This window comes from Equus quagga, chromosome 2, assembly GCF_021613505.1.
Source record: "Equus quagga isolate Etosha38 chromosome 2, UCLA_HA_Equagga_1.0, whole genome shotgun sequence".
Taxonomy (NCBI): domain Eukaryota; kingdom Metazoa; phylum Chordata; class Mammalia; order Perissodactyla; family Equidae; genus Equus; species Equus quagga.
In genome coordinates this window covers 13,087,009-13,159,097 of record NC_060268.1, presented here as the reverse complement: position 1 = coordinate 13,159,097, position 72,089 = coordinate 13,087,009, and the positions used below count along the sequence as shown (strand labels likewise).

At 38.7% G+C, this 72,089-nt stretch overlaps 1 long non-coding RNA gene across 1 annotated transcript; it reads right to left on the bottom strand.

Annotated features, from left to right (window-relative positions):
• Positions 1 to 24,566: 24,566 nt before the first annotated feature.
• Positions 24,567 to 57,745, bottom strand: LOC124236230 (uncharacterized). Its single transcript, XR_006887669.1, has 5 exons — positions 57,658 to 57,745; positions 57,079 to 57,235; positions 54,046 to 54,203; positions 52,022 to 52,122; positions 24,567 to 24,667 (listed from the first exon to the last, which is right to left on the bottom strand). It is a non-coding gene; the product is annotated as an uncharacterized LOC124236230 (long non-coding RNA).
• Between the last annotated feature and the right edge of the window lie 14,344 nt (positions 57,746 to 72,089).

Genomic DNA, 72,089 nt, shown 5'->3' with positions numbered 1-72,089 from the left:
AATGATTAATCATGGTGTAACTGCCCCATGCTGACCTTTTCGAGTAGGAGTGGGATGGATAGAGTGGGTGCCTGAACTTGGATCTTCCTAAATCATTTTCAACAGGTTTAGCTCTCCTAAGGGAGGAATTTTCTAGGGATCTGAGGTCAGGACCCTTTCTATGGATCTGTTTTATATTCAGAGCATGTCTGGTAAGAGTATAAAAGTGAATCTCATCTTCCTGAAATTCCAGGCTTGGCTCAGTGCAAGTTACTTCCGTTTTTAACTGCCTGTCTCCATCCAACTACGGAAATCAAGCGGCTAGGGTACTCTGGCCTGAGGAGGATTTGAGTAGAAAGACCACTTGCATAGCCAAGGCTTCTTCAAATACTGGAAAGCAGTATGGTTTCCTCTTGTGTTGGAAATACAGAGGTGCTTTTGGTGGGACATCGTTTGCCTGCCTTGACTAATTTCCCTGACATGCCACTGGAACACAATTTCATGGTACGTCCAATTCCATCTTCTGTCTTGGTCAGCAGCAACCCTGACTGCTCAGAGTATGTTTTTCAGGTCCTTCTTTACTCTTCATTTTTGCCTGAAATGAAATATCCAAATAATTTTGGTGGTGATGTAGGTATGGATTTCCCAATACTTACCTCATCTTTCTTCCAGATAATGCATATTTAGGCCAAATCCTAATCATCTAATTTTTAAAAAGCCAGTAGAATCATGATTAAAAAATGGAACTGCAGATTTCTGTGAATTCCCATCTCTCACTTTCTTCCCATTAAATTCCCTCCCGTGGATTTCAAGGTCTTTGACAGAACATTGAGCTGATTCAGAGCAAAATGTATCTGTAAACATCAAACCTCAGTTTCAAGGGATCCCTTGGATTTTCTCCATACTTGTGTTGTGAGATTTTAGGATTTCCAATTAGACATGTAGAAAAATAAAATTAAAAAATCATTTCTGTCTGAAAAATTCAACAGGGATTATTATCCAAAAAGTCATGAAAATTGATGCTTTGCTGGTAAAAAGACTTTGGGAGTTTCTTCCTTTAATCTTGACAACCTGTAGTTTTATCCTGTTAGTCATGAACCATTTTCGTAATAGAAAGGTTTCCTTCAGTAGTTCCCCGATTATGATAATTTTTTCTCAATGTGAGAAAAAAAGTAAGAGAAATGGGTTAAGTGGAAAATAATTTATACAGTTTTCTTTATAATTTGCAAATAAATATCACTTGATTTTGGTCTATGTATAACACTAACCACCACGATGTCATGGAGTGTTTTGTCAGCCTAACCCATTAGGGAGCAAAGTAATTTGTACGTTTGTGGTGAGTTATACCCAGATACGGTAATCTTTATCTTTGGTTCTGTTGTTGCTAAAGAGTTCACATTAGAAAAAATGGTGGTTGGGAAAGGAGGTCTTTAAAGATTGCTCACTCTTTTAATGTGTAGAGAAAGACGAAATATTTGAATCATAATCTTAATCTTACAAATAGCATCAATAAAACTTAGTCAACGAACGATAGCATATTTTATTGTAACATTGAAATAAGAAAGAAACATGGGGAAGTTGTAGCATTTCCTGCTGTTAGTTTACAAATAACAATATTTAAGCACAAAATATTAAACCAACAGTAATTAAGGCTCTTATCCCTCAAGAGTCAGTTAGCAATAATATTGAAAGTATCTAAATTACTAAATGGTAGAGGAACATACGCCTGCGTAGTCTAGCTGCACTAAAATAGAAGGGTCTTAATTGAAGTCAGCGCAATATTTTCTAAAGATCAAATCAGGCTTCTGCAGTTGGTTTGAATGAGATGCCTGAAGTATGAATGCATAAAGTTGACTGTCATACATGGTGACCCCTCTGGAGCTCTTCTCTGTTGGGTTTATTCTTCTTTTCTAAGTGTAGCTTCTTGAAGGCTTGTATGAGAGCTGTTGAGTGGAACAGCAAATTTCCTAATATTTTCCCTACTTTAGGGAGTGGGTAAAAAAAGCCCAGCAGGGAGCTTACAAACACATTCTTTTTTGCAAACATTTTTTTGCGGGTTCAAAGGTGAAAGTTGAATATGTCAAGTCTAGTAGTACTTGAGCAGCTGTAAATTTCCTACTGTAGAAAAAATGGTGGTCTTACGGTTGGTTCAAATGTACACCTCAAGATAATGGAAACTTTCACCAGGGGCTTTGGACTTTCTATAAGAAAAAAACCCCAATAATTGGAAATTGTTCATTGTGAATACATTAGATTTGTACAGACAAAACATTCATGAAGTGCAATTATAGCCAGTGTTGCTATATTAGTATGAATGTTAATAGCATGTTTGTTTTTGAAATGGGTTATGCATTCTGATAAATGTCTGCTTTAATCTAGTCATCTGTGTATCACTTGTCTAAGTACTCTCATTTAAGATGCCATATCCCTTCTTGTAGCAATAAAGGGGTAAAGCAACATTAATATTAAATAATTAGAAAAACAAAAGGGGAATGATTAAACATATTTACATAATTGAAATAACACTGTGTCGCAGTGGGAAATCGGGACAATGTTGTCTCCTTTCAAAGTAATTCATAATTCAGATTTTTAATTATGGCATATTCATTCATTTAAAGATGATTCTGGATGAGAGGGCCACTAATGAAATACAATCATTAGCATCTAAACAAAGTAATTTACAAAGTCTCCTTTAGGGGAAAAGATTTCTAGAACATCATCAATCACACAAGATATGCAAAAACAAGCAATTAAACCACACACAAGAACTACAACAGCCTTATATATCAGTAATGTACACATGAAAACATAACTGATTACAATGATTAGACTAGGGTAGTGTGGTTAATTTGTATTTTATGTAGTGATTCCATGGAAGAATGCACCCGGACAGACACATTACACACAAGAGGAACTTCGTTTTGGTAATACTCACTTAAAACACATGGCCAAACCCTCCCCCCACCCCAAAACCAAACCTTGAATTTTGAGTCATTGCCTGGACATACATGTGGGATCAAAATCCTGCATACTTTAATAAAACCTCTTCCTTTCTCCTGCATCTCTTTTCACCTGCTGTTTGCTTTTATAAACTGGAAAATGTTGGATGAGGAAAGTATTTTGTGAGGCAGGTGCTGCATTGGATTCTCATTATTTGTTCAAATCCTGCTTTAGCCTTCCAGCCCCCACAGGGTCAGCGATTTACTGGCTCTTCCTCCACATCCACAATTACAGATCATTAAGCATGCAGCAGGACTAAATGGATGGTATAATTCTCTGATTTTTATGCCTGTATACGGTATCTTGCTAAATGGACCCACAAAGACGCTGGTTTCAAACACTGCTCCTACAGGCCGTATTATAATCTTGTTGGAAACCTATACGACTTACTTCTGCCAGTGGATTTTTCTTTTTGAAGGTGGAAGGAAGGCTTGGGTGTAAAAGGAGAAGGAATTAGGAGAGCGGTGTTGTGTTGAGGAGGGGGCAGCCCACGGAGGAGGCTGGCACCCCTGGAGTAAGCTGAGCCGCCTTCGATAACCATCAGCTACAGAAGCCAAAATACGCTCTACTGGGTACTCAAAGGATAAAAATACTGGTTAATTTTCAACAGTGCTCCTTCATTTGACTTTACAATTTACAACAGCGAACATTAATGCAGGAATGGCTTGGTTGAGGAGGAGTTTAAAATTAGAGCCCCTCTTTTCATTAGCCCCCACAGCCTGACCCAGGGTGACTGAGAAGCAATTTGTCGCCAGATTCTCATTTTGCTTCTGTTATGGCTCCTTGTAAATGAAGCGCGGCAATTTATTGTAGCACCTCTAGGAGTCAAGAACATAATGTGTAAAACACATACAAAAAAATCTTTCTTCACATTCATTAACACCCAGCACATAGAGGCTGTTCACTTTTCCCTCTAATGAAGGAGGGGGATCTCAAATCTAAAGCTTTCCATCATGTGAAGAAGTCCTCTTCAGGCCATTAGATGGAGGCTGAGTTGGATTGAAGAAAGGTCATTGACAAAAACAGAGTGGCAATATGAGGAAAAATAGAAAATGGATAAAAGAAGAGACTTTAGAAGCCTCAAAGAATGGAGAGTACATTTTTGGCATCAATGATCAACCCTTCTTGTCTCTCAGTATATTTTCTGTTGTCAGGGAAGAAAAGAATATCTGGCTTTCTATTTAGCTGGAAATTGCTCTAGTGTTTGGCCAATTCTCATTTCTTCACCCTTGATCTGACCTTGCAAGAGGCATTAAGTTAGGCTCATTTGAAGAGCATATTGTCTATGATCTTTAAAACACGTTCGCTTATTTCCTCTCCCCTCCCCGCAGCCTTTACAAGAAATTGCAGCGCCCGTGGTTTTAATGGTTCTGATTATGTAACAGGCCACCCCAGCCCGGGGCCGGCCGTGGGCTTTTATCTTGCTTCAGAGATTAATTCTGATTAATGGTTTAGTTGTGTGGGGGTCTCATAATGGCACCTCCAAATGAACCTAATAACACATTACTCTATGGAAAAATTGCAGGAGGGTCCAGGATTGCCCATTTGGATTAAATGCTGAATGTTGCCAGACAGTGTACGTGGATGCTCTGACCTGTTTTATGATATCGTAATAGGCATTCAATATTTATGGCAATAATAGTGATCTTTTAAAACTCATTTTAGAAAAAGTGGAATTCTGAGTTTATAGAACCAGGTGAAAGGTCAGTAGAATCTGAAAGGTTTTCTTTTGAGAGTATCCACGATCAAATGACTTAACTGAGTTACTCTTCACAACACCAAATTAGTGTAATTAAAGTAGGACTCAGAGACTATAAATCTTATTATCTTCCTTCCACCTCACTGCGCAGGTGAGGAAAAGCAGGCACAGAGAAGTTAAATTACATGCTTAAACTCCAAGAGTTAGAAAGGGGCAGAGCTGGCATTCCACCCCAGGCAGTGTTTTACCAAGGTCGGCATACATCCCCTCAGCCACACCGCCTCTCACTGAGGGCACCTTTTGTTCCAAACTCCAGGAACAATTTCCTCTTCTTATTTCAGTTAAACTTGTTTATATTGCTTTATTCTCTTTATTCTCTACAAACATGTTTATATTGCTTTATTCTCCTATCATTCACCTTTCTTAGTCCCATTCTTGGTATATCTGAGATTTAGATTGGTGTGGCTTTACCCAGTTGAACTTTGGCTTTTAATATTGTATTTGTCCTTATTCATAAACAGCATGCCTACTAACTAAGCAGTAGGTCAAAATTTGAAGGGCAAAATTTGGCACACAAAAAGAGGTAAAATTAAAGAAAATTTAAGAAGAGTTGTCCTAGGTAGTTTGGGTTGCTACAATAAAAATATCATAAACTAGGTGGTTTATCAACAACAGAAATTTATTTCTCACAGTTCTGGAGGCTAGAAGTCTGAGATCAGGGTGCCAGCATGGTCAGGTCCGGGTGAGGGCCCCTCCTCCTAGGTGCAGGGGGCCATCTTCTCGCTGTGTCCTCATACGGCGGGAAGAGTTGCAGCTGGTTCTCTGGCTTCTTCTTATAAGGGCACTAATCCCACTCACGAGGGCTCCACCCTTTATTTATTTGTTTAATTACCTCCCAGAAGCCCCACCTCTAAATACCATCACACTGGGATTAGAGTTTCAACATATGAATTTTTGGGAGACACAAACTCAGTTCATAACAACAATTCAACTAAAAATCTTTTTGTTGCAATTCTTGATTTCTCTCTGCTTTGGAGTCCCAGGTCAGCACCTCAGTGCTGCAGAAGGGGCTGGTGGTGCTGACTGCTCGCAGAAGTTCATACCTGGTTGGGAGCTCAGATGACCTCACCTGGGCAACTGCTGCCACCTGCACACTGCACGAGACACAGATGCGAGCAATGCAAGAGTGAAAGAGCGCTAGATACTCAGTGATACAGCTGAATCCCAGGGTCACCTTGTGATCATGGTTGTGCGTATCTAGTTCTGGTAGATGATAATGCCACATGGAAGGGATGTGTCAGTCTTAGTGTATTCCTAAGGGGACAGCACAGTGCTGTCATGCAGTAGGCACACAAGTTATTTTTGAAGGAATGGTTTTTCAACTAAAAGAGCCGTGGAGCATCTGCACTCTGCAAGATTTAGAGAAACTTGAGCAAATGTGACCTTGCTCAGAAACTGGTGGTCAAGCACCTTCTAATTGTCTGTCATTTTACTTAGAGCCATTCAATCCCTTTGAATTAACTGTCATATTCTCCCTATAATTCTTGTTTTCTTAAAATGGAATAAGATTCCTAAGGGACAAGAGATAAGTTTTCTCACATAAATGCTTTGTGTACAGTAGGCACAAAATAAAAATTGTGGATTAATAATGTAAACATTTATTGATTCCTTGAAAAATCCATAAAGCATATTTTTGTACCTACTGTATACAGCCAGTAAAGGCCAGGTGCTGAGCTAGGTGCTGGGGATACGAAGATGGAAAATCCCTATTCTTAAGAAGCTTAAGATCAATGGGAGGAGACAGATACATCAACAGATACAAGGAGGGAGATTTCTCACTGATAGTATTCTAAACTGAGGAGCCAAAAGCTTTGTCTACACATCTAGTTATCCCAGATTGTATAGTTGATATATTCAGATGACGGACTGGATTTATTTCTTACCCTCCACAAAGCTGCTCTGGTGTGGTGTAGACCCCAAGACGTGGATTATTAGATCAGTCATGATCGGACATTGAAACAAATGCATTCAGTATCTTCATAGGAGCCCCACTCAGTTCAGTTCTAATCCAAAGTCTTCTTTTTTCTTTTTTTTATTGAGGTCAGAGGAAACCACCAACAAAACGGAAAGACAACCCACCAACTGGGAGAAAATATTTGCAAATCATGTGTCTGATAAGGGGCGAACCCGACTTCTACATTACATCATTTAGGTATTCGAGGGTTGCTCTTATGTCCCCATGAAGTCATCTCTAGTCTAGTTCTTTCTGCTTTAAGCCCTATTTCCTGTTTCTGTAAAAGCATGAGAACAACAGGAGGTAAATTTACAGTTAAGGTAAACTTCAGGGTATCTCACTCCCCCTGTAAAATGTGTTCATATGGGCATACATCCTTGTAAAACTTGCTGAAAGAAGATGTTTTAATTGCCACTGCCTGTCCTTTTCCACTTCAATTTCCCATCCATTGTCCTTCCCCTCAGGAAGGGTGGCGTCACAGTGGTCTTGAGCAGCCCTTGGGTACAACCAAGGGCAAACTGATTTAGAATGCATACTATTTGGATTCAGTGGGATCCATTTCTGTGGTTTGCGATAGCTTCTGTGTGTAGAGTTAAATTATTCTAGCCGCTGTAGTCTTGGTTAGAAATTTGAACTGAAACATATGAAATTTCAAAGGACCCTGAAGAGTCAAAACAATTGTGAAAAAGAAGAATAAAGCTGGAAGACTCATCCTTCCTCATTTCAAAACGTGCTACAAAGCTGCAGTAATCCAAGCAGTGTGGTACTGGCATAAGGATAGACATATAGACAAATGAAAGAGAATTGAGAGCCCAGAAATAAACCATCATGTATATGGTCAATTGATTTTCGATAAGGGCACCAAGGCCATTCAATGTGGGAAAGAGCAGTTTCTTCAACAAGTGGTGCTTGGAAAACTGGATATACACGTGCAAAGAACTACTTAGGTATTCTGCAGCCAAAAAGTAGGAGAAAAAGTATTAAAGAGGTATGTCAAGCAGTTAAATAACACAAATACTATGTTATTCTTATGGATTTTGATCCCTTGGTAACTTTTATAAATTTAATGTGATTTCTTATTCTAAATAAATATTCACTTTCCTACCTAACTTTGTATTCATAATTTTATGTATTTTCTTTTCTGGAGGATCCCCTCCCCTCAATTGTGTAAGCTTCAAGTCCCATAAGACCTGGATCGGCCTCTGGAAACCAGGTAGGGGGCCTCCACTAGCCCAAATAACACATCAGATGACAAATGGAGTAAGATTGAGTCCTAGCTACAGTCGCTCTGTTGGCTGTGTGCCCTCACCCGAGGTACATATTGAAAATTCTGCACAGCAGCCCTACCACCTGCTATACAAGATATTTCAAGCGGGGTCCCATCTTCTCAGTGTAAAGTAAGACTATCTTCTCCTTCTAGGCATTATAGTTCTAGTAAAAGTTTTTCAAAAATGTTAATGTCTGTGGCATTACACTCATGACACCGAGAAAGCATTATGGGTAGAGTGATCACTTAATGCATTGTTCAAACTGGGATGCATTTGAGAGTGAAAGAAGATGCTGCTAATAATTGAGCTGAGACAACAGGCATAAAGTGGGGCAGTCCTGGGCAAACCAAAACTTATGGTTACCCTCGTTATGGGGAATTGTGGTAGAGAAAAATCACAGTGGAAAAGGGCATCTGTGATAGTTAATTTTACATGTCAACCTGACTGGATCAGGGAATGCCTACACGTCTGGCTGAACATTATTTATTTCTGGGTGTGTCTGTGAAGACGTTTCTGGATGAGATCAGCACTTGAATCCATGTACTCAGTAAAGTAGATGGCCCTCTCCAGTGGAGGTGGTCTCATCTCATCTTCTCTTGCCCTTTGGCTGAGATTTACCGCATCAGCTCCGCTGTTTCTCAGGCCCTTGGACTCAGGACTGAATTACCCTACTGGCTTTCCTGAGTCTCCAGCTTACGGAAGGCACATCATGGCACTTCTCAGCCTCCATAACTGTGTGAGCCAATTCTTCATACTAAATCTCCTTTTATATCCTATTGGTTCTCTCTCTCTGGAGAACACTAACTAATACAGCATCCATGTTAGATGTAGAAACTGAGGCCCGGGGGACCAGTGAGTAAAATAAAGACAGGTGAAGAAAATAACAAATCATTGACTTCTGATCACCGTTTGTCTCAAGGTTGACTAGACCACGTGCTCCTGACCCCTCGGAGAAATGTTCATTGTACCTTATCTTAGGATAGTCAAAAAAAACTCAGAGAGATGCTAATAAGATTACACATCCCTGAGTAGTCCCTATCCTAAAATCATGTGTCGAACAGTACTTTTCAGCAGTGGTCGAAGGCATTTTCTTAGAAGATAATGTTTTATGATCAAACGCTGTTTTAAAATTGTAACATTATACTGTCTTTCCTACCTTTATCAGGGAGTCTGCAACCTGATTAGTTGCTTAAAAGATTATGATTTCCCTGTGTTCAACCCACATGTCTGCAAGGACAGTGGTGAGAACGACCAATCAAAGCCCAGGCTTTAGAAATGGCCAACTCTCCTGAAGAGTAATCCATGGTCTATTTTAGAGACTAAAATTCTGACAGCTTGCTCTTGTGACAAAGATGTTAACAAGGAAGGAAAATGGCACTAATTTAATCTATTCTTATAGTTCATTCTAAAATGAGACTAGCATGACACCAAGTTATAATAATAAATACTATAGTAATTTCACAATTCTTCCTACATGCTGTTCACAGTCTTTTCACATGCAAATTTGCTACCCATTGCTTCATGACAGTGATTTTAAGTGCATTAAAGAGTTCTGAATTTTCTTACACTTGATCTCCTAATTACGTTGCAGGAACATACACAGGATAGTACCGTATACTGGCATTGTCTGGTTTGTAGCATTTCTCCAGCCACTGGGTTCCCTTCTTCTCCTGACACAGTATCTGAGTTGTGAAACATAGGTTTCACCAGTAGGATTTGATTATTACTCCTCTACTAATTAGTATAATAGTAATAATTGAATAATCAAATTTGATTATTACTCCCATATTAATTAGAACAGGAGGAGTAATCGAATACTCACTGAGAGTAGTGAAACAGAGAAGTAAAATTTGCCAAAAATTGTTGTGAGATACCCAATACATCTTTAGTTTGTAAAACAAATTTGCATTTATATAAAGTTTTTTTTTTAAAACGTAAAGAACATTTAAAAGATTTGTTTAAAGATTTTTTAGTTTTTAAGGCCACGTTTGAAAAGACTACGCTATAACTGTGAAGAAGACATGTTTAAGATCAGTGCTTCTGGCTACCCCATTTTCCTTCAGTGCTTTTGGGGCCGTGCCCTGGGCTGGTGCACTGGGTGCAAAGAACATCGTCAGTTCTGTGTGAAAGAAAGTAGAAATGCTATTATTCTTTAAGGACCTTGAAACCCAGGCCAAGTGGAATTTTCTCAAATGTGTTAGTGAAGGCTGGTGGCTGTCACAGAGAATGCTTAGGTCTACCATGCTGGATGAATATGGAGTTTTGGTGGCTTAGAAGAGAATGAAAAGTCTGGAGAAAGCACCTTCTTTTGACTTAATCTAGCTCACGACCCTTGAAATGACAGTATCCTAAGGTAGCCAAAAGTATGTATATTGGAAAATCCTTCACTTTGTTGAAGCTATGAAGAGGTGGTAATCAATCTCATTATATGCTTTTATTTTTAAATACTATGGCATGCTTGATCTCCAATGGTGAGATTGTGAGGCACTGAATTAAACCATCTACTTTCTGGGAAATGACTTTGTACTACTGTTTCCCCCATGAATAGAAAATCGTGACTGAAGCGAGTTCCAGGTGATGGCCTGCCTTGGCCGTTTCTTCGGCATCTTGCCCACCAGGAGAGCGAAGACGAGGCTCTGACTCTGTCAGTAACTTCTCTGCATGCTTGTTTAATTAATTAAGGGCTGTAGGTGTACCACAGCCTCTGAATTTAGCTTAATAGCCTTAATTATGCAGGAAAACAATACACTGTGTAAATTAGTACACACCAGACATGACATAATTACTAGCGCGGGCTGGACAGCATTTTGTTGAAGTGCTGCTTTAAAGGAGTCATTTCAATGCTGAAAATATATTTTTTGTATTTGAGAGCTAATGTACTGAATTGTTCTTTCAGAAACCTGGTTCCAGTTGCTCTAAAATGCCAGGTAGGTAGAAAATCATAAATTCTGTGTCTTCTGAGATAAAAACTACATTTTGCATTATACTGCTGAGTGGCACAATCACTGTGATTTAGGAAGCTTGCCATTATTGTATGAGCAAACTTTTCTTTTTGTATTATTACTGTTTATTTTAATGCAGGGACATAGTCTCTAGTAGCCACATAATGAAAATGGCCTTGTATTAAACTTGTTTACCTGCTGTTTGCTGAAAGACGTTGTAAAAATTAGAAGTAGAAAAGACCTCCTGAGTCATCACATCACAGGCAAGGCAGAGAAAAAAATTATACCCTAAGGCAGCTTTGCCAGGGGAGCCAAAAATACACCACGCTCTTCGAAGTCTCACTGAGTAAATTGTAGGCGGCAAGATGAGATCATTTGTGTCAATTCAGGAAGAAAAACAGTATTCCTACAGATGTTGAGAAAGAGGGGTACCAATTTGTTGACAAATTTGTTGACTGAGATCCCACGTTTGAGGGTTTTAAGGTCAAAAGAAATTTTTAAAATTCCTCAAGTTGGTCGTGCTGAATTGTGCAATCACTAAGAGTTTCTTCATTGACTTATCCAATTATGCAAGTACATAAGCATTGGAAACAGGGTGGAGAACGCCATGCTTTCATTATGGAGCTAAAGTGTATTAAAATACTGGATTGCTTTGAATTTTACTACCCCTTCTTTCCCTTCTGAATTTTCCAGAGGTACAAAGGAGCAAGAAATGGCAAAAATGTATATAAAAGCACTAAGAAGCAGATGAGATGCAAGAGGTCTGGAAAATTCACACCAGAAATGAGCCCTCAGCCACCAAGGGTTGAAGTGACAGTGCTGTGATAAAGTTGACTTAGCCCTTGGCAAAACCGTGAAGCAGGCCTGGTTGTCCCTTCTCTTGGTTTCTGAGACATTTCTGTTGTTCCTCCACCCTTTCCCTCCTCTTCAGCACTCCGCCCCTCCCCTTTTCCTTCCCCAGGGACCCAAGAACCTCCCCAAGTCAGTGAGAATCTTCAGCGAACTAAATTGGAAGAAAACTGATGTTAGATATCTACCCAGCTATTTTACAAATGCAGTTTCTTTTCGGCCCCTCCTCCACGCCTTCAGTCAGACAGACCTCCATTGGGATTAGAGAGGGCCTATTTGACAAGTCTTAGTCACTAAAGAATTTCAAGTGTTTTCATACTAGTGACTGTGGTAGGCAGCCACTAAATGGTCCCCAGTGATCCCCACCTCTTGGTGTTCCTGCCTCTGTGTAATCCCTCCTTCCTTGAGTGTGAGCTGGACCTATTGCCTTGCTCCTAACAAATAGAATATGGCAAAAATGATGAGAAGCCACTTCTGAGATTAGGTTACAAAAAGACTGTGGCTTCTTTCTTAGGCTCTCTCTTGTACTCTCTGCCTTGCTCTGAGACAAGCTGGCTGCCATGTTGGAGCTGCCTCACTGATGGGAACAGAAGGAAGCCTTTGGCCAACAAGCATCCAGGAACTGAATCCTGCCCGTGAAATGAGTAAACCTGGAAGCAGATCCTTCCTGTGTCAAGTTTGCAGATGCAAACACAGACCTAGCTGACCCTTGCCTGCAGCTTCGTGAGAGACCTTGAGCCAGAGGCATCCAGCTGAGCTGTGCCCAGGTTCCTGACCCACAGCAACTGTGAGATTAATGTTGCTTGTTTTAAGCCTCTAGTGTTGGGTAATCTGTTACACAATGAATGCTAAACAATGAATCATCTCATTTATAACACAAATGAATTTCAGTTAAAATGATAATCAATTAGATAAACTGGTTAAATTAATTAACCAATTAGTTAAGATAGTCCTGTGTTCCAACCGTGCGGATTCACATGTCAGCTGTCTGGTGAATGTGCTTGGCTGAGGAGCTGGAGGAGTGAAGCTATCATCCGTGGGATTATGACCAAAGGCCTCTAAATCAGCATCCCGCCCAGCCAGATGGATAAGGCAAGGCAGGACCTCTGAGTCCACCTTGTATAGCCGTTCCCACCAACAGGGTGGGAGTCACAGCCATGCATGCTCCGCCTGGCATGGCCGTGCTCCACTCTGGGACCAGTCAGGTGGGGAGGGCCGCTCCTCCTGAAACACAGTATGGTCCGAAAGGGGATCTCCCCATTTACTGGTCAGGCCACGCACGTTTGTGGGGAAGCTGGTGGTAAGCCATTCTAGACCACTTCTGTGAGTTCTGATGGTTGGAAAACAGGGCTAATGAGGCTAAATTTGTAATTTTTGACCCATTTATGAACCCAAGTAGTAGCTTAGCTTATGTCCTGACCACAGATCACATCATGTTAGCTTGGCTTGTAAATTTTGCCTTTCATTCCAAGAGAATTCCCACATTTAATTGACTAATCTCATGAGACTAGTGCTCTAAGAAAACACTTTGGGAGACTTATTTGTTAAAAACTATTTCCTGTTATCGGGCATATAGACTGTTGGCAGTTTTTAGCTATTGTAAAGAACTCTCATCTTCGAGAGCATGAGTATATCCCTATGCTGGGTAAATAGCATGTATAGAATTTCTGATATATATGCTCAAAATTACTCTTCAGAAATATGTCACCTGTTTTCTATTCCCATCTTTGTGTGTTTTCCTGAAACCCTAACATTGGACGTTACCACATTAAATATTTGCCAACTCCATAGGTGAAAATTACATGTATGTTTTATAATACGCTTCACTTCTTTGATTTAATATAGTTAAATGTTTGTACTTTTCTTCGGTGAATTGCATAGTTTTGTTCCTTGCCTGTCTTTGTATTCATGTGTTTACTTTTCTTCATTATTTTGTGGAAGTTTTAATATAATTTCATGTAACTATAAGTCCTTTGAAGATAAGTAGCTAAGGAAGTGGCCAGAGGGGTGATGAAGGACAGAGACTGGAGGCATATTATTTTAGACAGCATGGTTGGGAAGACTGCTCGGAGGAGGTGACACCTGTCTGAATCATCTTCCATTTGCCTTTGTGCAGGACATTGTCCATTTGCCCCTCCAGATTCATTCTCCACCCCTCCCAGTGAGATCTTTGCAGGGGGCTGTCCTGTATACACGACGTTAAAAACTTCCTCTGCTTTCCCATTGGGCTTAGCAAGTGGGGAGCCCAGCAGGAGATCAGAGAGAAGAAGGAGAGCGAAATTGGGTATTTATTTTTCTGATCCCCCCTCGGTAGTCACCTCAGGCTGTTGAAGGTCATTGCTTCTCTCAAGGCAGCTCCCTCTACACGACCCTCTTTCTTGGTTCCAGTATCCACCCTAGCCCTTCATCCTCCAGGCTCTGGAAATAGCAACGGCTCCATCCCTGGTAGTCTACCTAATGCCAAGTACACCTTTATAAATAGTCCCTTTATGAATACACTATCTTTAAATTATTCTAACTTGAATGTGCTGTCTATTTCCTTTTGGGACCTTGTTCTAGAAACTGTTAGTGCCCCACGCGGATCACTTCTGCCAGTGCCGCACCTTCCCACTGCTGTGAAAGTTTGCTGCTGATGGCTTACAACTGCACGCGTCTCCAGAGAATCGCCTTTGCCCTCAGGGAGCCCCCTTGCCCGGAAATGCCTGGGAAGTTAGGTCCTCCCATTCTGGGGGCACCTGCAGCCAATGTCTGACCCATGTAATGGGCACACTATAAAAGCCTCAACCCTTGGCCAGGGTGACTAGAAAAAATGACAGAAGGTGATGAATCATGTGACCAGATACTGGGCAGTGACAGGAAGCTGCATTATTTAAAACCATGGGGTACTAGCCCAGATAGACAAATAGACTAGTAAGGAGTAGAGAGACTGAAATCAGACCAATGTATATTTGAGAGTTTTATGGATGAGAGAGGTGATAATAAAATCAGTAGGAAAAGGATGAACTATTTAAAAAATAATGCTGTGAATTTTGGATATTATATAGTACAAGATAAATTAAATCTCTCTACTACGTAATTCACAAAAATACATTCTGAATAGGTTAAAGACCCAGAGATGAGAAGCGAAGTTCTAAAACTTAACCAAAAAATGGGAGAATATCTTTATGCCATTAGTGGAAGATAATTCTCAAACACAAAAATCACAAAGCAAAAAGGAAAATATTGATACATTTTCCTACATTAAAACATAAAACTTCTGTATGATAAAAGGTGGCAAAAATGAAAATACAAGACATAGACTAAAAGATAGCTGCAACTCATGTTACTAATAAAATATTAATGTCCAGATATATAAAATGTTTTTAGAAACCAATAATATCAGAAAGAGAATATTGTCAAAAGATATAATAGTAAGTTCCCAAGGAAGAAAGATAGATGTCCAATAAATATATGTAAAGATGTCCAACTTCTTTAGTAATTAGGAAATGTAAATTAAAATGCACGTAACATTGTATACTTACAAATTTATTGTTTGATAATACCAACTGTTAGTGATAGTGTGAAATAAGGACTCTAGAGGGAGAGAAAATGGGTATAATCACTTTGGAAAGCTATTTGGAACTCCCAAGTAAAGTTGATAACGTCTCAACTGTTGTACTTTTGGGCCTTGTTATCAGGGAAAAGCTCTTGTTCAAGAAGGTACGTTCAAAGACATTCCTTTCCGAATTGTTGGTTAATTGTTGCGAAGCTAAGAAAACCTAAGTGTCATACGATAGGGGGATGAAAAAATACGTTGTGGTTTCTTGGTCTAATGAAGAGCATAAGAATGAAAATGAATGAACTAGATTTGAATGTATCGACTTGGGCAAGTCTCAAAAACATAATGTATTGGATAAAAAAATGTTAAGTATAAATATCGTATCAACTATTTAAGAAGCTTACCCAAAGGAAGAACAAAACACGTATGAGTATGCTAACACTTATTTCAGGAAAGGGTTTACTGCTGGGTAGATAGAAGAGGAAGGGATGGAAGTGGGATTGTAGCTGTATTTGTAATATCTTATTTCTTTGAAAATAAACATAATCTAAAGAGAATGTAGCAAAACGTTAATAGAGATTTAATCTCAATAGTGAGTGTATTGATATTGGTACATTTTCTATAAATTTCTATTGGGCGTAAATACAATGAAACATTAAAAAAGAGCACATGTTAAAGCTATGATATAGAAAAACTTAAAACGAACAATGAAAATAATAAAGCTTATAAATAATGCCTAAATTATTTGTTTTAACGTGGCTCTAAAATACCAATTAAAAATTTGTTGCTGGAGAAGATACTTAACGTAAAGAATTAATAAATACAGTCTGGATCTTTAAAAAAAGTCTAAGACTTTTGCCTTAAAGTGGACAGCAATGAGGTGCTTTCACCCTGCAAAAGTGCCGGTGGGATCAGGCTGAGGCTGGCCTGCAGCTGAGAGCACCTTTACTTAGTTTATTCCCCTGCTTTATCCTGCTTCCCTCGCTTGCTTTCAAGTTATGCCTGAGAGAAGTGTGTCAGTCGCTTGTACAGAAATCGCTGTTCCAGGCTCTGCTTCTAGAGAATCTGCCTAAGACAGTGTGACTGGTGCAGCTCTGGTTCTTGAAAAATATTTTCACTTGGTGCACAGTTCAAAGTCACAACTACGTAACTTTAAGGTCCTGTTCCGTTTACTTCTAGCTCGATTGTTGCCGTTGAGAATCAGCTGGAGGTCTAACATGTAACTTTGTTGCTGGTTTGCCTTTTCTCTCTGGCTGCTTTGAAAAATCTCTTTATCTTTGGTATTCTACAGTTCCATTACAATATTCTTAGGTGTGTATTTCTTTTAATTTACCTTTCTTAGAGTTTGTTGGGCTACTTGAATCTGAGGATTTATGGCTTTCACCATTTGGGAAAATTCTCAGCCCTTCATTCTGCAAATATTGTCTGTTTCTCTTACCTCATTTCAGAACTCCAATTAGATTTATCACTCTAGCCTCCTCATCAATTAACCTCTCTTTTATATTGTCTTTCTCTTTTTCTCTCTGTGTAATTTCTTCAGATTTATTTTCCAGTTATTAATTTTTAATAGTTTCAAATCTGCTGTTTAAGAGTATTATTATATTTTAAACTTCTACAAGTTCTACCTGTTTTTAAAACAATCTACCTTGTCATTTTTATAGTGTCTTGCTTGTTAGTCATAAAATTGATACTCTCTTTTATTTCTTAAGAGTTTTTGTCATATACCTATTATATTCTGTTTACAATAATTCTAATGTCTATAGTATTTGAGAGTCTTATTCTTCTGACAGTGGTTTCTGCAGACCCTTACTCGTAGTATCTTATTTACTCTTATATTTTATGACTTTTTCTTATGAGTGCATGCATTTTTGCACATTTTCTGGGGATTTTTGTTGAGGCCTGGGATAAGGTTGGATTTCTTAATAGATGATTTGCATTTGCTTCTGTCAGGAACACGGTTCCACTCCCAACCCAGGATCACTTTAAAGTAAATGTCTCAGCTTCAAATTTTTTGGGCTGCAGAGGGAGAGGAAATTTTGGCTCCAAACAGTGTGAAGGACAAACTGTCGTTATGAGTTCTCAGAAGAACATTTCTTCTTCAATTTGGAGTCAAGACCTAGACTTGCATTTTTTTTTTTTTCCATTTCCTTTTGGGAGGGAAAGATTTCTTTTTCTAGTTTAGCCCTTACCTGAAGGTATTGCTTTTCCCTTTTTTAGGGGATCTGTGTATCAGTCTAACTGCTGTTTTGAAAGGGCTCTTGGTTTTGTTAAAAAATTGAGTTCAGGGGCTGGCCCCGTGGCCGAGTGGTTAAGTTTGCGCGCTCCGCTGCAGGCGGCCCGGTGTTTCGTCAGTTCGAATCCTGGGCGCGGCCATGGCACTGCTCATCAAACCATGCTGAGGCGGCATCCCACATCCCACAACTAGAAGGACCCACAACTAAGAACATACAACTATGTACCGGAGGGCTTTGGGGAGAAAAAGGAAAAAAATTAAATCTTAAAAAAAAAAATTTGAGTTCAGAGCTGTCCAGTAAAACTTTCTGAGATGAGGGAAATGTTCTGTATCTTTCTGCCTAGCATGACATCCACCAACCACCGTGGTTATTGAACACTTGCAATATAGCTTATGCAACTGAAGGGTTGAACTTTTAATATTATTTAATTTAAAAAAATTTAAATGTAAATAGCCACATTGGCAAGTGGCTACCGTCTTAGACAGCATGGATCCAGACCAGCAGGGATCAGCAGTCACCCCCAAGTTAGACACTGCTTTCATTGTTCTCTTGCCTTTTGAGATTAATATTTTTGCTTTAATTTTTTGGTTTCTGGGATTTAAAAAACTTCTCCATTAAACTATGCATTAAAAACACTTTTAAACTATATTATCTAGCATTTTCAGCTGTTTTATACTGGGAAGGGTTTTTTCCAAGATGTCTAGTTGGCTACATTGCTGGAAATAGGAGTTGGGGGTGATATATAAGCAGATGCTTGAATGTGGTCAGGAAGCAACCATGTTCTTTCCCTGGTAAGAACAGAGGCGCTGGGGCAGGAACACCTTAGAGTGTTCAAGGACTAGCCGCACAGAAAGTGTAACTGGCAAGAAGCAGCTGCTTGGAAGAAGAGTAGGACACAGCGTCAGAGAGGCAGGCCCGGGGCAGGTCCTGATACAGATTCATAGGGCGTGGTGAGGATTTGGATTTTATTTGGATTTTATTACAATTTTGGTGGGAAAGCATCCGAGCAGTTTGATTTGGGAATGATGTGATTTAATTACATTTTTCAAAGATTCCTTTGTTTGTTTTATGGAATATAGCTAGAAGGCAGATCCACTGGGTTTTGGAGTAGCCCAGGTGGGAGATGATGAAGACTACATGGATCATCATCTCTGTTCCTAAAACAAACAGAAAACCATTGACTACCATGGCACATGGATATTATTAGCATATCTTTTATTACCAACCTCATAATGCCCTCATCTCTACAGCTGCTACGAGCAGGCCACTTGGAAGATGAATTCATGTAATGGGGTTGTTTAATGCCATAATTTTACTTCTGTAAACTCTGCTTCCATTAATTATTTCCAACATGGCATATTTTAGTAAATTCCACAGTTAGTCTTCTTGGTTAAGGTAATTTCTCATCTAGTTCCACAAATTACCTGGAATATATTATTGAATTAAATAGAGCATCCGGGTGGAAAGGCTGTTTATGGGCAGTGCATCATTTATTGCGCATAAGTACCATTATTCATCATTATGCTCATTACAGTACAAAGGATTTATCTGCTTTTGACATCTTGTCCTTTAAAGTAACCCAATTTTGGCTGCATGTGGAGGGTTAAGAACAAGTACAGCCCATTTTTCTAATGATGGTGCTATCGAAGCTAATGGCAGCACAAACCATTCTAGACAACTAAGCAGAACTTGAGTAGTACTTTTACATACTTTTAGAAAAAAATTTGAAAACCTATCAAGAAGGAAAAATGGATGTTTACTTTCTAATGATAGAGGTTTTACTTCCTGTTATTACCATCATGGATGGGGTAAAAAAGGAAACACACCTTAATATGAATAGAATTTACATTTGTGTGTGTGTGTGTGTGTGCCCTGGGTAGTAGAGACAACATGTTATGAGGAAGCAGAAGTTGAGTTCAAGTTCTGATTTGGCCATTTGTTGAGTGACCTTAGGCAAGTCAGTTTGTCTCTCAACCTTCTTGCTGTAATATTCCACAGTTTTGCAATCTCCCTTCGCTTAAAGAAAGAGGTGGTCAATTCCCACCGGTAAGGTGTCTCATTTGTGGATAACTGCTGACGGCTGGGATATTTGCCTCTGCAACTGTGATCCCCAGAGGCATTGACCTCAAAATTTTCTGCCTGCTGCTCATGAGTGTCACAGGCTTTACTAAGAATTTTTGGTGATGAAGGTAGTGCTAATAATGAAGTTGAAAGTGCATGAAATCTTTTTGTATTTTAAATCTCTTTTATTAGGAAGCCTTCTAAGAATGTCTTAAGAAATACTGAGGGGCTGGCCAGGTGATGCAGTGGTTGGGTGCGCACGTTCCACTTCAGCCACTCAGGGTTTCCCAATTCGGATCCCGGGTGCAAACATGGCGCCGCTTGGTGCACCGTGCTGTGGTGGGCATCCCACATGTAAAGTAGAGGAAGATGGGCACGGATGTTGGCTCAGGGCCAGTCTTCCTCAGCAGGGAGAGGAGGATTGGCAGCAGATGTTAGCTCAGGGCTAATCTTCCTCAAAAAAAAGAAAGAAAGAAAAAGAAAAAGAAAAAAGAAATACTGCTGATGGGCATGTAACCTACCCAGGACACCTACTGTTTTTTTGTCTCCAATATTTATTGGTGATACATTCTCTGCAGAACATTATCTCCCTAAGGAAAGGACAGAACGAGGATTAACTATTAGATATTTAACTTAATGATGCTTTAAATTTTCTATTTGTTCTTTAGAAATAAGTTTCTGAGATTGCTTATCTAGGATTAATAAGAGGCAAAACTAAGAAGATGTGATTATAGCAAGGTGTGGGTAAGGCAGAGGGTAACAATATGTTTCAGGGTTCAGGTAAAGGTGGTTGGAAGAATAAGAGTGGAAGTATGAGAGTGGGAGAGAGGGGAGGATTTATTCTATTTACCCAATAATTATGTTCATAATACAGGCCTTTTGTCAAGTCATTCATTTATTTATTCAGCAAATATTTGTTAAATGATATTATGCTAGGTGCCGGGGAATCAAATACAGACAGGCTATTATCAAATCTCTATGAAAGGAGATCATAGATTTACCGAAGAAATGTCAAACAAAATTCTTTGGGAGTCTAGAGAGAGAAGAAAGTTCTTTGCTATTCTTGAGTAGGTCAAGGAAGTCTCTGGGGAAGAGACCTTGAAGGATGGGTAGAAGTGTTTTCACTGGACAGCAAATATTTAATAAACATTTATTATGTGGCAGGCTTTCTTCTTGCTGCTGGGAATACGGCATTAAACAACCCAAGTCCTTGCCCTTGAGGAGTCTTCGTTCTGGAAGGGAAGACAGAAAATTAGCATACAGTGTTTCTTTTTTCTTCACAAGTGTTACAGAGAAAAATAAAGCAGAATGACAAGAGTTGAAAATAATGGATGTGCTATTTTATATCAGGTGTAGAAAGGGATGGGTTCATAAAGAAAAGGACATTTGAGCAGAAACACAACCGGTGAAGGGTGTAAGCCATGTGGATATCTGGGGCGTGAGCATTGCAGGCAGAGGAGACAACAAGCACAAAGATCCAGAGATGGAAGCATCTTGACATGTTTTAGGTCCATCAAGGAGGCCAGTGTGGCTGGAGCAAAACAAGCATGAGGGAGAGCAATAGCATATGCCATCACAGAGCTATCAAGGGGGCCGTATTAGGAAGGGTCTTATAGCCTATGTAAGAACTTTGGATTTTACTCTAAACAAGATGAGAAATCACTGGAAGGCTTTGAGTAGAGCGACACGATGATTATGCTGCTGGGTAAAGAACAGATTATGTGTGCATTGGAGGGGGATAATGATGGAGGTAATGATGAAGCAATGATGGAAGTAGGGAGATTTGTTAGGAGGCCATCACAGCAACCCACGTGAAGGGTGATGGTGGCTCGAGTCTGAGTGGTAGCCACAAATGTAATAAGAAATGTTTGGATTTTGGACGTATTTTTAAATTGGAGCCAAGGGGATTTGCTGTTGGATTGAGTGTAGGATGTGAGAAAGAGAGAAGTGCCGAGGATGACTGCAAGGTTTCTGACATGGAGCAACTGTAAGTTTAGCATGTAATCTTACATGACATGGAGCAATTGATACAGTGAAGGCTGCAAAAGGAGCAGGTGTGGTGGGGAGGTGTGGGAATTCATATTTGTGCCTTAATATGTTAAATTTTAGGTATCTATTTATTAGACATTTGAGCGGAGATGTTGAGTAGTTTAGTGGCCATGTGAGCCTGGAGTTCAGGGGAGGAATTAGGGCCAAAAAAATTAATTTGGGAGTCATCTGTGTAGAGATGGCATTAAAGTCCTGGAGCTGGATGAGATCTCCTAGGGAGTACTTAAAGATAAAGAAGAGGCTTCAATATGAAGCCTGGATCACTCTGACATTTAGTGCCTGGGATGATGAGGAAGGCACAGTAAGAGTGAGACCAAGAAGGAGCAGCCACTGAATTAGAACTACCAAGAGTGAACGATGTCCCAGAGGCCGAGTGAAACAACTATTTCAAGAAGAGAGGAATCCATTTTGTCAAATGCTGCAGATCAGCCTAGCAATGTGAGTATTTAGGATTGTCCATTGGCTTGTTGATCTTGACTAGAATAGTCTTAGTGGAGTTATGGGGAAAAAACCCAAACTGGATTAGGTTCAAGAGAGAGCAGGAGGTCTCTACAGTCATCCTGCCAATGGCCATGGATTTGACATCAATAAATTCCAGCCCCAGCTCTTGAACAAGAGTAGTTTCCTGTTGCATTACTTTGGAGAATGTAAAAGTCTTAAAGAAAAACTTATGCAATGCTACCTTAAGCAGAATTTGAAATGCTTTGTGCAGAAATGTATCAAAAAGATATTTGGCATGCAGATTAGAGAGGTAGTTAATGGCAGAAGGACCATTAGAAAACGAAGATTTAGAGATCTAATAGATGAAAAATTAGAAACAATTTTTTAATGGAAAGAAGACAGTTGGGCTCTGGTTCAGGGATTATATGTGACGGTAGAATTGCACTACAGCGTCTGCTTGGCCGTGAGGAGCTCGATGTCCAGTTCTGCTCTATTATGAAATACTACCTAAAACTGGTGCTTTCTTCCCAAATGCCTTTTAAGTATTTGACAAGATAGTTAGGGAAAGAGTTTATCTTTTAAACTTCCCAGAATTACTTTCAAGAATTATTCCTGTTCTATCTTTTTAGCCCCTAAGAGGGTGTTTTTCTTTGTTTTTAAGTCCATACAGGAACATTTTACTTCCAGGGCTCCTTCTGCCTAGACCCGGTCCATAGGGAGCCTTAAGATATAATGTAAGAATGCCATAGTAACGTTTCAATTAGTAAGTGGATGCTTTTTATCTCCCTTAAAATGGTGATTTTATAATGCTGGGGATATTTTTTCAGCATTAACAATACAAATTTCGTTACGTTATAAAGACAGATATGATCAAAAATAGTCGCTCACTTTTCCTACTCTTAAATATATCTGCTAGTTTATTTCCTTCTTTAAAAAAAACATAAGAACAAAATAGGAAGTGGAAAGTATTCTGGCTTTTGACAAATATGACTTCTTGAAATATTTAGATTATTTCTGAACACAGCATCTTTCTAATAAAAGGACAATTTCCTGGTTTGTATCCAGTAGTATTTATAAGACAAGATACATAAATTCAATAACTTCTCTATGCTATCTCTTTCTAAAATAGAAGGCCAGCACATTTTCTGTTTGACAGAGAGAAAGAATAAAAGAAGTGGAGTCAGAGAGTATAGACAGATTCATCATTTTGTTTTGGGTTAGGAGTTGTGGTAGATTACAAAAATGGCCACAAATTCTTTCCATTTCTGAATATATGCCTCTTTGCAATGTGACCTTGCAGGTTCCCCAACAAAAACTGGGTTGTCCACATGACTTCATTTGGCTAATTGGACACTGGCAAATGTGACTAAGCAGTGGCTTGAAAAGTGCTTGAGCTTTGAGGTTTACCCTCTTGCTGCACTTGAAGCTCTTAGATCCCCACGTGCTGAAGGATGAGAGGCCATGTTGAGGAGCCCAAGATGCACCAGCCAACAATCAGCCAGGATCTGGCCAACAGCCTGACAACCACCAGTCATGGAACCGAGGCCACCCTTGAACATCCAGCCACCAGTTCACTGCCAGTTGATGAATGACAAAGGAGAGACATTGCATATCGATGAAAGTGTTAATCAGTCAGAAATGTATACTATTTCTAAACCTATACACAGTCTTGAAAAAAGATTTTTAACACACTGATAGGAAAAGTGACCAAAAGAAAGAAAATTTGAACACAAACTTGACTTAATTGACATCTATAGAACACTATTCTCAGTGACTGTGGAATATATCTTTCCAAATGACATAGAACACTTAGCGAAATTGGCCATGTGCTTGCCCATAAAACAAATCTCAACACATTTCAAGGATTAAAATCATACACAGTGTGTTCTCTGACCACAGTGGAATTAAGTCAGAAATCAGGAATATAAAGATATGTAAAAAATCCCATGGGTCAAAGAATAAACTACAGTAGAAATTATAAAATATTTTGACTAAATGATATTGAAAATATTACATTTTAAAACTTGTCCAATACAGCTTAAATAGCATTTCAAGGGAAATTTACAGTCTTACTTGCATATGTTAGGAAAGAAGAAAAGCTGAAAATCCATGGTCTACATACTCATCCCAAGAAGTTAGAAAAGAAACAACAAATTAAACCTAGAAGAGAGAAGGAAGGAAATGGTAAAACAAGAGCAGAAACTGTTGGAACAGTTCAGAGAAAATCAATAAAACCAGAAGGTGGATCTTTGAAAAGACTAATAAAAATGATAAACCCTTAGCAAAAATTATCATGAACAAAAGAGAGAAAGCAAGAATTACTTTCATATATAGTTATATACTTGATGTAATTTATGACACCACTTCGTTTAGACATCAAATAAACTACAGGTAGCACAGTACTGTCATCCCCAAGTGAAGAAAAACAAACAAGGTGAGCCCCAAGATCACCCCTACCTTCTGACGGGAGGAGGTTTCCAGACTGCAGCATAGGGAGGGGCAACCTGAGCAGCGCACAGAGATCCCACCGAGGAGACAGGATGAAGGTGTGAGAGTCTAAGGCAGCTGGAATCCCAGGGCAGACAGCTGGCATCTGTGGAGCAGAGGACGGCAGGGAGAAGGGAACTACGCAAAGAAGTAGTTACAGATGTCTGGTTCTTGAGCGTGTCGCTGAGTGCTGAACCGGGCGTGAATTAGGTGAAACTCCACAGGGCAGGACAAAGAACTATCAGGATGCTGTAAACTGAGCCATTCCCGTTGCTCACACAAGGTTGAAAGATGATCAAGTTCTGACCAGTGCGGATAGCTCTTTGGAGAAATTTACCAACCATTTATGGAGGAAATAATACCAATTCTACACAATGTTTTCTAGAAAATAGACGAGGAGGGAACACTTCCCAACTTATTTTATGAGGCCAGCATTATCCTAACACCCAAACCAGGCAAAGATCATGTAAAGAGAGAAAACTACAGACAAATAGCCTTCATGTACTTAGAGACAAGAATTCTCAACACATATTATTACGTATGTATCAAATTCTAGGGAATTACGAAAAAGCTACTGGAACTAATGACTGTCTTTAGCAAGGTACAGAATACAAAGTCCATGTACAAAAATTGCATGTGTGTGTATAAATAGATATACACACACAAAATATGTACATATATAATACATGTACATGCATACACATACCCCAAAAGAGAAAATGAAATTTTAAAAAATATCATTTACAAGAGCTTCAAACAGTATGGAAAACTTGGGAATAAATTTAACAAAATATGTGAAAGACCTGTACATAGAAAAGACACTGCTGAGAGAAATTAAAGAAGACCTACATAGGGGCTGACCTGACAGCGGTTAAGTTCACGCGGTCCAATTTGGCAGCCCAAGGTTTGCTGGTTTGGATCTTGGGCACGGACCTGTGCATCACTCATCAAGCCATGCTGTGGCAGCATCCCACATAGAAGAACTAGACAAACTTACAACTGGGATATACAACTATGTTTTGGGGCTTTGGGAAGAAAAAACAAGAGGGGAAGATTGGCAACAGATGTTAGCTCAGGACCAATCTTCCTCATACACAAAAAACAAAAGGAATATGTAAATAAATAGATACACCATTTTCTTGTTTTGGAAAACAATTTTTAAAACTGATGTCATAATAGTGTATAATATTGTGAAATTTCAGTCATACATTATTATTTGTCAGTCACCATATATATGCGTCCCTTTACCCCTTATGACCACCCCCCTAACCCCTTTCCTCTCTGGTAACCACTAAACTGTTCTCTTTGCCCATGTGTTTATCTTCTACATGAGTGAAATCATGTGGTGTTTGTCCTTCTCCATCTGGCTTAATTCACTTAACATAATGCTGTCAAGTTCCATCCATGTTATTGCAAATGGGATGATTTTTTATTTTTTATGGCTGAGTAGTATTCCATTGCACATGTCTACCACATCTTCTTTATCCATTCATCAGTCAATGGGCACTTGGGTTGCTTCCACATATTGGCTGTTGTGAATAATGCTGCAATGAACATAGAGGTGCTTAAGTCTCTTTGAATTGTTGATTTCAACTTCTTTGGATAAACATCCAGTAGTGGAATAGCTGGGTCGTGTTGTATTCCAATTTTTAATTTTTTGAGAAATCTCCATAGTGTTTTCCATAGTGGCTGCCCCAGTTTGCATTCCCACCAGCAGCCTATGAAGGTTCCCTTTTCTCCACATCCTCTCCAACATTTGTTTTTTGTCTTGGTAATTTTAGCCATTCTACCAGGTGTAAGGTAATACATCATTGGAGTTTTGATTTGCATTTCCCTGATGGTTAGTGATGTTGAACATCTTTTCATGTGCCTGTTCACCATCTATATATCTTCTTTGGAAAAATGTCTGTTCATATCCTCTGCCCACTTTTTGAACAAGTTGATTTTTTGTTGTTGTTGAGTTATATGAGTTCTTTATATATTTTGGAGATTAACTCCTTTTTGGATATGTGATTTGCAAATATATTCTCCAAGTTGGTGGGCTGTCTTTTGTTTTGTTCCTGGTTTCCTTTGCCTTGCAGAAGCTCTTTAGTCTAATGAAGTCCCATTTGTTTATTTTTTCTTTTGTTTCCCTTGCCCAAGCAGATATGGTATTTGAAAAGATGCTTCTAAAACCAATGTCAAAGAGCATGCTGCCTATATTTTCTTCTAGGACTTTTATGGTTTCACATCTTACCTTCAAGTCTTTAATCTATTTTGAGTTAATTTTTGTGTATGGAAAAAGATAATGGTCTACCATCATTCTTTTGCATGTGGCTGTCCAGTTTTCCCAGCACCATTTATTGAAGAGACTCCTTTCTCCATTGTATGTTCTTAGCTCCTTTGTTGAAGATTAGCTGTCCGTAGATGTGGATTTATTTCTGGGCTTTCAGTTCTCTTCCATTGATCTGTATGTCTGTTTTTGTGCCAGTACCATGCTGTTTTGATTAATATAGCTTTGTAGTATACTTTGAAGTCAGGGATTGTGATGCCTTGAGCTTTGTTATTTTTTCTCAGGATTGCTTTAGCCCTTTGGGATCTTTTGTTGCCCTATATGAATTTTTAAGATTCTTTGTTCTATTTCCATGAAGAATGTCATTGGGATTCTGATTGGGAATGTGTTGAATCAGTAGATTGCTTTAGGTAGTTTGGACATTTTAACTATGTCTATTCTTCCAATCCATGTGCATGGAATATCTTTCCATTGCTTTATGTCATCATTGATTTCTTTCAATAATGTCTTATAGTTTTCATTGTATAGGTGTTTCACTTCCTTGGTTAAATTTATTCCTAGATATTTTATTCTTTTTGTTGCAATTGTAAATGGGATTGTATTCTTTGAGTTCTCTTTCTATTAGTTTGTTATTGGAGTATAGAAATGCAACTGATTTTTTAAATTGATTTTGTACCCTGCAACTTTGCTGTAGCTGTTGGTGTTTTTGAATAGTTTTCTGTTAGATTCTTTAGGATTTTCTACGTATAAAATCATGTCATCTGCAAACAGCAAGAGTTTTACTTCTTCCTTGCCAATTGGGATTCCTTTTATTTCTTTTTCTTGCCTAATTGCTCTGGACAAAACCTCCAGCACTATGTTGAATAAGAGTGGTGAGAGTGGGAGCCCTTGTCTGGTTCCTGTTCTCAGAGGGATGGATTTCAGTTTTTCCCTATTGAGTATGATGTTGGCTGTGGTTTTGCCATATATGGCCTTTATTGTGTTGAGAAACTTCCCTCCTAGACCCATTTTATTCAGAGTTTTTATCATAAATGGATGTTGGATCTTGTCAAATGCTTTCTCAGCATCTATTGAGGTGATCATGTGGTTTTTATTCCTCCTTTTGTTAATGTGATGTATCACATTGAAAATCAATATTTTTAAGATGTCAGTTCTTCTCAGATTGATTTATATTTCCAAAGCAATTGCAATGAAAATTCTAGCAGTCGTTCCTGTGGAAATTGATGGACTGATTCTACAGTGTATTTGAAAATGCAAAGGATCTAGAATAGCCAAATTATTTTGAAAATTAAGAACAAAATTAGAAGCCTTACAATATCTGATTTTGAGACTTTCGATAAAGCTACAGTAATCAGGACAAGGTGGAATTTTGTGCAAAGATAGAATATAGATTAATGGGACAGAGTATAGAGTTTAGAAATGGACACACACATATAAGATCCGTTACTGACAAAGGTGGCAAGGTAATTCAATTCGGGAAAGGACAGTTTTTCCAGTAAATGGTTGTGGACCAACTGAATATCCATGTGGATAAAAAAACAAATCTTGACCCTTAACTCACTGCATATACAAAATTTAACTCAAAATAGATCTAAGCATCAGAGCTGAAACTATAAAGCTTCTAGAAGAAAACATAGGAGAATGTCTTCATGTCCTTGGAGTAGGCAAAGATTTCTTAGCTAGAATATGAAATGCATAAAAGAAAGCAATTGATAAATAATTTTACTTCATCGAAGTGTCAAAACTTTTACACTTCAAAGACGCTGTTAAGAAAATGAAAAGGCAGGGGACTGGCCCTGTGGCTGAGCGGTTAAGTTCGCACACTCCACTTCAGCGGCCCAGGGTTTCAGCGGTTCAGGTCCTGGGCATGGACCTAGCACCGCTCATCAGGCCATGCTGAGGCAGCATCCCACGTACCACAACCAGAGGGACCCACAACTGAAATATATACAACTATGTACTGGGGGAGAAGAAGGAAAAATAACATCTTTAAAAATAAATAAAGAAAGAAAAGAAAAGAAAATGAAAAGGGAAGCCACAGATTGTCAAATTATTTGCTGTACATGGACCTGGCAAAGGTCTTATATCCAAAATATATAAGAACTGTATAACTCAATAAGTGACAAACAACCCCATAAAAATTAGGGAAAATTTTAGAAGTTTCATAAAAGATGTGTGAATAACCAGTAAACATATGAAAAGTTGATCAAAATCATTAGCAATTAAGGATATGCAAATTAAAATCAGAATGAGCTAACACTACATACCCACTAGGATGGCTAAAATTTAAAAGATTGGCATGACCAAGTCTTGGTGAGAATACGAAACTCTCATCACATTGCTCCTGGGAATGTAAAATTGTATAACTACTTTGAAAACTAGTTTGACAGTTTAACACAAAGTTAAACATTCACTTACTGTATAACCCAGAAAATCCTCTTCTGGGTATTTACTCAAAAGGAATGAATATGTGTTCACACAAAGATTGGTACATGAATGATCATAGCAGCTTTATTATAATAGCATAATAGCCAAAAATTGGAAACAACCCAAAACAAATTAAATGTGGCATATTCATGTAATGTAATACTGCTGAGCAGTTTAAAAAAACAAACTATTGATATATGGATGAGCTCCAAAAACATGTTGCAAGAACAAAGCCAGACTAAAATAGCATATACTGCATGATTGTATTTCCAGAAAATTCTAATTCAGACAAAAATAATCTGTAGTAACAGAAAGAAGATCAATAGTTATCTGTGACTTGTAAATGAGGCTGCAGGTTGGGAATTATTGACTGCAACAGGGAATGAATAAACAATTTGCGGTAATAAAAATGTTGCATATCTTGATTATAGTGGTGGTTATATGAATCTACACATTTGTCAAAACTCATTGAAATGTAGTCTTAAATGGTGTGCATTTTGTCATATGGAAATTATACTTCACTAAAGCTATTGAAATGACATATAATAGGAAAATCTTATCAAATTTTGTGCCAATAATTATGAAAAGTAGAATTGAATGGATAAGTTTCTGTAAAACATGCTGAAACAGACGCAAGAAGAAATAAACCTGAAAGTATTTTAAGAAAGACTGTTTTTTTTTTTTTTTAGATTGGCACCTAGGCTAACAACTGTTGCCAATCTTTTTTTTGCCAATCTTTTTTTTTTTTCTGCCTTATCTCCCCAAACCCCCCCCGTACACAGTTGTATATCTTAGTTGCAGGTCCTTCTAGTTGTGGGATGTGGGACGCTGCCTCAACGTGGCCTGAGGAGCAGTACCATGTCCGCGCTCAGGATCCGAACCCTGGGCCGCCGCAGCGGAGCACGCGAACTTAACCACTCGGCCACGGAGCCGGCCCCAAGAAAGACTTTTAAGGAAATTGAATTCATAATTAAAAAGCTTTCCCACAAAGAACCTGTAGGCCCAGATGTTTAAGAGTTATGGAAATAAGATAAATCTTATACAAATCTTCCAGAGAATAGTTCCTAATTATTTTATGTATTCAACATTATTTTGATATCAATACCTACAAAAACATTACAGAAAAGGAAAGAGTAAACAAAATAGACAGATGGAACAAAATAAAGAGTACAGAAAGAGATACATGTATATATGACACTTGTTACTTGTGTCACGATAAACGTGCCCTGCTGCAGTGCTGAGCAAATTTAATATCAATACATAAGGAATCTACACGTATATAGTTATATGGCGCTTAATGATGGAGATGCATTCTGAGAAATGCGTCGTTAGGCGATTTTGTCATTGTGCGAACTTCATAGGGTGCACTTACACAAACCTAGATGGTATAGCCAACTACACACCTAGGCTACATGGTGCTAATCTTATGGCACCACTGCCATATATGCAGTCCATCATTGACTGAAATGTTGTTATGGGGAGCTTGACTATATACACATATATATGCCATGTCTGTATAGAATCAATATATATAAATACATGTGCTATATGTGTATATGGAATCATGGTTCCTAGTTCAAAACATACACACTAATCAATTCTAGGAGGAGTTTTCTTGCTTAATAGATTTTATATTTTAGAGCAGTTTTAAGTTTACGGAAGAACTGAACAGATAGTATTGAGAGTTCTCTTACATTCTCTCTTCCCCACTCACAGTTTCTCCTGGTTTCAGCATCTTGCACTAATGTGGTACATTTGTTACAATTGATAAACCAATATCGATACATTATTATTAACTAAAGTCCATTGTTTACATTAGGGTTCTCTTTGTGCTGTACAGTTCTATGGGTTTTGAGAAATTCATGACGTCGTCTATCTACCATTATAGTATCACACAGAATAGTTTTACTGCCCTAAAGTTCCCCTGTGCTCCACCTATTCATCCCTACCATCCCCCTCCGTGAATCCATGGCAGCTGTTGATCTTTTTGTTGTCTCTATAGTTTTGTCTTTTCCGGAATGTCGTATAGTTGGAATGATAGAGTACATAACCTTTTAAACTGGCTTCTTTCACTTAGCAATATGCGTTTAAGGTTCCTCTATGTTTTTTTATGGCTTGATAACTCATTTCTTTGTAGTGATGAGTAACATTCCATTGTATGGATGTACCATAGTTTGGTTTATCCATTTACCTATTGAGGGATATCTTGGTTGCTTCCAGTTTGTAGCAATTATGAATAAAGGTGCTATAGGAATTTGTGTGGACTTAAGTTTTCAATTCCTTAGGGTAAACACCTAGAAGCGCATTGGTATTTGTACGGTAAGTCTATCCTTAGCTTTTTAAAAAACTGCCAAACTGTCTTTCAAAATGGCCTTACTTTTGCATTCCCACTGGTAATGAATGAGAGTTCCACATCCTCTCCAGCATTTGGTGGTGTCAGTGTTTTGGATTTTGGCCATTCTCATTTGTGGATAATGATATCTCATTGTTGTTTTAATTTGTAATTCCCTCGTTACACGTGACATTGAACATCTTTTCATATGCCTGTGTGCCATCTGTATATCTTTTTTGGTGAGGTGTCTATTCAGATCTTTTGTCCATTCTTTAATAGGGTTGTTTGTTTTCTTATTGTGGAAATTTAAGAATTCTTAGTATATTTTGGATACAAGTCCTTTATAAGATATGTAAGATTTTCTCCCAGCTTGTGGCTTATCTTTTCATTCTCTTAACAGTGTCTCAGATCAGAAAATTCACAGAGCAGAAAATCCTAATTTTAATGAAATCCAACTTATCAATTTTTTCTTTCATGAATTATGCTTTTGGAGTTATGTCTGAAAATTCATTGTCAATCCCAAGGCCACCTAGATTTTCTCCTATATTATCTCCTAGAAGTTTTATTGTTTTGGATTTTATAGTTAGGTCTATGATCCATTCTCAGTTAATTTTTGTGAAAGGTATAGGGTCTGTGTCTAGATTAATTTTTTTTTTTTGCACCTGGATGTCCAGTTGTTCCAGCACCACTTCTTGAAAAGACTACCCTTTCTCCATTGGGTTGCTTTGCCTCCTGTAATTTTCTTTTCTTGTAATGTCTTTTTTTGGTTTTAGTATTAGGGTAAGGCTGGCCTCATAGAATGAGTTAGGAAGTGTTCCCTTTGCTTCCATTTTCTGGAAGAGATAGTAGAGAATTGCTATCATTTCTTACTTAAATGTTTGGAAGAGTTCACCAGTGAAACCATCTGGGCCAAGTGTTTTCTGTTTTGGAAGGTTATTAATTGTTGACTTAATTTCTTTAATAGATATAGGCCTATTCAGATGATCTGTTTCTCCTTGTGTGAGTTTTGGTAGATTGCATCTTTCAAGGAATTAGTCTATTTTATCTAAGTTATTAAACTTGTATAGAGTTGTTTATAATAGTCACATTATCCTTTTAATGGCTAGGGGATCAGTCTTGATGTCCCCTCTTTCGTTTCTGATATTAGTAATTGGTGTCCTCTCTTTTTCTCTTGGTTAGCCTGGCTAAAAGTTTATCAATTTTATTGATCTTTTCAAAGAATTTACTTAGGTTTTGTTGATTTTCCCTATTGTTTCTATACTTTCAATTTCATTGCTTTCCTCTCTAATTTTTATTACTTCTCTACTTCTTCTTGCTTTAGGGTTATATGGCTCTTCTTTCTCTAGCTTTCTAAGGTGGAAGTATAGATGACTGATTTTAGAACTTTCTTTTCTACTATATGCATTCAGTGCTATAAATTTTTCCTTTAAGCACTGCTCTCACTGCATCCCACACATTTTGATAAATATATTTTCATTTTCATTTAGTTAAAAATATTTTTTTTAATTTTCTTGAGACTTCTTCTTTGACCCATATGTGATTTAGGAGTGTGTTGTCTAATCTGAAAATATATGGTTTTTTTCAGGTGTCTTTCTATTACTGATTTCTATCTTAATGCAACTGTGGGCTGAGGGGGTACTTTCTATGATTTCTATTCTTTTAAATTTGTACAGATATGTTTTATAGCCCATCATGTGGTCTCTCTTGGTGAATATTCCAGGTGAGCTTGAGAATAATGTTATTCTGAGTTGGATGAAGTATTTTACAGTGTTTTTGGTTTGTAGCATTTCCTTTTGATTTTTTTATTAGAGTTTCCATCTCTCTTCTTACATTGCCTGTAAGTTTTTGTGTGTTGTCCACATTTCCTATTAGAGATCTTAGTGTACTAACCATAGTTGTTTTAAATTCCAGGCCTGATAATTCTAAAATCATGTCATATCTGAGTCTGGTTGTGAAGTTTGCTTTGTCTCTTCAGACTGTGTTTTTCTTGCCTTTTAGCATGCCTTGTAATTTTTTGTTGAAAGCCAGACATAATGTATGGGGTAATAGGAACTGAGGTAAACATGCCATTAGCGTGAGACTTTATTTATCTACATTAAAGTTAGGCTGTGTTTACTGTTTGCTGTACCTGTAGGTGTCAGAGAGTTCAAGTTCTTCTTTGTTATCTTTGTTTTTGTCCCCTCTACTGTATTTGGGTTCTCCTAGAAACTTCTTCTAATATAGCGTGTCTTGCAGCTCTCTCAGTTGTAATCCTCTGTTATTATCCTGGAGCTCTGTTGATATGGTAGTAAGATACTGGGAAGGGAAAGTGTTCTATTATCTTATGATTAGATGTCTTTTTTTTTATTTTTTGGATGGGTGAGAGCCCCTGGCCTGTGACTTTCAGAGGAGTTTCTTAGGCTTTTTTACCTTCCCCTTATATGAGACTGAAAGTCTTGTAGAGGCTGGCATTGGCTAATTGTCCTTCCCCCAGGTCAGATAAGGCTTTTAAAAAGTAGTTTCCCTTGAGAGATGGCCTTTGTTACAGAGAACAGAAAGAATAGAATGTTCTAGACATATTTAAAAAGGGGTAATTTTCTCCTGTGTATATTTCAAAATGCTTACTTTTCCTCCTCTCCCTGCTAGAAGCAAGAGGGGCTTTTACTTAGAGTCTCACCATGGCAGCCTGATGGGTCTCTTGAAGGTAAAACTCATGAAAGTGTGGCGGCTTCCCTAAGGCTGGGCCCCTGGCATTTTTAACTTTCAAGCTAATTGACACTGAGTCTGAAGCACTTTTTCCATTACAATTTAAGTGTTCCTATGGGTGCCGGCTCCAGACAGTAGCTTCTGCTCCTGGTAAGTGGTGATTATCTGTATTTGCTTGTCTCTGGTTTTTGAGGCAGTGGTTAGCTATGGGACTATAATCTTCTGATGGATCTAAGAAGAGTTATTGATTTTCAGTTTGTTCAGATTTCTTCTTGTTGTGAGGACAGGAGTGATGACTTCCAAGATTTTTGCATGTTGGAGTAGAAAGCATAAGTCTTCTATGTGGATTTTAGACCTAAAGATGAAAAGTGAAACAATAGAACTTCTATAATAACTACATACAAATATATCTTCATGACTTGAGGTAGACAAATATTCTTAAACAGGTCAAAAAAAGTGCTAACTATAAAGGAAGAGATGGATAAATTTAACTTCATTAAAATTAAAAACTTCTGTTCATCAGTAGACATCAAGATAGTGAAAATACAACCACTGAGTAGAAAAGATATTTGCAGTACAAATAAGGATTAGTATCTAGTATGTATAAAGAACTCCTACATCAAAGACTTGGATTCAGAATGTGACAAGAACTCCTACAAATCAAAAAGAAAAAGACAACCCAATTTTGAAAATGGCCTCTAGTCTTAACCAGGCACATCCCAAAGAGGACATCCAAATAGCCATTGAGCTTATGAAAACAACATTAGTCATTAGGGAACCATAAATTAAAACTACAGTAAGTTAACTCTACACACCCATCAGAATGGCAAATTCAGAAATAAGAACAACAAAAACCTACAGTGTTGCCAGTGATGTTAAGCAATGGAAACTCTCACAGTCTACCAGGAAGAGTTAATTTGAACAAGCACTTTGCATCATTGTTTGGCAGTATCTACTAAAGCTGACACATGCATTCTTTGACCCAGTAAATCCATTCCTAGTTTTATCCCCAACATAAATGTATCTATATGTGCACCAAAGACACATACAAGAATGTTCATAGCAGTATTCTTTATATTAGCTGATAACAGATATACCTAGATTCCAATAAGAGTAAAATGGATTAATACATTTTGTTATATTTGTAGATGGAACATTCCATGCTGAAAATGAACAAACTACTGCTATAATATTAAGTGAAAGAAGACAGAAAAGAGAGAAAACATACTGTATGATTCCATGTATTGAAAGTGAAATGTGTGCACAAATAATAATGTTAGAATAGTGGTTACTAGAGGTAATGAGTGGGAGGGCACAAAAGAGCAGCTTCTAGTGACTGAATGATGTATTTTTTTTATCTGAGTGGTAAACAGATCACTTTGTAAAAGTTAATCAAGCTGTTAACTTATGGTTTGTATGTGTGTTATACTTCAATATGAAATCTACTTTAAAAAAATAGGAGATATAATAATATGTAAAGTATTCTCCAAAACAATATACACACAAACACAGACCCACTGGAAAGATACACACCAAAATGTTAGCAATGAGTATTGATGATTGGTGGGATTTTCATTTTTGTGGGCTTTGTTGTTGTTGTTGACACATTTTACAAATTTATCTCAATGAACCAAACAACTCTTGTGATCAGGAGATGTTATTAAATATTATTCAAAATAAAGATTGCTGTAGGAACTGTGTGCAGAATGGATTTGGGGGAGGTAAGAATGGAGGATCAGGAGGCACTAGCAATAGCCTCGTAAGAGATGAAGTGGGCCTGAACTGAGGTAGTGTGGTTAGAGAGGGAGCTGGTACAGTAAGCTGAAATCAGGAGACCAAGAGGAGTGGCAGCTCTGGCTGATTGTTTATGTAAGTGTGTGTGTGTGTGTGTGTGTGTGTGTGTGTATGCGTGCACATGCATGTATGGAGGTTCAGTTTGAAACATGTTGAGATTAGGTTCTGTTTGGAACAACCAGGTAGAGATATCTCGTAAACAGCTCAAATCATTACTTAGAATGTGTGATTTCAACATTCCCTGTCATTATCATTTGATAGTTTACTCAATCTAACTGAATAAAGTGAGTCAGCAAATGAAATAATTTTGCCTGTAACACTTGCCTTCACTTCCTGGAGCTATGCATTCACAAATGAATTTTTTAATATCACGTAAATGAGAAATAAGTGCCTTAATGAGTATCATGCTCTCCACTGGTGCTTTATCCCCTTAAGGAGAATTTTTTCATGGCACAAATTACCCGTCAGAAAAAAGGTACAAATTCCTTCAAGAACTATAGGACTATAGAAGATTAAGTAGTCAAGAGCTATAATTGCATCATCATTAAGGATTCTGGAGCTCAAAAACAATAGAATTATACTTCTGGAGCTCCAAGGTAAACTATATGACTCAGGAATATTTATGCTCCTTGTCTAGCTGTACACCTAATGTGAATCAAGGGAAAAGATACTGAGACGGAAGAAAGAGGCCTTAATAACAATTTTGAGATTACACAGTAAAAACTTTCCTTTATCAAGAAAACCTAATTAGATGATGATATACAAACTACTTTATGTGTATAAGTAGCTGGTTGCTGCCCCAACTCCCCAGGAGTTCATGAGTGGCTCTTTAATGTATACATTGTGTTTTATATATCATTAGTCTTTAAATTACAATCATTTGCAGCATAAGAGACAGTCTGAATAGACCATCATCCTTAAATGACACAAAAATAAAGCATATATTAATAATGGAAGAAGTCTAAATTTCAACCCATCTCTGCAGTTGAGTCTGCCAAATTTCATTGCTGGATTTGCTTGATTGAAAATTTTCTCCTCTCTTTCTCTGTGTCCTACACAAGTTCACAAAATAATCCTTAGACTTGGATGCTCAGAGTGACAGCAGCAGCATGTAGGGCTTGGTTGTTAAGTTTGATCGTCTGACCAAAGTGTTGGTGAAAACAATTTGTATTCCTGTTATGGATAGTCCATCCATAACAGATCACCTTACATGTATTTCTGTTAGGATGTTATCTCTGTCCCTGTTTTAGGCAAAAATGCTAATAAAGAAGTTAAGTGATTTCTAAAGCCATGCTGAGTCAGTCAGTAATGGAGTTTGGACTGCTGCCGGGCACATCTAGATGTTGATTCAAGACCATTTCAGTTCTCCAACAGAAATGGTTTTAAACTTTCCAAAATTTTAATAAAATAGGAATGATGGGAGTTTTTTTTCTTTTTGAAGAAAAATTTAACAATCTTTACATAAATAGCTGCTTAAGAACTGAAAAATGAAGCAAGGTTCAAACCTAAAGTAAGAGTGCTTGTCTCAGGTTTTGTTGTGTAAATTGAGTGAAATATAAAATAAAAATAAGCATAAGTGGGGAGAAATTAAAAGAGGACACTAAGGAATATCTTTCCTACTTTCCTACTCTTCTACTCAAGTTGCAATTTTCAACTTCTTTTTACCTTTTCCTTATGGAATTCAGCCTCAACAATGGAAAATGGAAAAAGCAATTTTGACATCCAGTAGAGAAAGAAAGGAAGGAAAAACAAAGAAAGAAATTAAGGAATTAAGAAAGACAGCAGGAAGGAAGAAAAGCAGGGAGGGAGGGAAGAAGGAAGGAAGAAGGCAAGAAAATCTAGTCAAAGAATATAACAGAAGTGGACTAATTTCCAGAGGTCAGGGCCACGTGGGATGAAAACTTACTTTGGCACTGATTTTAGAGGAATTCTGCCCATGCCTAGAGGAACTTTTGACTAAAACTGTAAAGCTTAACATTCTATTGTGACTGTTCAATGATAGGAGGGAGTTTTAGCAATGTATTCAAGGTCAAGAAAGGTTTCTTTTAAAAATATAAGGATATGAATCCTCCTTTGTCAAGCTCATTAACAGAAAATATCTTTATTATTTGTTAGTGAATTTTCAATCAATTATCATCTAATGCAAAAATAATCCCAAGAGCTAAGATTATTTAAATCATGGAACCAAGCCCTGTAGTCAGACATGACCTCAATAATGCAAATGTATTTGTGGATAGCTGGGAAGACAAATTCATTTATAACAACAGACAGTGTCAGGAGGAGATTAAAATATATATGCACCACATAGATGAAATAATTGTAATCAGGACAGTGGAATTACCACAATTGGAGAATTTCACTGAATAGCTGAATTTCATGTATAACACAATCAAATTTTCTGCCTCATTCAGTCTCACCAGTGTTCATATCCTGGATGTTCTGATTAATTTAAACTATGGTTAATTGAATATTGAAATATTCGGGAAACTATAGACAGGAACAGTTTGCTATGGACAATTTCCACCTATACTCAAGACTTAGAGGTCACAAAGATAGAATGAAATAGGCGAGGTGAATTATATTTTTACTAAATCTCTGTCTTGGAAGTAGAGATTTTATTTGCAAGGATATAAAGCTTCGGGTTATAAGCATACTAAGGTTAAAGCATTTGTTTGAAAAGAGGACTATAAATAGTTATGAATGAATTTCAGCGTTCGTTGTCAGAAAAGATTTCAAACAATTTCAAAGTTGCAATCCTGACTTGGGCTTGCATTCATGTGTTATTTTCTTATAAAGGGAGTTTGCCTGTTTGAGTGCACTTTAAAAACCAGTCATTCTTTTCATCATGCTACATTAGAAAATTTTCCAATAAAACATTTTAAATGGATTAAAATTAGAGTATTTTTATAGAACAACTATCCATACTTAGACATTTGTAGATTTATTGATTCTTAGTTTTCAGATCTAGGCAGATAATTAAAAAACACTGGTTACCACAATCTACACATTTCCCCACTATACCCCATCTCCCCATCCGTTTAAATAATTGTTCAGTAGTTCTGCATTGCTGCCAATAGACATCAGACAGTATTTTCACAATATAAATAACCGGAAGGATGATATTCCCATAGTATTGGTATTTAATGTTAATGAAGTTAATGTCATAGGACAAATGACTTTTTCAGGTAACATCATATCTTCCTTTGAGCAGAATGTGGAAGGCAGTTCCAGGTATCTCACTCTATGACTGGAGCAATATATTGGTAGTCACAGAATCACAGCCCTTAAAGATTGATTAATTAGTTATCTTAAAGATGAATTCACACAATTCTGAGCTTACATAATGTCTACCAACCCTTTGCCACTATTATCATTTTAATGGTGATGTAACTGAAGTAAACACATTTATTAGTAACATCAATCTGTGTTATAACACGCCCACATATGTTATCTTTTCATCCTCGTGACCATGAGCCAGTGGCGTTTTCCTGATTGGATTCAATCATCAATAGACACTCCAGAATATCTGAATTCCTGAGACAGCTTTGTGAGGACAGTGTGAGGTCTGCCAGCAGTTATTAGGAAGATCATCAGCAAGATAAGACATAGGACACTAAAAGGAGAGAAATCTTGCTGTTTACATCTGAAGTAATTCTACAAAAGGCATGAAAATATTGAATGTGAGACCTGGAAGCAACCTTGGTATATCCAGGCTAATACCCATATTTTACGGGCGAGGAGCCACAGTGATTCCTTGACTACTCCAGGGTCAGACCGCTAAGGAACACCTGTATGGATCCCAAGTCAAAAGCAGCGTGGCTGGAAGTGGCGGGAGTGAGAAGTAGATGGAGCAGTTCGTAAGACTATGTTGAGACTATGATGAAAGGACATTAGAGGAAGCAGTGAAAAAGTAGGAATGTCTGATGCTTAGAGAGGTAGTCAAAGGGTGGTATCTTCTTTATGTACACACCACCACACCATGCACAGCTGTCCCTCCCCGCTGTTAGAACCTGGCTACACATTTGTCCCAAGTCCTGTGGTTTTTCTATCTCCGTGACCTCTCTGGTGACTTAAAGGCTATGTGTATGTGTGTGTGTGTGTGCTCACGCATGATCACTTACATTTTGACTGTTGCACTCATTTATTTACCCTCAGGGTAACGACAATAGATTGAGAATTTAAAAACAAAAAAAGAAAAGAAGAAAATCTTGCAATATTCAACAACTTAGATGAATCTTGAGAACATTTGCTAAGTGAAATAAGCCAGTCACAGAAGGACAAACGTTGCATGACTCCACTTATGCAAGGTACCTAAAATAGCGAAACGCATAGAAGTAGAGAGTAGAATGATGGTTTCCAGGAACCGGGAGGAGGGGAAAAAGGGGAACTGGTAATCAACAGGTGTAAAGTTTTAGTCATGCAAGATGAGTAAATTCTAGAGCCCTGTGCAACAGTGTTTTTATAATTTACAGTACTGTATGTACACTTAAAAATCTGTTAAGAGTGTAGGTCTCATGTTATGTATTTTTATCACAATACGATGAAAAATAAATAATTAAATAAATAAATCCCTTGCTTCTAATCTCAAAAAGAGAGCATTCAGATTTAAGGATGGATCAAGAAGGAAGACAGTTGCCACAATTATTTAGGGAACAACTGAGATGTTTCAGGTATTTTATTGATCTTTTTAATCTTAAAAAAATCTTAACTGTATCTCAACCGTAGTTTCAGCTGAGGCAGTTAATGAGCACTTCTATGAGACAAGTGTTTCCTGATCTATTTCTTTTCCCTTTTTGGTTTTTGTCGGAATTAATGGAGTCTTTGAATATCTGCTGCAGGAAGATAATGGAACTCGTTGCTTGGGGCAGTGGAGGAACCGTGGATGAAACTTTCACATTTGGTGAGGCTTATTGCTTTTGAAAACTCTTGAAAACTTGCTTAGTGGTTTTGTGATTCGTGGAACACATCAAATGTTGAGAAGTTGTCGGTGAAGAGGATGAGAAATTCTCTCTCCAATGCAGGCAGAGGCATTGTAAAAACCAGCAATTCTAAGCCTACTGCAAAAATCAAAATTGCTCGCAATGTTTGTATGTTTCTCTTATCAGTCAGCCAAGATGAATGCTAAGTTCAAAATGTCTGAGTATTACTGCTTTGTCCATCCATCTGTTCATCCAGCCATCTGTCTGTCCATTCATCCTTCCAATGTCTAGTGCATGCATGATGTAATGTTGGGTGGTATACTAGAGTATTCCAGGCACTGTAAAGCAACAGCATGCTCACAAATCCCCTTTGACTTCAGACAGCCTAAGTCCTTGATGCCTTTTCAATAAAATATGCTACAGAGAGTGTAATGGCTAAACGTGATCCTGCCAAAGTGGAGCAAACTGTGTATGAGTTATTAAGACTTGGCCGTGTCTGAGTTTTTAGGGCTATGTGTGATAAGTTGATTTTGTTTTAATGAAAGCAACATATTAATCCATTTTGTTTGTCAAAAATTCAAATATCCCTGACAAAAGAAAAGTACCCTTGTCACTGGGAAAAACACCATCTGAACTTTAAGGTGACTGACCAGTCGGGTTAGGACAGGCAGTTCAGATGCTCTGGCCATGAATTCTAAGGTGGGTGATAGAGGATATACCATATCTTTTGTCCCTGTGGGTAGAAGACTTTCATGGCTGATGAGGTCTGTGGCTGAGAGGGTTAATCCTACATGTTAGAGCAAGAGCCTCAGGAAAAGAGAGACCATTTGAAATCCAGCAATGGTGAGTGCAAAGTTATTTCAATACTTTTTCTCCTCTTTGTCAGATGATTAATCCTATTACTATATCACCAATATATTTTATATTGAAAGCTTAGTCACTTTCTGATAAATTACAGAGAATGGAAGAAGCTAGCCGGCCCATTTCCTTGTGTTTCGTTAGGTCTCTTGCCTTCTTTGCACTTTGGTGAAAAGATGTTAATGCATAACTTCTACAATTGAACCAATTTTAATTCCCCCATCAGATGCTCAGAGTTGGTTGACTCCGCCAGTTGTGTTCAGTCTTGTGTAGAATGTGGTCTCATTATGCAACTTTACTTCCAAATCCCAGCTTCTCAATGTTAACCAAAGTCGCCTTCTTCCTGGGAGACCCAAGGCCCCTCCCCAAGCCCAGGGGAGTGTAAACAAATTCCTTTCTCTCAGGGTTACATGAAAAGCCAAGTCATCATCCAACACAATAAAATAAGCTGGGGAAGGAAAGAACCAATCAAACCTCTTTGATTCTGAGACTCAGGGAAAGCACTTAGGAAACCTCACAGTCTGCCCATCAGAGGGGAAAAAAGGCTCCAATTAAATGGGAAGAGTACTTATTTTAAGCACTCTAAAATGTTAAGATTTTAAAAATACAGTGCTTAACGTTCTGTAGAGCTACAACAAAGAATACGCCAACCTCAGTATTTACACGCCAAGCTTCTGCCAAGCCATTTCATAATGTACCTTAAAAAAATTTCATGCTTTCTTGAAAAGAAGACACCCCCTCCCTCCCCTGCTGACGGTCCGCACGTTCCCAGGCATGTGAATTGTACAATTCTGAAGTTCCAGTGAGGCTGGTAGCTTGAAGGTAAAACTCCTGCCAACAAGATTTTTGCACCCCATGCTCAGAACTGTTACTACTGAATGGCTTATTTTCTATCATGATATCTTCTCTGTAAGACTGTGGCTGAAGAGACCACTTTTTTGGTCCGGCCAGTTTCATACATGTTGTCTATGTTCTGGAAAGTGGAATTAACCACCTGTTGGTTCCATTTCTATTATTTTTACCTATACAAAAGGACGCCCCCTCTTTAGTAAATCATCACGCCCTTACATTCCTTGCATTAAAACCTGTTATTGGTAGTTTAATTAAAAGCTGTTGACTCTGATATTTCATTATATTATTTTTTTCCTACTTTTTACATGGCTGCAGAAATTCTTTGTTATCACCTTGATTACATGCTGCAGCTAGAGTCCTTCCAGAACTTTATAGACAGCATAACTAAAGCTCTGTCCCCTGGAGTGAAAGGATGTTAGCAGAAACTCAGAGATTTAAAACAAAAAGAAAGGAAGGTAGAGGGTTTTAATAATAGCTTGGGTGGGCAGTAAAAAAATTACAATTACCATAATTATATTAGAATTATAAAACTTCAGAGCTAAAACAGAGACCTAAGAAACTATCTGGTTGACTCCTGTTTTCTGCAGTAAGAAACAGACACAGAGAACAAGAAGGCTATTACAAATCACGGAACTGGATTAGCAGCGGGGCCTGAACCTGTCGCTTGATTCAGTCAGAGATCTTCCAATTTTACAAGTTGAGTCTGCGGGGCAACATTTTAAAACTCAGCTGTGAGGCAATCTTAGTGCATTTTAAGATTTTCTTTTGAATTTTTAGATCTGTGGGTAATGTGTCCTAAATATATAATTGTAATATAAGATTAGAATAGTACTCAAAGGCCTATTTATGTCGATTGCATAAATGATACACTTTAAAAAACATTTATGAATATGTATTACCATTACTAATGGTGTCTTAGATCTCTAATGAGTATTGTTGTGTGTGTGTGTGTTTGTGTGTGTGTAAGTACACAAATTCTTTCGTGAGAGAGGGGAGCAAATGGATTCAGATATAATCAGAATCTCCCAAACTCTTTTGTCTATTTCTGGCATCTGCTTTGACCAGAATAGCTTTTTGAAGTTTAGAAGTATTTTCTCTCTTTCTCTAGTTGGTGAATATACATTCAAGGGCTATGTAAAGTGAAGTAGGAATGTGAGGCAGTTTAATCTGTTTATTTGCTCTCTCCATCTTTCCGCCTGTGGACCTGGTTGGGTTTGGGGGAGCAATAAACAGCACTTCCTTGCCCTCCCAGTTTCTGCACAAAATCAAGCAGAGCTGGATGGGAGAGGAAAGCATCGCAGCTGCTGGAGCTCTGTGCCCATGAACGAGACGTAAAGGGCTAGGAAGAACATTGCTGCTGCTTCTCCATTTATGGATCTGCTACTCTGGTCCAGGCACTATGCAAGGCACTGAAGATGCAACAATAAATAGAACACAGTCCTTGTCCTTTAAGAGGTCATAGGCAAGTGGATGAATTAGATTTACAACAAATATTTATGGTATTATGCATTAACTGCTGTTGTAGAGATAAGAAAAAATCTAGGCCCATAAGGTCTAGAATGTTGAACTGTGCCTGGAAATGATGCATACACTGGGGATGGGAAGTGTCTTTTGAGATGTTCAGCGTTATGTTTGTGGCTTCAAATGGCTAGAGATTTTCCGATGCTGGGGAGGGTGTTATCTGTACTTATTTCATTTTGGGAAAGTGTATTTTTTTTTGTTTGCAAATAGAAGGTTCTTAATACGTATTGAATGACTGATTGTTTGAGTTCAAGCCAATTTCTCAGTAGCAGCAGGGAAAGAACAACCTCAGTCCAGTATTTTGAACAAGAACTCCAATTAGTCTCACAATTGGTTCAACCAATTCCTTTCAGTTACATTTTCATTTGCTCACTGGAGTTGACAAAAGTAGGTATTAGTTTTGACACCCTTTAAATACACCCTAATCTTAATATAATATACACTATGTTTTTTCACGTTTTGCATTTAAATTAGAAGTTGTTAGGTCTCAAAGTTAGTATTTTTAGTATTCTGTTCAGCTCTGTATGCACCTGGTATATTTTGATAATAACCTCGAGTTTAATCAACTGGAAAGAGCCCATTGGAATCAGAAACCTGTACCGTGTTTGGAGTGAAGAGGAAAGCTTTCCCTGGGATCCTGGATCAAAGAATTTTTGACACCAAGTTTCCTTTGCCCAGTGTCTATTGGCTTTGGGAAATAAAAGGAAAGTCGCCTGTTTGACGAGTTGTCAGTCAGTTCCTTCTGATGGCCCTGGGGTTGTGGGCTTGTGAGTTTGTGATGGTGAGCTTCCCGGATCTTGGGTGGTTGCCACGGCATCAAGTGTTACCAGTGTCCAAAGCACTGACTTGTGGTTATGAAGAGATTTGCCACTGGGTTATTTTATAAAAGTTTATTTAACCTTCTATATAGTTAAAATACCAAATATTTCCAACTGAATAGTTTTCTGCTGCTGTAATTTTGGTAGTCCTTGTATTTTCGACTACATGAATAAATAGGCTGTGATGGGCTAGCCTAGGAACCTCACCACCAATTACAATATTCTTTCTATGGAAATATAGACTTTTGAGTTCCACACAATAGCTTAATAAATGAACTTTTGGAACACAACCCTTTTTTAGGTTAAGAATTTCCTGTGTTTACATTTTTATTATTTCTTTTTACCTTCTTTCCTATTATCACTCTCTGGTGCTGAGGTCTAATGGTGACTGAGTGTGATTATAAACACAACACCTAGCTGCCCTTCTTTTAGGGAGAAGGCTCTAAAATAGCATGATATAATATATAATAGGAAATGGAGATGATAATAGCTACACATTTGCTGCTTTTCAGCCATGGTAGAAAAATAGTTGAGGCGATATTTGCGAATACTAGAAAGAAATGTGCTATACAGAAATCTGAATGTCATTATTCTCCTACATGCTGTATGAAGAAGAAAAATGTAAACATCATTGTTGCTCTCACTCGTTTTATCCAAGACTGAGTGACCTTTCAGAGTCCTTTATTATGAACAATCTAATGGCACTTCTCAAATACCCATGGATGGCAGCTCCTATAATCCCATTGCTTTCACACATGAAATGTGTACAGTCTCACTAACCAACCCCCAATAGGATTTTTATTTGTAAATTTAACAGGATGGAAAAACTAGTTTCATGATTTTTGAATCATGGGGATTCAAAATTGGGGAAAATAATTGTCAAAGGCAAGCAAAATACATTCCTGGATAAGAAGCTGCCAAATGCGGAAAGATTCACTGTTCAAGAAATGTTTTGTCACATGAAGAGGCTGACTAGGTGGTGGGGACGGGATACACAGGGAACTTTTGACTTTCTCCTCAAGAAACCGTGGTCTGCGTTCCCAGGAGATGTTAACAAATGTGGGGTATTTGACATGTTCCACCTGCCTCGTTCTTCCTCTCCAGCTAGAAGCCGTAGCAAAGCTCTGGCGAAGGCTAGCAAGGAGAAAAATAAAAGCTGAAAGTTCTAATCAAAACTCTAATCAGAAAGATGACAACTGGTGAAGATTATTAAATTTTCTTTGCTCCCTTGATGAATTTAATAAAGAACTAATCAAAGATCATTAGAAGGCTTTTGTGCCTGGCTTGCATTGTAACTGGATTGCAATCTGAGTTTGTGTTTTAGTGGGTTTCCAGGGCAGCATTGGACATGTAAATATATTTAAAACTATAGATGGTTAGACATTTTTTTAGTGTTTTTAGTTAATGTACGAAGCCATGAAAATGTATAAGCTATTTATTGTGCTCATCTACTCTGCCAACTAAAAATATAGAGGATTTTGATTTTGATCTTTAGTAATTAGAATTTTAAAATTTGTATCAGTGTCTAGTTCAAAAAATTTCTAATGATCTTTGATTAGTTCTTTTCTTAAATTAACAGGAAAATAAAAAATGGTATCATTTAATTTCCAGAGCGTAAAAATATGTAAATAACTCTGCAACTACCAGAGCCACTAGAAATTTATAGAAAATTATGGTAATATCTGAAGAGATTTCTCACTGCCCTCCCCACCCCCGCCAATTCTGAACATTTGCTTAATGTCCCTTGTTTTCAAATGATTACCCCATAGCCTTCCAACTACAACTTAAATACTACATTTTAAGTACTGCATTTATAGTGGCTCATAAAGTATGCATTTGGATTGTCTGATGACATTGGTACCCCACGCATTTCCAGTGCTCGATTTTGCCTGCTTCAGTATCCGATCAGTCTAACACAGTCTCCTCCCCACCCCCCAACACTGCATTAACCCGGTAATTTAGGATTCCTGCCAGTTCTTCCATTCTCCCATCTCAGATAGCCTCCTAGCCATCTCAGTCGATGACATTTGATTTTGATTTGCCTTAGCAGCAAAACACCTCCATGCTCATCATTAAAGAATTGGCTCTCAGTAATATTAAAAAAGCTTAGGATTTGCTTTGAGTTTTTTGTGTAAGCAGGGTTACATCCTTAATAAATAGTTCTTAGGCTTCCACCTATCTTTTTGCCAGAACAGAAAAATTATTCTGGAATTATCAGGATGAAAAAATGAAACAAAACAAATAGTGGGTGCTTTTAAAAAATGAAAAAAAAATATTCAGCTCTTACAATGGGCCCTTTTATTAGATTCTACTAAACTTTGATTAATTTTGTGCTTGCTATATGAAAATATGTTAGAGGAAAATCTGTTTCTGTCCTAGTAACTACATTTCTCTTCATAAGTCAAAATATCTTATGACTATTTCAAGCTTATAGAAGAATTTTCAAAAATGTACTGAGATGGGCAGTATAAAACTCTACACACATTAGATGAGTCAGAGTCTTGCACTAAGTGTTTGTGGAAGCAGTCGACAATTAACTCTGAATTACAACCCTGTTCTATTGGCCAAATGAAAGCAGATAAACTGTGAAACTAGACTCTAAACTCATCATGTTCAATGTTAAGTTAAATTAAAGTAAATGGTAAGTTCCCAAACAACATAGAAAAGAATGCTTTAATTTTAAAAACTTTCCGGGGGCCGGCCCGGTGGCGCAGTGGTTAAGTGCGCATGTTCTCCTTCAGCGGCCCGGTCTTCACCGGTTCGGATCCCGGGTGTGGACATGGCACCGCTTGGCACACCATGCTGTGGTAGGCATCCCACATATAAAGTAGAGGAAGATGGGCATGGATGTTAGCTCAGGGCCAGTCTTCCTCAGCAAAAAGAGGAGGATTGACGGCAGATGTTAGGTCGGGCTAATCTTCCTCAAAATAAATAAATTAAAAAAAATTAAAAACTTTCCAGCTAAACTTTTAGCACCATCCTGATTCCAAGGGCCAGATATTAAGACAGTTAACTCTTAGGTAGAGATGAACTTGAAATTAAAAGTCTTGTGGGAACATCAATTCCATGATGATCTCTATCTTGAACATGGTCCTGTGGAAATTTGTCCAACTCTTCATATTTCAGCTGCCCATGTTCTCTTATTTACTATTTCTATTGGTCTTCTTTTCTCTTGTAGATCCAAGTTTCTCTCTCTCTCTCTCTCTCTTTTTTTTTTTTTTTTTTTGAGGGAGATTAGCCCTGAGCTAACATATGCCACCAATCCTCCTCTTCTTGCTGAAGAAGACAGGCCCTGAGCTTACATCCGTGCCCATATTCCTCTATTTAATATGTGGGATGCCTACCACAGCATTGCTGGATAAGCAGTGCACAGGTCTGCACCTGGGATCCGAACTGGCAAACTCTGGGCCACCAAAGTGGAATGTTTGAACTTAACTGCTGTGCCACCAGGCCAGCCCCCCAAGTTTCTCTTTGACCTGAAAGACATCCTTCAGGTAGTACAGGTAGACTGGAAACAAATCCTCTCAGTTTTTGTTCTTCAGCAAGTGCCATTATTTAATTCTTGTTTGTGAAGGCTATTTTTGATGGATATGGAATTCTGTGTAGACAGGTTTTTTTTTCTTTCAGCACTCAAAAGAAGTCATTTCATTGTCTTCTGTCCTCTATTGTTTCTGGTGAGAAGCCAATGATAATTCTTATTTTGTTTCCCTTTATAGAAAGTGCCTTTTTTCTCTGAGTGCTTTCAAGATTTTCTCTTTGTCTTTGGTTTTCAGCAGTTTGGCTATGATGTGCCCTGGTCTGGTTTTCTCTGTGTTTATCCTTTGTGGATTCATTGACATTCTCGTTTCTGTTAAGTCAGTATTTTTCTTCAATTGTGGGGAGTTTTAGGCCATTATTTCTTCAAATTGTTTTGTCCCTACGTTATCCTCTTCTTCTTCTGGGACTCAATTACTCTCCTGCTAGGCTGCTTGATATTGTCTCACAGTCCCTGAGCCTCTTCCTTTATTTATTTTTATTTTAATTTTTTTTATGAACTTTATTTTTTAGAGCAGTTTTAAGTTCACAGCAAAATTGAGCAGAAGGTACAAAGATTTCTCATATGTTCTCTTCCCCCCTACATGCACAGCCTCTCCCATTATCAACATCCCCCACCAGAACAGCAAATTTGTCACAATTGATGAAGCTATATTGACACATCATAACACTTGAAGTCTGCAGTTTACATTATGGTTCACTCTTGGTGCTATGAGTTCTGTGTGTTTGAACAAATTTGTAATGACATGTAACCACCATTATGGCATCATACAGAGTAGTTTCACTGCCCTAAAGATACTCTGCTCGACCTGTTTATCCCTCCCTCCACCCTAATCCCTGCAACCACTGATCTTTTTTTCCTGTCTTCATACTTTTGCCTTTTCCCGAATGTCGCGTACTTGGAATCATACAGTGTGTAGCCTTTTCAGATTGGCTTCTTTCACTTAGTAATATGCATATAAGTTTCCTCCATGTCTTTTCATGGCTTGATAGCTCATATCTTTTTAACACTGAGTAATATTCTATTGTCTGGAAGTATCACAGTTTATTTATTATCCATTTACCTCCTGAAGGATATCTTGGTTGCTTCCAAGTTTTGACAATTACAAACAAAGCTGCTATAAACATCCAGGTGCAGGTTTTTATGTGAATGTAAGTTTTCAACAGTTTTGGGTAAATACAAGGAGTGTGACTTCTAGATCTTACAGTAAGAACAGGTTTCATTTTGTAAGAAACTGCCAAACTGTCTTCCGAGACGGCTGTACCATTTTGCATGGCTGTCAGCCGTGTGAGAGAGTTCCTATTGTTCTTTATCCTTGCCAGCATTTGGTGTTGTCAATGTTCCTTATTTTGGCCATTCTAATGGTGTGTAGCAGTATCTTGTTTTTTTTTAATGTTTATTTTTCTTCAATCTTATTTCTCTCTATTCTTTGGGTTAGATAATTTCTATTAATTTGTATCTAGGTTCACTGACTCTTTGTTCTGCTAACTCTGATGTGCTATTAAGCCCATCAATTTTATATTTCAGTTTCTGTACTTTTCAGTTCTAAAATTTTCATTTGATTGTGTTTGTAGTCTCCATTTCTCTGCTGATACTTATTCAATCACTCAAGATCAAATTTTTGATACTTTTAACATAACTTTCCTTTAATTATTTGTATGTCTGTTGATTTTTTGATTAAATATTAGACATTGTGGATAATACATTATAGAAATTCTAGATTCTGTAATCTTCCTCTGAAGAGGGTTGATTCTTGTTTAAGCAGGAAGTTCATTTACTGGCTGATCCCTTTAACTTGTGTGATCCTGGTGTCTGGCATTGCTAGTGTAGATCTGTGGAAAGCCCGAGGCATTTCCCAAGCTCTTCTAACTTGGCAGTACTCACTCTCCAAGCTGCATCTTCCCTAAGAATCTTTTTGGGGTTTGGTTTCAGGCTTTGTTAGTGTGGGTCTAGAGTAGCTCTCTCTCTGGGTCCCTTGTTCCTAAGACGTAGACTGTGTGGGGTCTCAGATGTCAGGAGTTTTCATGAGGTGTTAATAAATTCTTCACTCTGGCAGGGCCAGGACTCTGACATCCCCTGCCACTGCTCTTTCCCAAGCACTGCTCAATCTCTGGTATCTTGTTTCCACTTTCAACTCCGTAGCAGTTGATATCTAAAGGCTCAGGTTGCCTCACCCTGCACATGTTCAATCCAGCTCTCAGCCATGGATTTTCAGGAGATCCCTATGGGTTTCTGGGGTCCCTTCTCTGCGCTGCTTTCTTCTCCACAGGTTCTAACTGCTTCAGCTTCCCTGAACTCTAATCTCTGCCTCCTCATCTCAACAAAACCACCATGCTTTGCTCAGACTCCAGGTCACTGGACCATGATTGGGAAACTGTCTCCAGGCGGAGAGCTGGGACAATTGTGCAGCTCACCTCATGCATTTCCCTTCTCTCAAGAATCACAGTCTTACATTGCTTGTTAGCCAGGGCCTGAATTCAGGTGCCTCACATATTTTGTCCAGTTTTATAATTGTTTTGACTGATACTAGTCCAGTATGTGTCACCTCATCATGGCTGGAAGTAGAAGCTCAAGAGCCATCACTTGATTTCGGTCCCATCTGAAATCACATTCCCACACTGGGCAGAAACATGGGTACCATGGTACTTTCCACGAGATGTCTTAAATAATCCCCATCCCAGGTGCAAAAACTCAAGTGAAGATTCCTGTTAAAACATTTCAAACTCAAAATCACATAGACCATGCCTAGCAAAGTACCATCACAAACATCTTCTTTTATGAATTACTAAATTATTTGATGGATAGAGCAGCAAGAAAGTGGGAGGAAGAGCCCACTTCTTAGAGTTATGACTTATCTGCCAATTGATTCTATGATCTTGGACTTACAACTATATTTAACATGTCTTTGAGATCACTGAAGAAACCTCATTGAAAACTAAGGACACCTACTAGTAAATTTACATTGTAATTTATCTTGATTATATCCTCTGAAGGATACTTTCTGAGATCAAGCATCATTATTATGGTTTTGTTACAGGATTAAACAAGTTTCAAGTTTGGCAACTGTGATGATAACTTTGGAGGGATTTCCTCATTTCAGAAAAATCTTCATTCTCATAATTACATTGAATTCATCTAGAAAGAAAAGAACCAATGACATAAGACAAATCTAGGTAGCAAATAGCAGTTTGGTAGTATCAAGGAGGTAAGAGTAAGAAAATGATATAAATACCTGCATATATACATAATGCCACATGAGTGATTAGATTGTCCTTTTTTCCATAGAACGGTATAAAGGTCCCAAGAGATAAAATGGTATAATGATGCAGTATAATTATACCTTTTGGTGAAATATCAAAGATGCGATGACCATGAGCTAAGGAGGCCACAACAGAATCTGAAATGTCATTTCTAAAGAAACTCAGCAGATTAAGAAGGAATACTTACCAACGTGGTCGAGTGTTCCCTCTCAGTGCAAAGTCTTAAGCCTGACGCCCGTTCTGCTCAGCCTTTGATCTGGTGCCTCCAGTTGGTTTTTCCAGAACAATCTTCTCTCAGAGGCAGAGTAGAAGTAGGATGAAAGAAGTACACATCAGGTCCCAGATCACTTTTTTTCCTTTTCTCCCCATTCCTCTTTCAGTTATGAATCCTATTTTGCTCTGGAGAAAAAACTACTAATCCCCTCGTTTTTTTCCTGGAACATCACCAATTCATCCTGCCCCCAGTATTTTATACTTAAGTGTAAAAAATAAGACATCTTTGGGCCAGCCCGGTGGCATAGTGGTTAAGTTCACGTACTCTGCTTCGGCAGCCCAGGTTCGTGGGTTCAGATACTAAGAGTGGACCTATACAATGCTTATCAAGCTATGCTGTGGTGGCGTCCCACATACAAAATAGAAGAAGGTTGGTGCAGATGTTCGCTCAGGGCCAATCTTCCTCACTAAAAAAAAAAAAAATTTAAGACACCTTAGGTACTGAGAGACCCGAAGAGGGAGTTTGTATTGGAGCCCTGGCCTTGATATTCCTGCTGAATAAACCATTCCTTCCTGCTTGAAAGTGAGTGTACATTATAGGTTTTGCCAGAGGAATTTCTGAAAGTGGGCCAAGTATTGCCTGCAAGGCTGTTCTAAACTAGTGTAGAAATGGGGTGTGGGGTGACTATGCCTACAAATATCCTGCAAAGGAATAAAGTAACACATGACAATATTGAAATGAACCAATTCAGTAAAGTCTTTGGGTGTTACACAAATTCTGCATGTTGCACAATTACTTTCTGTTGAACTTTTTCTCATCATTATTATAGTGATTATTTGTGAGGCTTTCTGCCTTCACTGCCATGGCTTAATGGGACAAACTACAGGGACACAGCCCCTCTTCACTTTCTGTGCCCACTTCTCTGGTGCAGGTCATTGCCGTTAAACACTCAAGCCTATTGTTTTTTAAGCAGTGAGAAAATATAATGATCCACAGAAGGATTACCCGTATAACCCGAAGTCCTTAACTCCCCTATCCTTCTGAGGTTGCCCTTTTCTTTAATAACCATCGTGTATATTGTGGGAAGTCCAAGGTGTTCTCCAGTTCCTCTGCAGATTCTGGAGTTGACACTTAGTTCTTCCCATTTTTTCTTGCTCCAAACTCTTGCTTCTGACTTTTCCCAATTTCTTCTCTCCATCTGCGCATGGCTCCTACAGGCTGCCCCAGGCCATTGTAGTCTGCTTTGCTTCCAAGCATGGCCCCATCACTTTCTTCTTGACAATGTTGTTGCGGGTAGCAGTGCTTTATTAAATTTTCTTGTTTTATATGCATAATACAGAGGAATTATAGCTCAAAACATGGAACCACTTAAAAGTGAATCCTGGGCAGCACCACTGCGAAAGTTCTCCCTGTCACTGTCACCAATCTCTACCTTGAGGAGGCCTTGTTGGCAGCCCTCTCCCTGTGCTTTTCAGAGGCCTGCTCTCTGGACTCTGTTTCCAGTCCTGTTTCATGGTCTGCTCCTCCTCAGCCCTGCAGTGGTGGAAGGAACCTATTCAGAAATTCCTCTAACTTTATGATGCAGAGAAATTTGGCTCTCGCTTAGGCCTTCTTTCTCCCATCCAGACTCTCCTGGGGTTTACCCTCGCTCAGTTCAAAACGCTCACTGGATGCTTTCCCAAACAACAGAGCAGTTTGCGCTTCAAGAGGAATTCTGCTGCTCTCCTGGAGCAACGAACAAAAACGTCCGTCAGCTTAAAAAGTTGTTTTTTAAGTTATAGCTAAGTTCTCTAAAAATGTTTACATAATGTTTTGAATAAAGTGATTTGACAGAAGATTTAATAAAGTAATAGACAGGCTGGAGGGCCCAGTTGTTAAGGAAGGGGATTCTAGCTGAGGCAGGAGAAGTCAGGGGTAGAAGAAGAGAGTTTGTGATTTCTCTCTCTCCTCAGCTCTGTGTGGAGGACAGGCTAGACAGGCAGCGACAGTTGTCTAACCTGTGTGCGTCTTCTCACAAGCCAGAAAAGAAGGCAATCGCGAAGTTAAGTCACCGTGAAACTAGCGTCCACGGAGAAGAGATGGAGGTTCAATGAGGCCAGGGAGGGTGAGAAGGAACTCCTGGCGACTTCTCCCATTTCAGGAAAGCAGTTGAGGCCTAGGGAGACAAAAGGCTGCTCTCAGAGGCAAGCACACCCCCTGGGGCACCTCAGGCCTCCTCTCGAGACAGTGAGGGCCCTGGGAGGGCAGCGGAGTGCGCTTTGCAGGCTGAGGCTTCACTGCCTGTCATCTATATCCTCAGTGTCATCGCATAATATACAAAATTCCGTTTATTACATCAGGGAAAAGAACTTTGTTAAGAATGTTTCTATATTTCAGGGACTCCCGGGAATGTTGGGAAAAGGAAATATATCCAATGGCAGTATTTCATTAAATAAATTACCTGGAGAAATTTACAAAAACTTGCAAAGATGCTTACACAAGGCATATAATTATTACAAATATATAAAGAATATATAACTACTTCTAGGTGTCATCTCCTAACAAATTCCAACATTGCTTTAGTAGCTATTTAAGCATTTGTATGTATCGCCTCATTTTTAAATAGATATGAAAGAGTACTTAACAATAAAAGGTTTGTCAAAAGGTGTTTGGAATCAGAATAGAAAAACTTCTGTCCTAGTGAGGATATGCTATTCAATAACAAAGTCAGATGCACGGTTCTTGTTTTGAATTTGTTTTCCCCTACTCTTACAACATCGCTGATAACAAAACTTTCTACTTACAACTTTACATTCATGCACATTGTCAGCTGAATTATTTTTCTGTCTATTTCTACAATGTAATAAATATTTTTTAGGTTTTAAAAAAGCCAAGGAAATGTTCTGAAATTTTTAAAAGGCATATTCACAGCATATACTTAGTTTAGTTTCCTTAAGACTTTTCTGGAACATAAAATGGTGTATGAATATCGTCTTTTCACCTGGGTGGTCCTGCACACTGGTAAAAATAGGCCAAGAGACATACACCAAATGTTTACCCTGATTATCTTTGGGTGGTGGTTGCCAGTGATTTTTCTTTTTTCTATTGTCCTTTCTATTGTTTTCCAAGTTTTGTAGAAAGACTGTTGACTGTTTCAAGTATAGAAAATAAAATCATAAAAGTACTACAAGAAAATATTAGTATTTTTATAAGCTTTTATTTGGAAAGGTCTTTCTAAATATGACAGTAAAGTCAGAAACCATAAATGGAAAAACTCACACATTTAATGACATCTATAATATTAAAATTCAGTATAGTAAATGATCCCATAAAGTCAACGTAAAATATTAACTGCTGTGGAAATATTTGCAAGATATACAATAAAAGTTAATATAATTCATAAATGGCTATTATAAATCAACAGATAAACAATCCAAGAGAAAAATGCCCAAGAACAGGAACAGGCATTTAGCAAAAGAAATGTAAATGATTTAAAACATGAAAAGATACACACCCTCACTGATAAATAAAGAAATTCAAAATAAAAGCTCGAATACTCTTCACCTTTCAAGTTGACAAATGCTTAAAACAATGAAAATGCCTTGTATTGACAAAATGTGGGATAAGAGACACTCTTAATACTCTGTTGGGAGAAAATAAGTTGGCTTGGTTTTCATGGGAGAATAGTTTGACATTATCACAAGTAAAGGGTTCATAACTTTGGACTGAGAATTCCGTGTTTATGAATGTATCCCACAGGGAAAGTTTAGCAAACTTGTCACGAGAGCTGTGAATGCTCTTCAGTACCTGTGCTCCTCTTTCCTTCCTGCTGTGACCTGGACTTGGCATGTAGATAGAGACATGTGGCTTAGTTATTCCAATGGAATATGACTGGAAGTGATGTAGGTAGTGATGCCTCCAGGTTGAGGTGATTGTGAGTGGATGTGTGGGCCTTCTCTATGCTCTCTTGATTTTCCCAACAAAGGGCTGAATGAAGGGGAAGGAAAGGAGCAAAAGAAGAGTGGAGTCACAGGAGGAAGGAGCCTGAGTCCCTGAATGACTGTGTGGAGCAGAGCCTGTCACAACCATTCTCACTAACCCATATTAGACTGTGATGTGAACAAGCCATAAATTATTTTGTCTTAAGAAGCTGTGATGTTGAGGCTGATTGTTATAGCAGATATCCTACTCAGGCTGATATACATGCAATTTAATTCTGTCCCAAGATAGCCATTACAGCATTATTTATAATAGCCAGGAATTTAAAATAATCTAAATGTCCACTCACAAGCTAATTATAGAACAATATGTATAGCCTAATCTCATTTTTTATAAAAATTATGTATGTATGATTTCATAAGCAGAAAGAGAGAGTTGAAAAGACATATGTCATTCAGATAATGATGATATCACTGCAGAGTGGGACTATAGGACATATACTTTTCCTGCTAAGTATATTTTTCAATTATTTGAGTATTTTACAGAATTTCTTATTACTTTACAGTCAATAAAAATAATACTCAATAAAAAAATCATGCATATAGGTAGTCTGGGGACTTAAGTTTCCTTGATTACTTCCTGGATCAGGAAATAATAAATGCAAATAGTTAATAATTCTTATGTGTAGAAATAGGTATTAGATAGCAATAACTGAAACAAAACAAAGAAAACAATGACATATAGCAAAAGAACAATGATGCTTATCTTGAGTTGCGGTATGATAGATAACTTTTGTTATTTTTGCTTTGTGCTTTACTGTGTTTTCCAAATGTTCTGCATTGAGCATGTAATACTTTTGTAATTAGGTGGAAAGCCAAAGTGTAAATGTTGTAAATGTAAGCAGAAGATGAGAAATCTCTCATATAAGACCACCCTCCTCTCCGTGCTAGCCTCTCTTAAACCAGGGCTGCATCCTCCGAAGATAGAAAAACATTAACTTGACCTTCAGCAGTCCTGGTTGTACACTTGCACTTTTTCTACCTCCCACCCACTAAAGTAGTCTTTTAGTCCACAATGATAGACCAGAACCTCAAGTAAACAAACAGACCTACCTGAGTCTCAATTCAGGAAGAAGCGATTCTTTTGAGATTGAAGAACCCTCTTTGCTTAATGGATCACCGCAGTGTGGCTATTACAGAGTGAGAAGGTAGCAGCCTGTCTGATAATTGCTAGGATCTTGCTGGCAACTGCCAGCTAATTATGCCTAACCTGAAAGAGAGAAACAAGGTAAGACAAATCACAAACAGAACTTAAAGATCAAACTCTCATCCCCTTGCGTTCACCAGAGTGTGTCTGGTACAAAGGATGGTTCACCAAAGCAATTCCCTGAGTGACTATCTGAGAGACCTTTGGCACCACCACCAACACTGTGATTCTACTTGAGAACAAAGAGTTGGGACCCACCAGAGCCAAAAGCTGCAGTGTGAGCTATGTGTCATCTCTCCTGAAGCAGCACCATTCATACGTGCGTTGAGCACAAGTTGGTCACTATGCTAAAGGTGAAGTTGCAAGCGTTCGAAGAACCCCTTCTAAGTCATGATTTAGACATGTGAAAAAAAGAGTTCCTCAGTGGAAAACCAAAGGAAGTGCAGGAAGTCCAAGGCAACAAGGAAAAGGAGGCTCAAACTCACTTAGTATTCAGAAGAGGGTGACAGGAGCACTGGGACAGCAAGGACGAGTTCTTTCCACAGAGGGTGAGTCTCAGCTTCCCTGATCTGTGTAGGTGCCTGGAGGTGCGGAGAGGGATAAGAATGACTCTTTTCTCCTGAGCAGTCTTGGTGAGAGGTGCCTAAATGTCTAAATGCAGAGATAAAAGAAGCCTCCTCAAAAATTGGTGTCCCCAGTCAGAAAACTATGGTCCCTCTAGGTCAGGGAATTTTTTCCTCCAATATTTAATTTTGAAAAATTTCAAACAGAGAAAGTAAAAGAATTTTGTAGTAAACATTCATACACCCACCATCTAGGTCTTACCATTAATATTTTACTCTGTTTGTCTTATCATGTGTGTATGTGCACGCATGCATGCGTGCACTCAATCTTCTATCCGTGTTATTTTTTTGGATGCATTTCAAAGTAAGTTTCAGACATCAGTATACTTCTCCTCAAATACTTCAGCACATACGTTGCAAACCAAAAGTGAATATTGGTTTACATTTTTTCTTTTCAGGTAAAATTTACAAAGAATGAAATGCACAACTCTTAAGTGTACTATTCAATGAATTTTGACAACTGCAGACATCTTTGTAACTCAAATGCTTAGCAGGATACAGAAAATTACCATCATCCCAGAAGGTTCTCTCATACCCCTCCCCAGTTAAACCCCACTTGCTCTCTACCAGAGGAAACCATTGTTTCAATTTTTTTCACCATAGAACAATTTGGTTTGTTCTAGAACTTCAAGTAAATGAAATCAGACAGTATATACTCTTGCCTAAGGCTTCTTTCTCTTAGCATGTTTTTGAGATTCATCCCTGTGCTGCCTACATCGATACTCCATTCCCTTTATTGCCAAGTCATATTGCCACTGAATGAACATATCACAGTTTGTGGCCCATTCTGCTATGCACAAATACCTGGGCTATTATGAATAAAGCTGCTATAAATATTCTTGTGCAAGTCTTTGTGTGAACATAATATTTTCATTTCTCTTGGGTAAATACTTAGGAGTGGAATTGCTGAGTGATAAGGTAGGTATATGTTTGGTTTTATAAGAAATTGTCAGATCTTTTTACAAAGTGCTTGTACTGTTTTATACTCTCACAACCAGCATATGAGAATCCCAGTTGCTGTATATCCTCAGCAACAGTTAGTGTTGTCAGTCCTTTTGAATTTTAGCCATTCTGGAGTGTGTGCAGTGACAGTTCACTGCAATTTCAAATCTGCATTTCCTAGGCCAGTGGCTTTCAAACTTTGGTGTGCTTAAGACCCATCTGGAGTGCTTATTAAACTCTAAACTCCTGGGCCCCAACTAGGACATTTTTCATTTGTGTGTTTGTATTTTGATTTGTTAGATCTGGCCCCAACACAGGTTTGAGTTCAGCAGGTTGAGTTTAGGGCCTGGGTATCTGCCCTTAACAAGCTCCCTGGAGATTCTGGTGAATGTGGTTCAGACCAGCTCTGAGAAACTGGCCCTCTGGTGGTTGCAGAACTGCTATTCGATATATGATAGAGATGTGCATTCACTTCTCCCTGGCAACTTGGTTAAATTCCTTCCAACGGAAGTGTTTGTGCACTTTTCATGCTTAATAAAACATTTATTCTGGTTACTAAAGTTTTAATTTTAAAAAATTGAGAGCTTGGTGATGAACACGTTGTCTCATGTAGAAGAAAAAAATCTAGATGATCTGCACCGAATTCCAAAAGAAAGATGCTTTGAGAAACTGTACTCAAAGAAGAAAAAAAATCCATATTTTCGGGTATCTGTAATCAGCACGTTATTCTTAAAAATTACCTTCTGGATCATAGATGGGAGAAAATAAGTACTATAATTTTATTTTCATTAGTGGATTAGTGTATTTTTTGGTTTGTGTCACACTAATACTGTTGTATGTGATCTAGTGAATGAAATATAGTCCTGAAATAGCCTAATGGCAATTGGTAGGAAAAATGTTGGAAATATACAAGCATTTTGTTATTACCGCGTTGGGTGCTAAGAGTGAGGGAAAAAAGGACAAAGCTTCTATTAACCTAAAGTGACAATAATAACATGTTATATGTAGGTCTTGGACAGAGGAAAAGTGTGAATAATGAAGATAGTAACAATAATATTGAATTTATCTAGTGCCTTTTTAGCAAGAGTTCGAAGGCTTTCATGAGTAATGGCTCATTAAATCTCGCAGCATCTCTGTAAGTTAGACAGGAGAGGGAATTACACCATATTTTTTTCCAGTGGAGAAATTAAGGGATAGAACCTTTAATGCAAGAATAGGTGTAAAGGACAGAACCAAGAACGAGAATAGAACTAAAGGTGGCCCCAGGGCTCATAACTTCCTTTCGTATGTTCCAGTTCCAAGCCATGCTTGGTAAATTCCTTCATTCCCAGAACCACCTTGAGTTGCAAAATATGTACCATGTTGAACACACATATGGGAATCTTAGATCCAACCGGCCCCAGGTGGACAACAGCACTGGTCTGTGCTTGAAGAGTGTTGACAGGCAGAATTCTTCTCTTGAATTACCTAGTCTATATTTCTTTTTTCTTTAAATAAGCTCTTAGTAAAGAGTAAAGAGTGCTTTTTAAGGAAAGTAAAGCAAAAGCAATCTCATTTCAGTTCTCAGGGCTTTACAGATAAATATCTTAATTAAACACAAAGCTCAAACTCCCCACTTTGACCTTGAGTGATTTCTTCCCCTTCCTTCTACAACGAACATGTGCGTGTCTCTTTAAGGATTTACCTGGCCTGGTGGGTAACCCAGCCACTGAAGACTGACTGTCATCACAGCTGCCTTGGCTAAGGCACTCAGCCTGCTCCTTGGAGCTTCTTCAGCTCTCCGACTCTGCAGCTCTGCACTGGTTATAACTAGATGTTCCACCGAGAAGAATATGAGAAGAGAAACCCCTTTAGGGGTTTGGTTTGGACAAGACACCACTTTCCAGATCTGCATTTGCAGGCATTTTTGGAAATGTTTGACATGATTCTGCAAATTCCATTTGACAAGTGGGGAAGTGCGTGCAGTTTCAAGATGAACATGTTCTCTCTCATTTGAAAACCTTGACGGCCCCTCTTCTTCCAGTGGGAGTCTCTGGCTCTCTTTTTTCTTACCTCACCTCTGTAATTTTTTGCTACCTTGATTACTCTTTCCTTTTCTTGTGTCAGATTTATACCTCTCCATTCTTTTAATTTAGCCAGTTTTTCCAACCAAATTTAGGAAATACCATGGCCGTGCTATTTCCCTTCCTGAGTAGAAATAGGAACATTAAATGTCCATCCTCATTATAAAGGCTTTTGGGCTCTGCCTTTTTGCTATCATTTAATCAGCTTTGTTGCTCAATATTGAATCTCTCCCAGTTCGCAATGACCCCCTTAAGATAGAGCCTAGAGAGAGATTACACCTGTCCTGTCAGAGTCTAGTTTCTAATATTATATAGTAGCATTGATTTTGGTTCAGACACCACCAGTCATAAGTCAATTAATCTCCCCCAAATGGAAAAATTTTAAAGTGTAGCCCAACACTTCCTCCCCCTCCATCTCCCTTACTTTAATGTCAACTTGTTGCCTATTGGTCATTAACCCTTTAAGAAAGAATACCAGGTCAGCACTTTTGAGCTCAATTATCTTTGACTTTCAATATAAAATGAACCATTTACTGAACAAGTGGGGAGGGAAACATTGAAAGCAAAAGCTATTAAAGAATTATAGACTTAAGAAAGCTCACAGTAGCTGTGCATTTTGCTCTGTAGTCGAGGAACCTATGAAATTGTACACACATTAGGCGAGAAGTTCCCACCCAGCATGCATTGATTTAACGGCGTGACTCCTAGTAATGCGAAGTGTGGACCTTGATTCTTAGGGTACCTTTTGTTGTTATCCTCTCTTTCTTAATAGGACAGGGTTTAAAAAATATGCTACTGTGCATACACAATAGCTGCTTTTCACTTATGCTTTTATCTGTGCAGAAATTATTCTCTCAGGCAAGAGATTAAACTAAATGCATAACAACTTTTTAGAATTGGTAATCCAGGCAAACTTCTCTGAGAAAATTCAGCCTTTGAAAAAGTCGTCTCAAACCTTGACATAAACAATAAACACTAATAAAATTTACTTCTTCCTACAATGGACAATGATGCACATGAGATAGACATATGATTTTTTTCCCTTAGGAAGCCAGGTTGGTGCTGAGAGAAGCCAGCGTATGCGTTACTACTTTATATGGCACCAATAAGGTCAAATTTATTTGTGCGTGTTTTGTTTCTAAACCAAAACAGGGATCAGATAAGGTTGATGTTTTGAGTGAAGTGGAGAAAAAAAAGGAATGTAAAATGGGTGTAGGCTGGTGCTGTTTGAAAGGCGTCCTGTGAGTCCTGAGGCTGGCATTGGGTCCTGGGTATGCCTTGTGGCATTGGACAAGTCACTTTTTTTTGTGGAGTTGGTTGGGAGGCAAAGAAAGGGGATACTTTGTGCCAAGAACTGTGCTAGAAATGTGACTTAGGTTATCTCCTTTTGACCTTGACTTCCTGTTTTTTGAAAGGAAGAAACATTGGCTCAGAGAATGTGTGAATTGTTCAGAGTTCCCTAGCAGAAAGCTATTTGCTTTGCTAGGACTGAAATAGTCGATGCTTGACTTTTTTGTGTTTTTTTCACTTAATTATGTTGCTCGTCTCCTGCTCCCTCCATCTTCTTTTGGAGGAGCCTCTGGGTTTTATCTAGTGAGTTGAATCTCTTAGCTGTAAAGCTTAGACTGGGACTCCTTATGTCTGCAATTTCCTTTTTCTCTCTTTTCTGGGCACTGCCCAGGCTTTCCTAACAACTCAGGTTACCCCCAGTCTTTCCTTTCCTGCTACTACCTTGTCCTGCTTCCTAAAAAGTCTTCTTTCTGATAGTCATGGCTTCGCACCAAAGGAACTCTTTACAATCCATGCCCTGATGTCCACTTGGAGGTCTCCATCTCAAGGCTGGAGGCTGTAGGGGAAGAAGACATTTCCTCTACCCACTCTGGGTTCTTCTGACTGGAGAATGAATTAAGGTCACATGAGACAGAATAACAGGAGAAAATCAAACAAAGCCCAATTTCTTAACAGCGACTCAACCAATAATCTTAAACATGGATGCAAGAGGCGTCTCCAAAAGAGATCCAGAAAGTTCACTCCCAAAAATAGTCTAAGAAAGTAAAGGCCTTCATTGCACAGTAAGCAACAAAGGTTGAGATGATGACAAAGGCCCCATATAAATTGGGACCCCTTATGACAAACTACCCTGAGAGCTGAAACAGCTGGACAAAGAGAGTGTGTCCCAGAACCCCAGTCTACTGGCCGCCAAGATGTGTGCTGGTACATGCATCCTCTGGATGGCGGAGACCAGAAGGGTCATAAAACCACTCTCTCAAGACTTAGAACAAGACAAAAGGCCCAGACAACAGGCTTATAGAGATGCCTATGTCTTATGACAAACAACAAACAGACAGAGACAAGGAAAAGTACTATCTCTGGGAGGAAAAGGATCTACAATCAATGAATACTCAACCAAATCCTAGAGTCACTGAATCCAAGAAGCTAGCCTCACCAAGATTTTCTCCTGCTAATCTAAATTTAGAAGAGCAAAAAAACTCACCACTCTTGCTTCTACTGGACCCTGCAGGCAGAGATCCAGGAGACTGACGTGGTAAGAACGCTTACCTCTTGCTGGCTCTTGTCAGGGGTCCAGGACCTCTCAGCTGCAGCAGTCCAGGAGTGAGCAGTGTCAAGCCAGTAAAATTTTATCCCATCCAAGTTGCCAAACTGTCGGGGAGGAAGACATTTCCTCCACCCGCTCTGGGTTCTTCTGGCCGGAGAACAAATTAAATTCACATGAGACAGAATAACAGGAGAAAATTAAACAGAGCTTTGTAACATGCATACATGGGAGAGGCTCAGGAAAACTGAGCAACTCACCAAAATGGCTGAAGCCATCACCTTAAATATCATCTTCAGCTAAAGACAAAGGAGGATGTTGGGGGTGGGGAGAGTCAGTTATGGGAAATGATCCCACAAGTACAGTAAACAAGAGTCAGGTTATTATGCAGACTTGAGTCCTTGCCTTCCACACTGATAAGAGTTTCTAGAGATAAGGTCATCCCCTCTTCTTCCTGGTACAGAGAGGGAGACACCTTTACAGATAGAGATTTCCTTTACAATGTAAATGTCTCGTAACAAAGGGTAAGTAAATTCTACTTTTCAGAGTTTCTTTCATGCCTGCAGTTTTTAAAAGTAACCAGCCCAAAATAATCCTCATGCCACAGAGACATATCTTGGGGTGGCCAACTCCAGTGCCCCACAAGGGAGCCATCAGGTAGTTTTAGGTCCATCTCAAAGATAATAGGATTCGTCATGGGATGATAGTTCAATTCTAGAACTGAAAGTGACCTTAGAGAAGATGTAGTTAACACTCATTTTACACATGAAGAAACTGAGGTCCTGATTTGCCCAAGATCACAAAATAAATGAACAGAAGAGTTGAGGCTAGAATCCAGGTCCTCAGACCCCGAGTCTGGGGTTCTTCCTACCGCATCAGAGAGTGAAACATTAAAGACAGCTGCTATCTTCCCTTTAAAAATCCCAGTGGCATCTCCCATCTCCTTTTACAAATCTCAAAAATGGAACTTCACATTATTATGTTTTTCTAAACTCTGTTCCTCTGTTTGCATTGCTACAAGCCTTGGCTCTTGAATGTCAAACCTTTTTTTCCTTTTTGATGAGAATGTGTTGACCAGAACTACATAAAGCCATACAATTTGCTGCATTTTGTTCTCTTATAAAATGACTTTGCCTGGGCCCACTACCATGTTACATAATCCAAGCCAAATTATTTCCCCCGGATGCTATCCCATGTGTAGCTGTCATAGTGCCACCCACCCCAATGTCTGCTAGCCCAGTAGTTCTTAAACTTTAGTGTGCATAAGAATCACCTGGATGCCTTGTTAAAACACAGGTAACTGGGTCACAACTAGTTTCTGATTCAATAGGCCTGTTGTGGGGCCTGAGAATTTGCTTTTCTCACAAGTTCCAGATGCTGCTGCTGCTGGTCCAGCGCCACACTTTGAGAACCGCTGTTCTACCTAAACAGCCTCCTGCAAGTCCTCAGCTCAGAAGCAATGGTCGACCTTCCTTTGGGAAGGAGTGACCTCTGATTGATCCGGAGGTGGACTTCTGATTGAGGGGATCAGCCAGTGATTAGCAAGAGAAGAAGAGAGTATAGAGAACAAGAGAAAGGTTGAGAGAGAGACACTGCACGAGCAAGCAAACCTGAGGGGTTTTCATGGACCAAAATGAACCCACGCTACATAGAGATGACAATTATGGTCATTTTTCAGGACACTGGTGTTAGTTCTATGCATGCATATGGTTGTAGCCATTGGAATCCACCCAGGGCTGGAGGTGAGGGTTCTTTAAGGAATCTTTTTTATTTCTGCTCTTACTGTGAGAGGAGTAGAAGTGGTCATAGGTTCCAAGAACGCAGCCGCAGGATTTGTATTTCGGAAGGGCTTCAGGCTACAGTCTGAACAGAACTGGGACACCCAGAGGGACTCTGTGAAGCTGTATTTGCCCAGCAAGAGACTGTTTTTGTTTCGACTGTTTGTCTAACAGGTGTCACTTAGAGGTGGAAATGACAGGTGAATGGATAAAGCAGGCCCAGTGGACACCTTGACACTGCTGTTTGTTTCCAGCAGGGAAAACAGCTTCAAATATCTATGCCCCCTCCCTAGCCTTTCACCTCAGCAATTACCGTTACTGCACAGCCTCTGCTTCCATCCCACGCCAGTGGCCTGCTACTTCAAGGCCTTGCACAGGCTCTCTGTAAAGTGCCTTTTCTGAAGGCAAACAATATGATTAGCTATGTCGTTGCTGAGGACTTCATTCGTAATGGCTGTTTGGGGACATACATAATCTAATAATTCCCTTGGATATCCTAGAGAGAGTCTTGTTTTTTCTTACTAACACAAGGATCAGATTTCCATCATTGATGGTGATCTTGAAGATTTTAAAAAGAGATTTAATAGTCAAGATGGGTAAGGGTGTGGTGATATGAGCACTTTCACATCTTGCCTATATGGTGACGTGACTTTTCTGAAAAGCAGTTTCACAATCTATATCTCAAGAGTGTAAAAAGTTTCTATTCTTTGGCTTAGTAATTTCACCTCCAGGAATCTACTGCAAGGAAGTAAACAGCAATGTGGACAAAGATCCACATCAAAGACATTCCTCACAGCCTTAATGACAGTAGTTGTGGTAGACCTCGTGGGCGAGGACTCTGTATCCTTCCAACCTCGTTCTTGTGGCCCCTCTGCTCTGCAGAGACTGGAAAGCTAAAACCAACGCAGCCCAGTATCCCTTACCTCCAGGATCCGTATGCAAATTAGGTTCTCCCAACTAGACTCACTCGCATGATACGCAGAGAGTAGAAGTAAAGCAGAGTACGGCTTCCTGTTGACCCAGGGGTTTCTTTTTGTTTTCTGTTGGCAAACATGGTAGTGGAAACACTGGCTTCTCCTGAAGAAGCGCTCCCGTGTCCATCACTCATTTGAGGAGTAACATGGGCAGCTGTGGCTGTGGTGGCAATGGTCCTGCTTCTTGGATCACTACAATGGCAGTGTGTTCCTGAAGTCAGCAATCCCAGCAGGGGTCTCCAGAGTCCCCACAGGCGTCAGTTCTGTGGTGGTGTTCTAGGAGTCATTCCTAGGACCCAGCCCAGATCCACCTTCTACAATTTTATAAGAGCCTAGTTCCTGGTGTTAAATGTTTTTCTGCCTATCACAGGTAGAGAGGTTTCTGTCTCGACTCTTGATTAGGATTGACTAAATCCTAACAATATAATAATGAAAGATTATCTTGTAGTTCATCCCTTTGATGACGTCTTGCAGACTTTAAAAATAACGTTTTGGTAGGAAATGTAATGATATGGATGTTCAACTCATGGGGGAAAAAAAGAGAGGAGAGAGTTAAAAAGGAAAAAAAAACACCCTGCTGATAAAACATGGTTTCCAAGACTGGGAGGAAATTGGCTCCACAACGTTAACAGTAGTTACCTCTGAGTGGTAGGAATATGAATGATTTTTCTTTTACTTGCTATACTTTCTTGTATTCTCCAAGTTTAACAATAAACCTTATTACTTATGTAACAGAAGAAAATAAAAATAATAAATGCCAGGACTTTTTAGACAAACTATTTGCTAATTCATAATATGCAAATTTTTAAAATGTTGAATACAATCGTTGGCCAAACTCATTCAAAAACCATTTACTGGAACTTTATATACACTAGTCTTATAGCAACCATCATTTCTTTTCTATAATGATTTACTCCTTGCATTTCACAAAATGTGCTTACTAAGACCATGCTACAATTAATTTCATTGTTATCTGAAGGTGAGTATTTGGTTGGTGTCCAAAAGAATTTCACATGAATATATTCAAAAGCATTCTCCTTTGCTTTCTATCTTGTATAAAGAATAAAAAACAGAGGTACTAGGTAACAGATAATAGAAGGTACTTGTGTTCAACTTGCTAAAGACAGAATCAGTTGACACTCCCAGTTATATCAAAGCCAAAGGCTTGATATACAGACTAACTCCATTTGGGAGGGAGGTAATTATGCTTTTATTCCTAATCTCAGCTTTAGAATTAAAGTTGTGATCATGATATGTTGAACTAGATGTTAAAGTTTTGATTAGTCTGTCATCAGAGAGTCACAGATTTTAAGCTAAAAATTTTGTTTTGCATGTTGCTCTGCTCTTTTGAAACTATTTCCAGCCAATGAAAATCCATCCCATTGAGCAACAACAATGAAGAATGTGCTGCCTCCTTGGGTAATTTATTTCTATTTCAGCTATGAAAATCACTGCATCGAACTTTATTTTCTTATTCCACTGTTCAGGTTCTTTCTTTTTAGTCCATCTTTAATATTGATGGAGAATCATGATCTAAATGTATTTTTTCAATATTTGAAGTTTATTATTAAATTACTCTTTGATCTTCCATACCCCAGGCTAGGAAATCTCAGTTTCCATTGTCAGTCTTTTCACATATGCTTTCACAGTCCATGGGGCATGCCTCTGTTGTATCCAGTCTCCAGGAGAGAAATGTATGAAGGTGTGAAGGACCAGAGATTCCTTCTGTCAGTCACTGCTTCACAAGGGCATGACAAAATAACTGTGAACTCTCTATGGATCAGGAGAAAAAGAGTGGGTGCTGGTAGCCCCTTCTTTGTCTTCTTCCTTGGGGATGAAATGGGGGAAGGACACGATAAGGGAGAAAGTAAGATTTCCAAATAGACCACAGAAAGACCTGTCTTCAACAGGATGAAGGAGAGGAAAAGAAATCAAGCAAGCTATGTAGATCCATTGCTAAACTAAGGTAATCTTGGGTTCAGAAATTTGTGCCTTGTAAACGTTTTCTTTATCACAGTTCTCTGTTCTCCATAGTGAAGGTTTGACTCCTAGGACTGAAAGTGATGGCATATTTTGAGGCTGCTTTTCTGAGAATGGGGACTTCTATGTAGCCATCTTTCTTTCTGGCATGATTCCTCACAAACTCTTCCATGTTGGTCTCCTCTAGGCCTCTCTTGAGTGTGTGAACACTTTACAAATAGGTGCCAATATACCAATGCGAAGGATGGAGAAAGCCTGCTGCCTGGGCTAACTGAGGAAGGTTTCATGGAAAACGGGGATTTGAGTCGGGCTCCAAGCAACTGGGTACGATTTGACTGGTGAATACTGGGGAAGACGTGACTTACCTGAGCAGGTCAATTATATTCTCCACACTGGCAATGAGCAGCTAATAATTAGCTAATAATAATAGAGACAGACTCTCGGTCATATCTTCCCAGTTACATATGTCAAGGCCCCACCAGAGTTTGTTGGTGAAGGTCTCAATCTTATCTTTAATAAACTAATTAAATTGCCAACTTCTTTTATTTTTCAAGTGCAAATTTTAGAAAATCTCATTTTGTTACTATGAAGAGAACCTCACTTTTTAAATGTGGAAACTCAATTCTATAATTTTATCAGCTTATCTAATAAAATCTTATTTTTCTCCTATACTCTTCTCACAAAACCAGAGAGTCGGCTGACTACGTACAAATGAAAATCCCACTAAATACCTTAGTCATTAATAAAGAAATGAGCAAACTGAGATGTATGAAAGTGAAATAATCCCCTAAAGAAAAATAATAAAACAAGGAGCACAAATGGCTGAAGCTGCCACATGTCGAGAAATGATTCTGTGACACACCATGAGGTGATGAGAGGAAGCAATGGCTGCCAATTTTTAAGGAAAAATTGGAAAGAGAAAACTGTGAAATTGATGTCAGATAAAGACTGATCTATGAATTTGAAAGGGGTGAAAAACTATGGGCTTAATTCAGAGCACAAGGTGGTCTGGATTATAAATACCACCCGGCAGAATTATTTGGTAACGAAATACTGAAACTGGCTTTTCTTACACAATCTTTAACCCTCTTATTGCCAACCAAAGTTAATACAGCATGCCCTTCTGGAATTTTGCTATTAATTCAGGAACAAATTTGTCAGGAGAGTTCAGAAATTGAGATAGAAGGGAAATTGGGCCTCTCCAGTGTGTTTTCTGAAATCTGTAGAACCTCAAGTTCCCTGGGCTGTGGTTTGTCCTTTATTGCAAAGCACAGTCAGTCTATTTGGCCACAGTGGTGATTTGCAGTGACAGCTACAAATCCAGCTGAAAAAAGTAAACAGGAAAAGTACTTAATGTTTACGGTAAATGGGATCTAAATCATCCTATCAATGAAACCACCACAATTTCATGTTTTTGAAGGAACAAACACAATGCACTCTAAGCTCAGACAAGTGAGTTTACCTCAGGAAAATCACAAGCAAATGGCCAAAGCCTGATATTATTTCTTGTAGACTGAGCAAACCATTCCCTAAAAACAAGTTAAACTTACCCTCAACAAGAACTTAGTTAGGGCATGTGGGGTCTATTCCTCACTTTTGAGGTCAACATCAGGTGTCCCTCCAAACATCACTTGGTGCCATTGTCAGAGTCAGAATTTGGGGCTGAATAGACTGTTTTTTCTGACTAACAGGAATAGTCTCATGAGTTTTTGTTTTTCGGAATGAGGGAAATCCAGCAGGAGAATACAGTCAAAATGTGGAAAGGTCAGACATAATGGCACATCCCCCTGGCGTTCTCTCCTCCGCATTCCTGCCTGAGGATGCTGTCAGCAGAATTCGGCCACAGCCTCTGAAGGTGCAGGTGTGTACCCCTCCAGGCAGCACCAGGCGCCTCTATTCTCTTTCTTTACGATTAAGGAGAAGGATGAGAACCCACGAGAGAGTATATATTATCACAACAGATCTTCATGTCAGTCTATTTCAGTTCTGCCAATGCTTTTAAAAAATATTCTGTACTTTTTTACTCACCACCTTCCTATTCCCACAAACTACTCATATAGAACTGAAGTTGAATTTACAAACGCGGTGGCAGAAGGGTTGGACCAACAAATTTAGGGCATCCACCATGCAAAAGACTAGTGCCTTGCATATAGGAGGTGCTCAAGAAACACACTGAATGAGTGAATGAATCAATGAATGAATGAAGCTTATTTGCAAGATACATGAAAAGTGCGCCAGAGGAGCCAGAGAGCAGGCTCTGGGTTTCTGTAGTGCATGCTATTCTGTTTCCATCCTGTGGGGACGAGCAACCTCATATTTCTTTTCTACTTTCTACTTATTACACTAGCTTTCTACTTTGTGGGCAGCACAGTTTATTTTTTGAGAAGGAATGCCATTTTTGGCAGTAAACACTGCCAAAATAGCCCAATGCAGAGCTTCTCAGAAACCTAGGGAACAGGTTTAACGGATGTTCCTCTAATCGGTCTACCATCTGAATGTGTGCCAGCCAGGGCTCCGTTGTGAGGTCTGAGTGTGTCACACATACTCCTTGGCAAGGATGATTTATTTACATTTTGTCTCCTTATCATTACGCACTGTGGTTTGTGAGGCAATAAATTAAATTAGAAATGAGCAAAATAAGCGGAGAGTGTGCTACAAGTGAATAATATTCTAGTTCTCAAACTCCTGAGTCAAATATTCAATGCAGTGTCCAGGGCCCTGTCCCTCCCCGCCTCCACCAAGATTCTTATTCAGTCTGGGGTTATGGCCCAGGAATCTGCATTTTAACAAATCCAGGCACCTGACGCAAAAGGTCCATGGATCTTACTTTAAGAAGCATTGGTGTGCGTGAAAGGGTCTTGTAAAACACGTGCAAAAGGAAATTTTAAATTGGTAGTAAACTTTGCATAGTAGTAGCTGATGTATTCGCCAGCTTCTGTGTCCCAGACTCATGATCTAGGTCACCTTGTGACCCCATTTTCCAGATGAGGAAACTGAGACAGAGAGAATAGTAGATGGCAGAGCCAGGATCCAACCCAAGGTGGTCTGACCCCCTGTCCACTCTCTTGACCACCTGTTATCCTGCCTCTGCCATGACGACTTGGCTTTCAGGAGGTACTTCAGACATGATAACTTGATGCTTCTGGGAATTCTGCCTGGCACTGTCATCTCTGTTATTTTTCAGGTTTAAACACAGTCATAGACGGAAGATCCTCGAAGACTGTGAAATGTAGGTGGGAGGTGAGGGCCCTGAGGGGCACCAACAGTCACTTCCACGACACATCCAAGCTTCTTGGTTGTCGGCTGACCCCCTGGTGGGCTGAGACACGGGTCCGATCCAGCCTAATGCTTTGACATTCTTTAATTAGTATGTTGATTAAAGTTTTAGCCAATTCAGGAGGAAAAAAAGTCACTTGGGGTTAGGGGATTGTCCTTCAAATCGTTTGGTAGTAGGTGGCTTTGAACGTTAGTGCTGCTGAAGCAAATACAGATGAAGCTTTGGTTGATTGGCCAAATTTTGACTAAACTAATCAGACATTTGAGCATTATGAAAACAGTCACTTTCCTTTGACGCTTAATTATTGCCTTTCCAATGGATAAACTAATATGAAAATAAGGGAGACCTCACTAGACGCTGTGATAAGTAACAAAAACATATGCTATTATGGTATAGACAAAAAGTGACTATACATTAAAAAGTATTTTATTATTTTTAATTCACTGTTTAATCAGTAATTTTTTAAAACATTACTATTAGATTACTTAAAGGGACTCTCTTACTTCTCCCTTATTTCTTGATATACATTTTTTTCCCTCTCTTTTTTCTCCTGACTCTCTTTTCTTTCTCTGTAACTGCTGGCCCTTTAATGTGGAAAATAGGCTCATTCATCTTATCTTCTAATGAGCTTTGATTGTGCAGTGTAAGAAAACCCAGAGTCTGGAGAGGGGTGTTCATGCTGGAGTCTAAGAGGCCCAGCATTTGTACTTTTGACTCCATCATCTT